This window comes from Vicugna pacos, chromosome 6 (genome assembly GCF_048564905.1).
Source record: "Vicugna pacos chromosome 6, VicPac4, whole genome shotgun sequence".
NCBI lineage: Eukaryota > Metazoa > Chordata > Mammalia > Artiodactyla > Camelidae > Vicugna > Vicugna pacos.
Window position 1 is genome coordinate 86693295 of NC_132992.1, and position 69430 is coordinate 86762724.

At 49.4% G+C, this 69430-nt stretch overlaps 4 protein-coding genes across 5 annotated transcripts; all 4 read left to right on the forward strand.

Moving 5' to 3' along the window:
• The first annotated feature begins 1892 nt into the window (after positions 1 to 1892).
• Positions 1893 to 8307, forward strand: SERPINA4 (serpin family A member 4). The gene is made up of 4 exons (XM_006208235.4): positions 1893 to 2541; positions 5746 to 6019; positions 6889 to 7048; positions 7821 to 8307. Exons 1-4 carry the CDS (start codon positions 1893 to 1895, stop codon positions 8016 to 8018), a joined length of 1281 nt encoding a protein of 426 aa, XP_006208297.2. The 3' UTR covers positions 8019 to 8307.
• A 6156-nt stretch (positions 8308 to 14463) lies between these two features.
• SERPINA5 (serpin family A member 5) lies at positions 14464 to 22277 on the forward strand. The gene is made up of 5 exons (XM_006208236.4): positions 14464 to 14567; positions 18597 to 19232; positions 20662 to 20932; positions 21283 to 21430; positions 21947 to 22277. The coding sequence occupies exons 2-5, from the start codon at positions 18614 to 18616 to the stop codon at positions 22133 to 22135; spliced, it is 1227 nt and encodes a 408-aa protein (XP_006208298.2). The 5' UTR covers positions 14464 to 14567; positions 18597 to 18613; the 3' UTR covers positions 22136 to 22277.
• A 5935-nt stretch (positions 22278 to 28212) lies between these two features.
• LOC107033900 (serpin A3-8-like) lies at positions 28213 to 44187 on the forward strand. 2 transcript variants are annotated; one of them, XM_072963990.1, is made up of 6 exons: positions 28213 to 28416; positions 35681 to 35825; positions 37740 to 38393; positions 39555 to 39828; positions 42521 to 42671; positions 43709 to 44187. In XM_072963990.1, exons 2-6 carry the CDS (start codon positions 35702 to 35704, stop codon positions 43901 to 43903), a joined length of 1398 nt encoding a protein of 465 aa, XP_072820091.1. In that variant the 5' UTR covers positions 28213 to 28416; positions 35681 to 35701; the 3' UTR covers positions 43904 to 44187. The 2 variants fall into 2 exon arrangements, with proteins under 2 accessions (XP_072820091.1, XP_072820090.1); XM_072963989.1 differs by lacking the exon at positions 28213 to 28416 and adding an exon at positions 33775 to 33891 and having other exon boundaries at positions 35654 to 35825.
• A 9094-nt stretch (positions 44188 to 53281) lies between these two features.
• On the forward strand, positions 53282 to 59184 carry LOC116280892 (serpin A3-8-like). Its single transcript, XM_072963991.1, has 4 exons — positions 53282 to 53933; positions 55591 to 55864; positions 57753 to 57903; positions 58990 to 59184. Exons 1-4 carry the CDS (start codon positions 53282 to 53284, stop codon positions 59182 to 59184), a joined length of 1272 nt encoding a protein of 423 aa, XP_072820092.1.
• The last annotated feature ends 10246 nt before the right edge of the window (positions 59185 to 69430 follow it).

Here is a 69430-nt window from a genome sequence, read left to right on the forward strand (position 1 = left end):
TGGGTCTCATCTGGCCCCAGAGAGCTGACTTCAGTTCCACATGCCCACCATTCCCCACGATGTCACCCGGAAGCTGCCTTACCAGGTTCGTGAAGGCACTGGAGTTCAGTGCCCCAGCTCTGGCTTTTGCAGGGGGTGGGGATAGGGGGATGACAAGGTTCAGGGCGGTGGGGGGAGGTGAACAGAAACCCACAGAGGGGGATGGGATGCTCATGTAGCATGAAGGGGAGAGTGGAGACCAGGTCCTCTAAGGGGCTCCCTTGAGCCTCAGGGAAAAGCAAGAATCAGGCGAACCTCAACACATTACACAGTCAGGAAGGAGTGAGCTCCCTTGGGGACCCCCAGGAGGGAAGGGGGCTCTCCTGGGAGGCGGTCAGCCAACTTCCAGCAAGGTTTCTTTCTGTGGTGAGACTCTGTGCTGTACCCGTGGGTCTGTTCATTAATAATTACCTAATCAGAGAGGTGGCAGGGAGTGCATAGAGGTTTCTCCAGTCTTCCTGGGCTCAATAAACCCAAGTCACATTCCTGGGCCACTTCTGGAGCTCAGACAGCTGCCCGGCATCCGCTCCGGGACTGACTGTGCTGTGAGTAACCGTCTGAGGGCCTCCATGGAGACTGTAAAGGGAGGGCGGCTAATCGTCCTGGTTTGCCCAGGACTGGGAATTCTGCAACAGGACTTTCAGTGCTGAAGCTAGGGATGTCCTGGGCAGACTGGGACAATTGATCACCCTAACTAGAGGTGATAAAGGCTAGAAAGAGCCCGACACATGCTTGTACCAACCTCCTCGCTGCAGCGGTGGGGGACATGGTGCTCAGACCCGGGAACAACCTCCCCCAAGACTAAACACAGAGGGCGATCCAGGTCTCCTAGCTCCCAGTGCAGGTGTTTTTGGAGGGTTTCCCGCCAGGAGGGAATTCTGGATAATCTCACTGCAAGGCTGAGAGGAGTCTGTGAGAGTTGGGGGGGAGGGCAGTCGTTACAGGTTGGTAGGAAGCCATGTTGGGGGGAGGGGTGTTCCTTGTCATGGTCCCTTTCCAACGAGCACAGCAAAATTGAGTGGTTGCAACTACTTTGCAAGGATCCCCACAGGCAAAGGCGTTTACTATCTGGTCCTTTACAGGAAAAGTTTTCTGACCCCTGGTCAGAAAGATGTTGGAGACCTGAACCAGGGTCACAGCAGTAGAGGGGCTGAGAGACTGAAGGAAGAACTTGCAGGACATGCGATAGGCTGAATGGGGGTGGGGTGTATGGAAGGCCAGACAGACGTTAGGGATGACAACTGGGTTAGGGGGCTGAGAACCAGGTAATGGTGGGGCCATTTGAGGGGGCAGAGAAGATTTGGTAGAGGAAGTCGAGCATCCTATTGGGGCAGGTTAAGTTCATTAGGATAAGGGACCAATTCTACCCCTGTGACTTTGGACACACCATTTATTGAACATCAGTGATCTCACCTGTACCAGGTGATGGTAAGCATACCAATCCTACTGACCTCTACCTGGATAACAGGGTCAAAACAAATGGCACAAAAGCGATTTTGCAAACTGAAAAGCACACGAGGGATATTTGTGGAGTAGATACTAACATAGACTTTGGCGATTAGCACCTTTGATGCGATGGGTCACTGGGCTAAGGAAATAAACTCATATGGGGCAAGGCATCCCAGGCTGAGTCTGGGAACCTGTGTGCTAGCTTGGATGTTTACTGTTTGGTGACTTGTCAGTTTTGGAGCCTGTTTCCCCATCTCTGTAATGGGAATGGTTTCAGCACTGTGCAGATCTACAGGAGTCGCTTACCACCCCGGGGCTCTGCCCGGCTTCTCAGTAGGGCTGCGTGTTCTGCTGGGGAATTTCCTGGGCACTTCTTTCCTCCTACAGACCTGAGAGCAGGGAAGATGCATCTTGTCCACTGCCTGCTCCTCCTTCTGGCTGGGCTACTGGCCCTTTCTCACGGTCAGCAGCCCCCAGAGCATCGCAGCAAGGGTCACATCAGCCACGCCCATCCGGAGGCTCCCGCAGCAGGGGAGGGCTCCCCCAGCCTCAAGATCACCCCAGGCAATACGGTCTTTGCCCTCCGCCTCTACCACCTGATCGCTTCCCAACCCCCCGCGGGCAACATCTTCCTCTCCCCGCTGAGCATCTCCGCTGCCTACGCCATGCTGTCCCTGGGGGTCCGCTCGCCCAGCCGGACCCAGATCCTCGAGGGTCTGGGCTTCAACCTCACGGAGGTGCCGGAGTCCGACATCCACCGAGGATTCCAGCACCTCCTGCACATGCTCCACCTCCCGGGCGACAGGCTGGAGGTCCGCGTGGGCAGCGCCCTGTTCCTGAGTCCAGAGCTGCAGCTCCTCCCGAGATTCCAAAACGGCTCCTCGACCTTCTATGAGTCCAGATTCTTCCGCACCAACTTCCTCGACTCTGTGGGCACAACTCAGCTCATCAGTAACCATGTCAAGAACGAAACTCGAGGGAAGATTGTGAATTTGGTCAGCGAGCTCCGCCCGGATACGGTGATGGTGCTGGTGAATTACATTTACTTCAAAGGTAAGAGTCAATTTGCTGGTGGACCCTATGTTTCCCCTACCTTATTTATTGAAGGATTACATGTCAAGAAGACCCCCCAAACGGAAAGTGCATAGATTGCGTCTGATGAGCCAAGCAGCCTTCAGAAAACTTAGTATTAGAGCATCAGATATTTAAGTTTGTGTAATATTGAGATTTCCATCCCTTCCTACCTTTGGACATATTTCCTTATTTACTTTTGCTAACAGCAATATATGAAATACATTCTATCCAATGATGACAGTTGAATGGCTGGATTCATATGGAAGCTCCTCCACTTGCCAGCATTGCAAAAGGGGTAGCTTGTTTGCTTGAAGCAAGAGCGTCAAAGTTTTGTTTTTGAGGATCAAATGAGGTCACGTATTTGTACACTCCTTGGAAGAGTGCCCAAAGTGATCCGCAAACTCCAGGTCCCAGCCATACCTGACAGGCCACCTGTCTTTGTAAATAAAGTTTTATTCACACACAGCCACACCCACTCACTTCGGTGCTGTCTCTGGCTGCTCTCACAGGACAGAGATTGGCAGTTGCTACTAAGACAGAATGACCTGCGAAGCCAAAAATACTACTTCCCAGCCCTTTGCAAAAGAAATGTGCCAGCCCTGACTGTTACATATACTCAATGAATAATTAGTGTCATTGTGATTACTCTAATGATAACAATTTTGAAGCCCTTTAAACATATTAAATGTATAAAAGAAAAAATAGGAGTTGCCCATAATCTTACCTTCCTGAGGCAACCAACATTAACATTTTTTTAAGAAAAATAAACCTTTATTTCCTTGTTTCACAAATAAAGCTGTGTTGGTTCAACATTAACATTTTAACCTAATTCTTCCCAATTTTCCATTCACACACACATGTCAATACAGTTGAAATCACAGGTGGGAACAATTTTGTACAGTGTGTGTCACTTAGAGTCCCACCCAGAGAACAGAGTCACCATGAGTGTTAAAGGCAAGGGTGTAGTTACAAGAATTAGCCCTTGCACATTGTGGGAGGGGCTGGCAAATTGAAAATCTGGAGGAAGAGGGAATTGGAGAGACAGAGAAAAAGTCACTGGGGCCAGGGGGCACGTTAGAGCCTGTCAGGAAATCTATAAGCCAGGCACATCCAGCCACCAGAGCGGTTCCATGAGGGGGAGTACCTGGTGGCGGCCTGGGGACACTGGTGGTCAGCAGGGTAGAGCTGGGACAAGGAACGCAGAGGAGAGCATGGGCAGCCTCCCCTGGTCTGTCCGTCATCCCATCTGCCTGTGAAGACTTCAGTGTGCGGTGGCTGCCTCGCACCTACGTCCCAGCCTCACCCTCGTAACCACCTTAAATCCACAATCTGTAAGAAACAGATTCTGGGACGCAGTTCCAGCCTAATAATCAAGCCAGACTGGTTATCTCTGGCATTTTGCGTGTAGAATTTTCACACACCATTGAAAACTTTTAATTTTTTTAAAATTCTGCAATAATTATTAATTCATAGGAAGTTGAAAAGTCGTACAGAGAGATCCCAAGTGCCTTTCACCCGGGTTCCCCTAGATAACATCTTGCATAACTGTGGTGCAAGAGCAAAACCAGGAGGCTGACAGTGGTGACAATCTACAGACTTCATGCGCATGTTACCGGTTCTCCCAGGCACTTTGTGTGTGTGTGTGTGTGTGTGTGTGAGTGTGTTGTTTTATGCTACTGAAAACTTTATCCAGCTCTCATTTTAGTGGCTGCACAATATTCTGTTGACTCCATTCCATTTAAAATGTAATGTAATTTACATGCATTTACACCATCACCCCACCCAACGCTCTGGCCAGAAATAATGAAGGTTTCCATGCTGTCTTCCTGACAGAGACTTAGTTGCAACTGGGTTAGCGAGCCTGGCACCAGAAAGGAGGTTCTCCAGAAATAGAAAGGAAATAGATGTCCTGCCCTCTGACACATCTGTCCACCACTCTGGGGACCTAAATGTAACCCCAAGACCTCAGTTGAGGTGACATGGTGAGAGCAGTGGAATAACTGGGGCTTATCTTCAAAAATGAAGAGTACGCAAACAAGATGTGCGGATCTCTGTGGATAAAATTTTACTGAAAGATATTAAAGTAGGCTTAAATTAAAAAAAAAACAAGTATACTGCATTTATGAATAGGAAGACGGTAAAGGTGTCAGTTCTCCCCCAAATTGATCTGAAGTCCTAAAGCAAAAGGTAAGACTGAAGCTTGTAGATGGTACAGGGAAGGGTCTTCCTGACCTGGAGGAGGGAGAATTTTCCCAAACGAGACACAGAGACCTAACCATAAAGGAGAAGACTGATAGACTTGCCGCATTAAAGTTAGGGATCTCAGTCACCAAAAGCAGCGTTATGAGAGTGGAAAGACATGCCAGAGAGAAACCACAATGCACTACTGCTACACAAACATCAGTTTGGCTGATTTTTTTTAATAGACTTTATTCTTTTAGATCTGTTTCAGATTCACAGCAGAACTGAGCAGAAAATACAGAGTTCACACATAGCCCTCCCCCCCCCACACATGTATACTCCCCTCCCCTCAACATCCCTCATCAGTGTGGCGTGTTTGGTACAATCGATGAAACCACATGGGCATTATTATCAACCAGAGGCCATAGTTTACATTAGGGTTCACTCTTGGTGTTGTACATTTTATGGGTTTTGACAAATGCACAGTGACATGTAGCCACCACTATAGTAACATACAGAATAATTTCATTGCCCTAAAAATCCCTTATGCTCCATCTATTTGTTCTTCCCTCCTTTCCTCTCCCCAAACCCCTGGAAACCATGATCTTTTTATTGTCTCTGTAGCTGTGCCTTTTCTAGAATTTCGTTTGTTTGGAACCCTACAGTTTGTAGCCTTTTCAGACTGGCTTCTTTCATTTAGTAATACATCTTTTAAGTTTCTTCCATGTCTTTCATGGCTTGATAGAGGTTGCCAGAATTTTTTAAGTCCAACAATTTCAGGTGATGGGTGAAGACATGAAACAACCTTGCTGATATCCTCTGATGTGTCTCATTTTAGACGCTATATGAGCCCCAAGGTCCATTCCCCAGGCAGATCAGGTTTTGAACGGATGGGATGGCGAGGTGGGGGTCTGGAATGATGGTTGGGGATGCACGCCCTGCCTGGAGGATGGGCTTGTTGGTCCCTGGATGTCCTGTATCTTCTTTTCTTCTTCCCTCCAGCTCTGTGGGAGAAACCGTTCACCCGCCTGATAGCCACTACCCAAGACTTCTATGTTGATGTGGCCACAACAGTCAAGGTGCCTATGATGCTGCAGGATGCCCGGTACCACTGGTATCTTCACGACAGATACCTGCCCTGCTCGGTGCTGCGGCTGGATTACCAAGGAAAAGCAACTGCCCTTTTCATCCTTCCTAACCGAGGGAAAATGAAGCAGGTGGAAGAAGTTTTGACTCCACAGATGCTAACAAGATGGAGCAACTTACTCCAGAAGAGGTAATCCACCAGTGTACCACGTGGTGCTGACTCTGCAGCCCCACTCTCCAAGCGGACCCTTCCAATGAAAGCCAGGGACTCAAATGGGGACTGAGAATTACGGAAGAATTCTTCTCTTCTCCAAGATGGTCCATGGGTTTCCCTACATAAGGAACACTTACAGTGCGTCCAAAATATGATTTTGCCCCCATCAGGGGAAAGAGAGCCAGACCAGGAGCTGAGTCCTGGTTTAGAGGTAGCCCTCGTACTGCACAGGTCATGGCTGAAGTGACACTGGTTTTCTGCGGGGCCTCCCTGTACAATGAGTGGGTAGCCCTTCGGTCAAGACGACTGGCTGAGTTGGCACAGAAGGGGTTTAAGGAAACCCCAGCCATCCACCCCAGGAAGTAGCGCAGAAGCTTTCACATCACCCTGGGGCCAACCACCTGTAAGAACAGGACCTCGGGCCAAGGCCACATTCAAATGGAAAATTCATACAACGCACGTGGTGGAGGGGAATTCCATCCAAAGAAATTAACTGGTCCCAAGAAAGTGGAAACCACAGGGCCCCGCCAGGGACAAAGGCAAAGCTGCCCCCCGGGGAGACTTGCATCTCCCGGGGGCCCTGGACGTTTGCAGAAAACAGCCTTTGCTGAAGACCAGCTCGCAGGGGAAGGAGGGCCTGCACACCGCAGGCCCTGGGGCAGATCAGCTGCCTTTAAGCCGCTGGGAGCACGTGTTTGTGCACGTGGGACGGGCAAACGGTATTTGTGATGACAGAACTCAGATGGCGTGGGGGCAGCTAGGGAGTGCGGCCAAGGAGAGCACAGACCGGCTGGAATCCTTGGCTTGTTCATGAGTCCAAAATTTTAACCCAGTGTCTCTTTCAGGTATTTTTACAGGAAACTCAAGCTGTATATCCCCAAGTTCTCCATTAGTGGCTCCTATAAACTGGAGCAGATTTTGCCCAAGCTGGGCATCACAGACCTGTTCTCGCAGCCGGCTGACTTGTCCAACATCACCCAACAGCTAAACCTGCAGCTATCCAGTGTAAGTCACCTGAGGTTATTAACCCCTAGAGACCTCGGAGTGGAACCTCCCCCTTCAGAAGCCGCTGGGTGATGGCTGAGCTCTCTGCCGCCATGTGAAGTCTCAGAGCCCGAGTTTTATTCAGTCATCCACAGGCCTGGGCGGCCATGAACCAACCCTCCATGTGCTGGGTGTGGTGCTCGGTGCTGGGGATCCAGCACCCACCCAGTCCCTGCCCGCAGAGAGTTCTCCCTCAAGTCCGGGAGACGGCACCCTCATAGACTGTGGCAGCGGAGAGTGACAAATGCAATGACAGAAACAGAGGAGGGATGCAGATGAGGCTGGGTGGAGGCTGTGTACCACACATTTCTTGAACAAGAGAAAGGGATCTCGGACTTCAGCTACATAAGACAAAGGTGCACAAGAGGGCAGAGCCTGGGGTTTGAGAGTCTGACTTCCAGTTCCACCTCTTAAGACATTCAAGGGTTACATAGTCTCTGAATTTATTTGCCTCATCTGTAAAATGGGCATACTACGTTGACCTCATAGGATGGTTCAGAAGATTAAAAAGAGCACAGGCACCCAGAATGTGCTCCATCAATGATCGTGATGGTTATTGGATAAATAAGAGGCCATCGAGCTCAACAAACATCCCAGGGTAGAAATTCTTACTTCAATATCTCTAACAAGGGTCTTATGTGTGGTATTGCTCCTCAGTGGTCTCCGCCCCTCAGTCCTCTCTCAGCCCGGAGTCCAGCTCTCCCATCGGTAACACTTGTAATTTCCTTCCCAGAGTCTCCACAAGGCCGTCCTGGAGGTGGGTGAGAGCGGCGCCCAGGCCGCAGCAGCCACCAGCCACTCTTTCACCTTTCTGTCCCGGGACCGTCACCAAGCCCTTTGGTTTAACCGGCCCTTCCTCGTGGCGATCTTTTCCACCAACACCCAGAGCATCCTCTTTCTGAGGAAGGTTGTCAACCCCACGAAACCATAGCCCTCCCAGGGCTGGCGTGTCTGTTACAAGCAGGAGGACATGGACTGGAGGGCTGGGTGTGAGCAGCTTGGAGTGCGGGAGACAGAAGACGCGGAAGATCCAGAACAGAAGCTGCTGGTGAGGGTGAAGGATGGGGGTGGTACCAGATGAGTGAGGACTGGACACTGAGCTCCCCAGGGCTGGACCGCCTCAGGCAGGTCATCTAACCTCTTTGAACAGGTGTCCACCTGGAAAGTAGGAGAAACCCTCCCAGTGTATTTGTACAGATTAAACAAAATGATGGCCGTGAGGAGCTTGGCTACAGTGGCTTGGCAGGGTGTGTGCAGGAGGGGAAGAGGTGTGGGCTGCCAGCAGCCCCTGGGCAGGGGATGGTGCCTTGTTTCAGAGCGGGGTCTTGGAAGATCAGCCATCGAGGCAGCCGCCACAGAGAAAGAAAGGGAGGCTCAGTGAGGCTCTGCCCCAGCCCGTGGCCGTGGAGATGTGGCCAGCGTCTCTCCCAGAACGGACCGCCGAGGTCGCAGAGCGCACAGCAGCAGAAGGAGCACAAGATGGGGGCCTGGAGGCCTGTCTTCACACCCCTGCTCCGCCACTCAGATGCTCCGGGCCTCCAGCACATCCCCTCCCTTCTCGGGCCTCAGTTTCCCCAGCTGGGTATTCAAGGCTGGCCCAGGTGGTCTAGCGCAGACCATCTTTGAGGATGTGGGGTGAGGCTTCTGAGGAGGGTCTGTGAGAATAACCCTCTTCCCATCTGACAGTGGGAGGCAGGCCGACAGGACCCAGCCGTGTGGGTCCAAAACCTTGGTAATTTCTGGCAAATACATTTCTCTGTGGGTTTTCTTGATGGCCAGCGTGTCAGGAGGCAGGAGGCCTCACGTCACTAACCCAGAGTTTTCTCCGGTGATGGGGGAGCGTGGGCTGAGAGCCAGCTCTGGTAATGACGATTGCTCAAGAGCCAGAACATTGCAGAGACTATGTGACCTGGTCCCTGTTCCCAGTCATGCCACAGCGGCAGGAATAGTCTCCTTGTGGGAAACCAGGAAACCAATATCCGGAATAAGAGACAGTCCATTATTTTTTATAGTTGAAAAAGCCCTTGTGGAAGGGACTGGGGAGGAGAAGTTTCCAGGGCTCCCACCCTCCCTCTCTGCCTCTGCAGGGGGGCTCTGTGCTGGGAGGGGTGGCCTCGGGTGGGTCCCACTTCAGGAAATTGCTGACGCAGCCCAGCCTGGGACAGATCACACTGGCTCTGGTCTCCAGGGACAAGGGCCTGGAAATGCTTCAGGATCCAGAGTCCCCCAAAGCTCCGAGGAACGCACCCCCTATTTCTCACCCCCTGTCTTTGTTGGTCCATTTCCCCCTGCACCTGCTGGGATGTTAGGTTATGTTTTACAACCCCCAGGCAGGAAAGAAAGTCAGGCCCCCAGCCGACTCACTCCCAAGTCCACGCCTCCAGAGGCAGCGGGTGGATGGATTCAAGCATCCCAGACAAGCCTGGAAGAAGACGCAGGCCTAGGGTTACCATGGCAACAACACTGCTGGGGTGATGTGTGAAAGTGAAGCCCAGGTGTGAAAAAACGGAGAAAAGGTGGGTAGTCACCCTCAGTTCAGCCTGGAGAGTGATGCCTTCATATTCTGATTACCCTCCTCCTGCTCAAAAGCACTCAATGGCTCCCTAGTTCCTACAGGATAAAGTTCAAACTCTTCTACCTACAGTCGAGGCCCTCCCTGATCTAGTCCCTGCCTGCCTCTCCATCCTCATGCTCCCATGCCTCCAATGACCACAGCCAAGGAAAGCCCTTCTGTCTTCTCAGGTTGCCCAGAGCTTCCCACCTTTGGGTCTTTGTCCCTGCAGGTCCCTTCCACCCAGAACGCTCCCTTCCCTGTTTCTGAGACTCTACCAGGATTTCCTACGATTGCCTCTCTCCTCCCTAAGCAGACAGTCATCCTACCATCAGACATGGCTGGCTGACAGTCATCTCCGTCCTCCTCGCCCCAGCCCCTCTTAGCCGGAACATCTGAAAGGCGGGGCCCTGCTCACACTGTGCCTTTGCTCACCCCAGTGCCCGGCCCCGGTGCTGATCGTGTGGTCTGGCATGTGGCTGAGGCCCAACCCATAGTTGGTGAATGAATGAATGAACGAGAGATTGAATGGAAAAGGCTATGCCCTGAGCAAGGTCCCTGAGCTGTTTGTTCTGCATCACCACCCCTGACACATCCCCGGGATTGATTGGGTAAATATTTGGTCCAACTTCTCAGATTTCAAAATGCCCTTTTGGAGTATTTAAAAAAAGGAACTAGTGGGGTCTCTTATCTGTGGGGCCCTTGTCATGCCCCTTGGAGGCACACTGCTTTGGGACCTGCGTTGGGTGTTAGAGGGCCAAGAGTGTTTTCAGTTTCCCTGGTTTTCCTCCAGCAGGAAAGGGGAAGCCTTTGGTGCTTTGGGGTGGGAGGGCAGAGAGGCCAGCGAGTGTCATGAGTGTCCGCGTGGAGCCTGGGGGACCCCAGATGCCAGTGGAGGGATGAGCTGCATGCCCCTCGTAAGTGGGTGTGGACAGAAGCATCCTGGCTTCATTGGGCCGTTCATTTCCTCATGCCACAAGCAGTCACCGAGTGGGGACTGGCCACTAACCAGGAAGTCAGAGGGATTTCCTCAGTGGAGGAGGAGGCACTTGAAATTTGGGGTGAGACGGGGGCTGGGGGGACCATCCCAGCTTCTCCGTTACCTGCGGGAGGGGCCAGCTCTTACCTCTCCGGATCTCAGGTTCCTCACCTGTAAGCGGCACAGAGCCCCGCTGCAGCTGGACCCGTGGAGGGCGGATGGACGAGCAACCCAAGGGAGACACAGGCCTGGGAGCCCCTGGCTCTGAGCGTGTCAACGTGTGAGCGTCTGCAGGGAAGGAGGGAGCCTGTTCCATCCCCGGATGCCTGGGACGGTGAGGAATTCTCCTCCAAGAAGGGGCAGACCCAGGGCGAATGGTTTCCACGCTCTGAGTGCCTGCCACGAGCAAGGCCCAGGGACAAGAGCTGCCTAGGAGTCACCAGGGGGCCGCCGAGCACCCAGGTGCAGAGCTTGGACCTTGGAGCCAGCGTGCCCGCGTCTGCATGTGGACTCTACCAATTCCTGAGTGTATCGGCGTGTTAGTGTGTTGCTAGTGCATTCGTTTTTCCGTAACAAAGGACCACAACCTCAGTGGTGTAACAGCAGACATGTCCTGTTCCATCCTTCCGGAGGCCAGAAGTCCAGGAGCCACGTGTTGGCCGGGTTGCTTCCTTCGGAGGCTGTGAGGGGGACCTGGCCCCGGCCTCCCCCCGAGCCTCCGGGGCTTTGCCGGTCCTCTCGGGCGCTCCTCGGCTTGTAGAGCTCCATTTCCTCTTCGCATGGCCTTCTCCCTGTGCGCGTGTCTGCATCCAGATTTCTCCTTTTCATAAGGACACTCGTCCTATTGGCGTAAGGGCCCACCCTCCTCCAGCAGCCCTCATCTGCACTAATTACATCAGTAATGACCCTTTTGCCAAATACAGTCACATTCTGAGGTACTGGGGGGTTAGGGCCTCGATTGAGGGGGGGCACAGTTCAACCCACAACACGGTATGGGCCTTGGGACACCTCTCTGTACCTTGGTTCCATCATCTGTAAAATGGGGATGACACTGCCTAATACACGAGCCCACTGTGGACACCAGATGGGTTATGGATGTAAAGCACACGTCTTTGGTGCACCACAAATATTCACTATTATTATCATATTTCATCGTCCATCACAGCTCTCCTCCGGAGCAGGGTCACAACTTCGCATTCCTGCCCAAGATGGCACGTCACCTGAACAGGTCAAGTGGTGGGAGCCAGGAGGTGGAACAGTAGGAGTCCCCATTTAACGGCCTTTCTGTCCAACATTGTCACCCATACTCCGTGGGCTGACAGATCCCCCTTTACCCCGGGGTGAATTCGCCTGCTGGGAATGGTGCTCTTTGCTGCTCTTGGTGCCAATGGAAACAGGGTTATCCGGTCCTTTCAATTCCCATGTTCTGGTTGTTGGCCCACTGCACCCTCCTACCCCAGTTGTCATGGACTGAACTGTGTCCTCTAAGACTCTGTATGTTACAGCCCAAAGCCCTCGATGTGACTGTTCTAGAGACAGGGCCTTGAGGGAAGTGATTAAAGTCAAGTGAGGTCATAACGGTGGGGCCCTAATTCCATAGAACTGGTGTCCCTGGAAGAAGAGGAAGAGACCCCCGAACGTGCTGCTGCTCCCTCTCTCTGTTCCCCACATGCACAGAGAAGAGGCCACGTGAGGACTCAGCAGGGAGGCACCACGTTCCAGCCAGGAAGACAGATCTCACCAGAAACCGACGTCAACCTAATCTCGGACTTCCGGCCTCCGGAACTGCGAGAAGCACATTTCGCGGTTTAAGCCCCCCTAGTCGGTGGTATTTTGTCCAGGCACCCCGAGCAGACTAATACACCAGGGTGCCATGCCCTGAGACACCCCCAAAACTTTCAGCCCCAGTTCCTTCTGAGCCCTTCTGAGTGGTGATGGGGAGTCAGGGGTTGTCACATTCACCCAAGTTCTCAAGATATTCCTTAAAACGTAAGCCTGGGACACCGCACCTAGGGTGTCTCCACCAACAGCACCCACGGGCTGGAGGTCCTTGCGTATCTTGCTCAGTCCCGTCTTTCCCAGGTAGTTTCCTGGAAAATACATTTGCGGGAATTACACTAGCTTCCTGTTGCTGCTGTAGCAAATGATGATAAACTTAGAGGCTTAAAACAGCATAAATTTATTTCTCTTACAGTTCAGGAGGTCAGAAGTCCAAACTGGGTCTACTGGGCCAGCAAGATAACGGCCAGGCTTTCTTCTGGACTTCTTGGCCCACGACCTCACATCACATTGTTTTTTTTTTTAACTCCTGCTTCCATGACCATGCTTCTTCTGACTCTGATCTCCTCCCTCACTGTCTCATAAGGAAGGGCCTTTGTGATAACATTTGGGACTCACCTGGGAAATCCAAGATAGTCCCCCCGTTTCAATACCCTTAACTCGATCACATCTGCAAAGTCCCTTTCATCATATGAGGTCACACTCACAGGTTCCAGGTATTAGAACACGGATACCTTTGGAGGGGCTATTACCCATCCTGCTGCAGGTAGGCGAATCTGATTTCCACCCAGTGGCACAGAGTTTGGGAGCCTCCAGTTTGTGAGATAAAGGACACTTGCTCATGTCACATGGCCCAATGGACAGAAAGCAAAACTCAAACAGAAGGGGCCAAGTTCTACCTTGTTAACGCCTCTCCCTGAAAGCTGTGTGCCTTTAGGCTGGTGACCTAACCTCTCTGTGCTTCCATCTTCTCACTGATTCCATTGGGATGCTTATGTCCGCCTTTCAGCACATTGTGTTCAGGGCAGTGAACACAAAGCAAGTACTCGATGCCTGGTAAGGACTGGGCTTGTCTCCAGATTGAGATTAGCCCCTCTGCAGGGTGGTTATAAGGATTAAAAGAAGTAATGGGCTGTAACTGGGCCCAAAACCGTGGAGAGAGAAGGCGGATATCTCAGGGGTCACGGAGGGACCCTGGTTGCTAAGCATCAAGATCACTTCCTCTGGGTAGTGCCCGACCCTCTGTTTTCTCTGCCAACTCCACACCCCACAGTCACCCACGTAACCTTCTGGGTCACGGCCATGCACGGTGCACCCAGTATTAGGACGCCCCAGGCATAGGGAGCTTAGAAACAAAACAAGGGTCAAACTAACACTCCAGCACGTGGAAATGTTCTTGAAAGTGTGGGGCTGAATTTGGGAGCCCCAGTTTCAAAGTAGGAAAGGACATTCCAACCAAGCCCACAGAAATCCCGGGGACCACCCTTTTCTAAGCAGGGAGCTCGGGCCCTGAAGCCGAGACCCGTGTACTCAGCCCCGCTCTGTCCCTAACTGATGCCCGTCTCTGAAAAGTCCCGTCTCAGCCTCAGTTCCATTACTGGTGCAGTGAGCAGGGCTGACATAACGCTCCCTCATCTCGGCCATGGTGAGACCCTCTCAATCCGCCTTATTTCCACCAGGATCTGGCTGTAGAGGTCCATGTGTCTAGTAAGCACATAGCCTGTGAAGAGCTTGGACCCTCACTCCCCCAATCTGCAGCAAATTGGCTGCGGGAAACAAAGGGATCAGCCTGGAGGAAGGGAGGTTTGGGAGCCTGTCCCTGTCCCTGTGTCTGGAACGCCAGCAGCTGGTCAGCTGTCCAGCCTGGTCTCCCTGGGGCATCTGTGCCATTGCTGGCAAATAGTGGCCATGTGGGGCTTTCAGGGCAGCGAAGGGGCGGCCTCGGCCAGAGCTGTGCTGGCTTTGGCTTGAAAGATCTAGAAGCTCTGCCAGGACAGGGCAGGGCCGGCTGGGGCGGAGCCAGGAGAGGGGCGGAGCCAGGAGAGGGGCGGAGCCAGGGCCCCTCTGCTGTGGTCAGTGACAAACGCTGGCCCCAGTCCAGCCAGCCCTCTGCTCTTTACACAGCCTGACTGCCCGACACCTCCGCTGTGTGCGCTCAGCCACGGGACAGAGTAAGTACAGGTGGAGGGCCCGTGGACTCTGGCGTTATGGGATTCGGAGGGCTTAAAAGCTTCGGAGGTGTCCCAGGGTGAACACGAAAATCTCTCCACGTTGATGGGGAGGGAGCCAGGGCCTCTGAGGTAGCAGAGGTGGGTCCCCCTAACCATGTGGTCTTGGGAACCCGCTAAGTCTGTCTGAGTCTCAGATTCCTCCTGGATAAGATACAAATTATCACACCCTGCGCACCCTGTGCCTGTGACGATTAAATAAAGTGGTGGTTCTCACCCAAGCATGATTTTTGCCTCCAGGGCCCATCTGGCAACGTCTGGAGACATTTTTAGTTGTCGTAACTGGAGGAGGGGCTGCTATTGGCTTCCAGGGAGTAGAGACCAGGGGTGCTGTAAACGTCCCACAATGCACGGGATAGCGCCCCACCCCCACTCCCAACCTGACAAAGAATTATCTGGCTCCAAATGCCTACAGCACTGAGAAACCCTGAAATAGGTAATGGGGACGAAATGTCGGGTACCCAGGATGTGTTCGATAAATCAGAGCTTCTATTGTTTTCTGTGCCTGTAATCTTGGACCTTTGGAAATCAGGAAAATGATTAAATATAATGTTTCCCTGAGATAAGGCCATTCTGCCTGGAGGCAGCCACTCAGAGGGGCCGCTAGAGCTTCTGGCCCCATTTGGTCGTTTATCAAATAAACAAAATGTAGACATAAAATGAATGGGATTTCCAGTTTCTTTTAGGATGGGGCCCTTGGCAAGAAATGCAACAATAAAAGGAAAACTGCTCCCCCAGGCCAACATCCTTATTGACAGATCAAGAAACCACAGCTTGAAAGATAAAGGGGGTGGGAGGGAAATTGGGGAGATGATGGATGTATTCAGGGCATAGATGGTGGCAATGGTTTCATGGGTGTGTACTCAGCTCCAAACTCATCGAGTTGTGTACATTAAGTATGTACGGCTTTTGGTATGTCCGTCTGACCTCAATAAAGTGATTTTGAAAAAGAAAGAGAAAGAAAATTGAAGCTGAGCTTCAGCAGGGGCGTTACTCAAGGTCAGCTGCTAAGTTAGCCCCAGAGCCGCCAGGGCTCAGCTCTCCATGCCCAGCCTGGCTTGTTTCCACTCCTCGGCATCCAGCCTGTGGTTTAACATCTCTGAATTACAGAGACAGGGATGGGGTCCATTCATCTGTCTACTTATCCATCCACTCATCTATTCATTGAACAGTGGGGCCTGAGCATCACCCCTTGACTGAGAAGTCTCACAGTGGGACCAGCACATGTGAGGGTCCTCTTTCATGAGCTTATGTTGTAGCGGGGGAGACAGGGACAAGAAGTCAACAGTGCATGCATATGTAATTGCCCTTCTGTAACCGATGGAGCTGTGAGAGAGACACTCAAGGGGCTGTTTTAGAGGATAACGATGGAGAGGGCGGGGCCAAGCGTGGACAGGGTACCACCAAGAAGAGGCGTTTAAGCGGAGGCCTGAGCCCAGGGAGAAGCTGTTCCTGGTGAGAAAAGTGGAGAGAGGGTTCCAGCAGGGAGAACAGAGGGTGAAAGGGCTTCAGGCTGGGATGGGGCTTCTGTGTTAGAAACTGAAAAAGAAGAAACATGCCCAGGGGCAGAGCAGGTCAGGTGAGGCTGGCGAGAGCCAGCTAGAGCCAGACCACATGCAGCCTCGTGGGTTATCGTGCAAATCAGTGTTAGATTTTACCAAGTCAATGAGCAGCGATGACATTTTCAGGCAGAGGTTGCTGGTTCCAGGAAGCTCTGCCCCCTACTCACCCTCCACCTCCCCAGTCTTTAGTCTTTCCCTTTCTGCCCGGCTCCAAGTCTTACCTCTCCTTTTGTAATTAGCAGGTAGTGGACAGACCCTCCTGAGCTGCACACCTCCCACGGTTAAGTCCAAAGTCAACCTGGGTGGGACCTTGTTGCCTAATATTTGGAATATGTGCCAGCAGATTTTGGGTCTGGATGGTGGGGAACCAGTGGGAGGATTGCCCAGGGCCTGCTCACCCCATGCCCACCTGCTGCTGCCGCCAGTCCCTTTGGCCTGGAATGCCAGATGAGCTTGATCGATCTGCTTTCTTCCCCCTGGCATGTGGAGGCATCTCTGCAGACACACTGGCGTCACGGGTCCAGGAGAGGGTCAGCCAGGCCACTGCTGTCGCCCAGTGGGGGCTGGTCTCCTGAGATCCAGGCTCGTTGAGCTGGGAGCAGACTCACCTGGCTCAGAGTTGCCACAAAACAGTGTCAAAGCTGTGTATTTGCACCAGAAGCCCAGGAGTGTGATGGCAAAGCCTGGGCTTAGAAACTAGGAAACCTGAAATGGGCCCCTAGGCCTCCACTTTCTCAGAAGTAACCTCTCTGACCCTCTGTTTCCTCTTCTGTACAATTATAATACCAACTCCATGTGACTGTGGAGGAGTATACATGAGCTAATACAGGTGAATGGGTTGGGGAAGACACAGGGATACTCACAGCCACAGAAGAGGGGGAGCCATGTGTCATATCTCAGAGCCACAAAAGGGAACCAAGAGGCAGCATGTACACCAGAGGACTCTGGGTTTGAATCCTTGTTCCACCACTTACTGGCTGGGACAAACTATTCCATTTTCTAAGCCTTACTTTATTCAGCTGTAAGTGGGGCTATTGATGTTTGTTTTCGGTAAAGGTGAACTTCAATAGTATTTACATAGTGTCTAATAGGCGGTGACCTATGAGACGCTATGTAAGTGACAGAGAGAGAGGAGTGGAGCAAGATTTCTGGGCCCAGGGTAGCCTGAATGAAGCTGAGCCCCTGCTGTCTCGGGAGACTCACGGGGCACTCGGAGAAGTGGCTCCAGCCCATCAGATCAGTGCTGTTTCGGAGGTGGGGGCAGTGATGAGGCTATAGAAAATGAAGCCTGAGAGGGGAAGGGACTGGCCCAAGGTCACCAGGCAGCTGCAGGGACAGGAGGATGCAAGGCCAGAGCTCCCACTCCTTCTTCCCGGCCAGCTGTCCTTGGGCTCCCTCCAAGCAGGAAACTCCTCTTCGATCTGTAGCTGTTTTCTGAAAGCCATTCTTTCAAAGGGGAATGACCAGCTCATTGTTAATCTCTATGTGTATGTGGGTGTTGAGCTGAATTGCTTCTTCATCAGCATCCTGCTATCCTGATGGTTCCAACAATCTGCAGGAGGGACTGTAGTCTAAAAGTCGCAAAGGTCACACTGTTGCAAAAGAGAAAAATGTTGCAGCCTGGCACCTTCAGGGTCCTTAGGATGGACCACCAAGTGAGGGTTCTTGGCTTCGAGCAGGAAAGATTCAAGAGTGAGCCGTAGGAAAGGGAAAGCAAGTTAATTTAGAGAGATGCACATTCATTGGCAGAATGCAGTCAGTCTCAGAAGGGAGAGCAGCCCCAGGCATGGGTCGTAGGTTTTTTATGGGTTATGCCCCTGGGGGAAGGCGAGGGGGACGGGTGGCATCATATGTTCACTAATGAACCACAGGAGCCTGACACCCTGCCTGCCACTGAGTAGATGCTCTGAATGAAAAGGACAAATCCAGCAGTAAAATGGGGACCACAGGAGGTTAACTGATCTGAGCTCATAGAAGGACCATGAGGTCTTACAGATGCTACACTGGGGGACCCAAGTGACGGTTAGAGGGAGCGGGCTGCTGGTTCCCCATAACCTCTGAGATGCTGACCAGGCAGAACATGGGAGAGCCCTCTGCCCCACATCCCATCACCCCGTACACCACTTGTGGATGAAAGGACACTTCTCGCCCTGGTGGCCAGTCCCCACCTGGGTGCCCTGTCCTTCCTCTCCTCACCATTAGATGTCCACATCCCCAGGTCTCTGTCCTCCAGGGCCTCCTAAACCATCATTCCCAGCCTCTCGGGTCCATCACTGCCCCCTGAGTCTGCTTGGTTGCGGTGCCATTTCCCGGGATGTAGGCTTTGCATGTTTCTTCCAAACTTCTCTCTGAGAGGATGTGCTGGCTGCACGCTCTCTCTTTGGGCTCATCCTCCTCATCTCCCTTTCAGAACAAGGGGCAGCCACAATGCGGCTCTGCCTCCTCTTGTGCCTGGTGCTCCTCAGCCCGCCGATGGCCACCCTCCACCGCCACCGCTCTGGGGAGACGAAGAAAAGAGGCCAGGAGCTGCTGCCCGTGGTTGCCACAGTGGCCCCTGGCAGTGGGGACTTTGCCTTCGACCTCTACAGGGCCTTGGCTGCAACTGCCCCCAACCAGAACATCTTCTTCTCCCCTCTGAGCATCTCCATAAGCCTGGCCATGCTCTCCCTGGGGGCTCGGTCCAACACCAAGGCTCAGATCCTGCAGGGCCTGGGCCTCAACCCTCAGGAGAGCTGGGATGAGGAGCTCCACAGTGCCTCCCAGCGGCTGCTACAGGAGCTTGGGCAGCCCAGAGAGGAACTCCAGCTGAGCCTCGGCAACGCCCTGTTTACCAAGCCCACCGTGCCCATCCAGGACGCCTTCCTGAGTGCCATGAGGATGCTGTACCTGGCAGACACTTTCTCCACTAACTTTGAGGACCCCGAAGGGGCCAAGAAGCAGATCAATGATTACGTGGCAAAGCAAACAAAAGGCAAGATTGCAGACTTGATTGAGGTTCTGGATGGCACTGAGGTCATGGTTATGGTGAATTACATTTTCTTTAAAGGTAAGGCCCTTGGGTTTGAACCTGAACTTCCTCTTCTCAGCTGCTCATGTAAAAAAAAAAAATATATATATATATATACATTTATATATATGTGTGTGTGTGTGTGTTTGCGCACACGTGTGTGTGTGTGTGTGTGTGTGTGTGTGTATCTCCAATTCTGGTACACATAGAAGAGTGGGAGTGGATTTAGCCCTTCCTGATACCTGTCGGTAACAGTGAAGCCAACCATCAGCCATGGGTGAGATGGTGCCTTCTTACTTTGTAGGGTGATGTTAATGACCCCGGGTGCTGTTTCCTCCTCTGGGAAAGAGCTGGTTCCTGTTGGAGGTCCTGGGAACACCTAAAAGCCAAAAGCAGGCTCTGAAGTGTGTTTGTCATGGCCACGGTGCCAAAGAAACTGACACCATGGCTGCTCAGGGCAGGACTGTGGGCCTTAGAAAGGCCTTAGAAGGCATTTCCCAGATGCTCCCTTGTCCCCAGATCCTCACCTCCATGCCCTTCTAGGGGCTGTTTCCTCAGCCAAGAAATCCTGTTCTGAAGAGTCTTTTTTCCCCACCTCAAGGGCTGAGCTCCCCGTCATTACCTCCCTGATGTTTCTTGTAAATATCCCTACTCACCTCAGCTTTGTGTGTCTGCTTCTCCTGGATACTGAGCTCCCGAGCCCTGTACAGGGCAGGGTTGAGATGTGGAGGGGAGGGGAAGGGGGGAAGGGAAGGAGGAAAATAGTTAAGTTGTTAACCGAACCCCCCTCTTCTTAGGGTCACAGATGGTGAGTATCAAGTTTGGACTCAAAGATTTCTTGTCCCCTGGTCTAGGGCTAGGCTGCAGAGAACAGCCATGAAGTAAGCTCGTGGGGCACTGGGGCGGGATCCATATTTGATAACCACTAGGAAGATGGAAACAATGTATCACTTGGAAGAAAAAGTCCTACAGGAAACCCCAGAGTGGGAAGTGTTAACTGAAAAATTACCCAGGTATAGGGTAGCGTCGTCAGCCATCCGTATTAGTTACCCTCTTCACTTGGATATTTGACCTTGAGTAAGGACATCAGAGAAGCAAACATTAGGGGTTAAGGGCTTCTGAAGACATGAGTACCAACCTCCTTGTTTTGCAAATGTGGAATGAAAAGCCCCACAAAAAGTTCCAGCCTGTCCCCCAAATGAGGAATTGGCTTGTCTTTATATTCAAGAGGTTCAGCGACCACTTCCGCCAACGAAACTGCTCTAAAGAGGATGCTCTTTGTTTGGTAGGTTTCTTGTCTCCACCTTTTTGATTGGCAGCTGAGAATTTCAAATTCCTTTTCCATTTTAATCTTTCTTTTTTTAACCTGATTTTTAAAAATAGAGGTATAGTTGATTTACAACGTCACATTAATTTCTGGTGTGCAGCACAGTGATTCAGTTATACATGTATCCCTTCTAACCTTTAGCAAAGTGGGAGACAAGCTTCGACCACAAAAGCACCCACGAGCAGGACTTCCATGTGACCTCGGAGACGGCGGTGCGGGTGCCCATGATGAAACATGAGGACGAGTATTACTACTTCCTGGACCGAAACCTCTCCTGCAGGGTGGTGGGGGTCCCCTACCGAGGGAATGCCACTGCCTTCTTCATTCTCCCCCGCGAGGGCGGGATGGGCCAGGTGGAAAGTGGACTGAAGGAGAAAACACTGAGGAAGTGGCTCAAGTTGTCCGTGAAGAGGTATCACTCCCACTTCTCCGGGGCCAGCCCACTGCTGCTCACCCCCAGGGAGACACGGTGCCCCTCGGGCCGCAGAGCAGTGGCGGGGAAACTCACCTAGGCCGGGAGCTGTCTCCTAGCCCAGAGGCGACATGTGAAGTCCCAGCCCCCTGGCCTGGCCCAGCTACAGGGAGACATCAGAGTGGACAGTGACCTCTGGGGACAACCCACGTCCAAGTCCAGAGTTGGGTGGGTCCCCTCGAGGCAATGGCCTGATGGAGCACTAGGAAACCAAGAGGGGTCAGCAGGAATGTAAGTACAGTGAGTCAATGCTCTAGAAGAGTCGAAGAAGAGTCCTCTTCTCTTTCCAGGCAGCTTGAGCTTTACCTACCCAAGTTCTCCATTGAGGGCTCCTATCAGCTGGAGAAAGTCCTCCCCAAGCTGGGGATCAGTGACGTCTTCACCTCCCAAGCTGACCTGACCGGCATCAGCAACCACTCCAGCATCCTGGTGTCTGAGGTGAGCATGTGCTTTTAGAAATTTTTTTTCTTTTCTGTTCTGTTCTGTTCCATTCCGTTCCATTCCTCATCCCATAGTCTTTCTTTCTCTTCTCTCAAGAAGCAAAGGTTTCACTTTGTATCTTATCCTTTGTGCACTGGGAAGTCATATCCAGCACTGTGCCTTGCGGGAAGGTGTCCTGTCTTCAGCAATCAAAACTAAGAATCCAGCGCTAGTTCCTTCACTCACTAGCTGTGTGACCTCTAACAATTGCTTGACCTCTCTGAACCTCCTTTCTCTATAAAATTGAAGAGTCATGCCCTCGCTGTGAGATGCCATGAAAATTCAATGAAAGCCACATATGCACTCACCTTTGAGCCCTGGTGAACAAGGGCTGTTCAGTTGCATCATTTCCCACCTGCCTCATGGCTCAGTAGCACAGATACTTCGATGATGATGCTACTGGCAGGTGGCTGTTGCCCCGATGGCATCTCCCAGCCCCTAGTGGCTTGGTGATGCTCTGTGTCCCCCCTGCAGATGGTGCACAAAGCCGTGGTGGAGGTGGACGAGTCAGGAACCAAAGCGGCTGCAGCCACGGGGACAATCTTCGTGTTCAGGTCGGCTCGGCTGAGCTCTCAGCGGATCGTGTTCAACAGGCCCTTTCTAATGCTCATTGTGGAGAACAGCAAGAACATCCTTTTCTTTGGCAGAGTGAGCCGCCCGTGAGGTGGAGATTTCTCCTGAAAGACACAGGCCTCCACTGTGGAAGACGAGGGTGCACTGTGGCTGGGAGCTGGTGATTCACACAGGTTTAGTTGACTAATGAGACTTTCACAAGTAATAATAATAATAACATTGAAATACTGATGATTACTTCTTTGCACACCATTGCAAGACCTGGGTGCTCCAAAGAACCTTGGAGAACATTCAGTCTTGCCCTCACCCGTCATCAATGGAGATTAGCACCAAGGCTCAGAGAGGTTGGTTGACTTGCCCAAGGCCACACAGCATGTTAGTGGCAGAGAGAAGCCCAGAATTCAGGTCCCTGTTGCCCAGTCCAGTGACACCAAGCTCTGCAGGAGGGTTGTTCCAGTAGATATTGCCACCAGGAAGTGAATTTCCAAGCCTAGTCCCCCACATGTTAGCAATACCAGCTCTCAGTCCATCATGATTTGGAAAGAATGCTGAAATGGGAGTATGGAATGGGGCTTCTGTCCCAGCTGTGTGACTTTGGGTAATACTGTCTCTCTCTGGACTTTGGTTTCCCCAAGTATACAATGAAGGGTCAGGTCAAGGATTGAAGGACCTTTGAAATCATTGAAAAGGCTAAGGTCTTCCCTGCCACTTACAGTTGATTTCAACACATTCAAGTGCCACTCATCTTTTAAGAAGAACCTTGGCCGGCAGGGTGGACGTGGACTGTCAGAGGATTGAACCATCTGTGGATTAATTTACCATCTCATGGGCTTGTCTGGGGGTGGGAGAATGGAGGTCTGTTGCAAACACTAGAGAGCGATTGAAGACCCTGTTGACTAACTGTGAATTTTAGTGTCCACAATAACAATAAAGCCTTTTGCAAACACTAGGTGTCATTGTCGCTATGGAAGTAGCTCTGAAAACGTGACATTAATAGCTTACCATGTTCCAGGCTCAAAGCTAGGTGCTTTACCTGGATGGTTGCATTTACCCCTTACAATATCCTGTGGGAGGTAGGCAGTACTGTTATCCCCATTTTACAGATGGGGAAGTTGAAGCTTGCAGAGAACAGGTGAGAAGCTCCTCAGTGGTAGAGGCAGGATTTGACCCCGGGAGTGTGGCTCCGGGACTTCACTCTCAGCCCTGTTCTCTGCTGCAGAGGAGACATGACCAGGAAATAGAAGCCCAGGTCAGGTGAATCAGGGTACCAGCTCTTCTGACACCCAGGTAGGCTCACTCTCCTCCTTCACGAAACCCAGCACGCTGCTTCGGTATCAAATGAAGGGAATCAGACATTTTCAAGGATGAATGAATGAGTCCTTCACTCAGTCTCAGACTGTCCCCTAATCAGCTGTCCCCAGGCCTGATCCCTGAGTGCCTGTCACCCTACCTTCCTTGCCCCTAGCTTGCTTTCAGTGAGCCTGCACCCAGCGCTCTGATCCCAGAGACTGGACTGTATGGCAAATGGGTGCCCCTGAGAACCACCGAGGTTTGAACCTGAGGACTTGACCATCCTCCACTGAGCACCTACTACAGGCCAGCTGTGGGGACACGTGGCCTCTGTGATCTCATTAATCCCTCAACACGCCCATTTCACAGACAGCAATGTTAAGTGTCTACCTAGAGCCCCCCAGCAGGTGTCAGTGCAGGCTCTGGGACCCAAACGACACGGGTTGGCTGGCGGCAGGGCAGACGGCTGCACCCAGAACCAGACGGCTTGCCTGCGTTTGTGTCTCAGACTCTGGAAGCTGGAGGACGGGGCCTCCTCGTGGGGTCAGACCTGCTCCTGGGCACCTTTGCCTTTCGCCACACCTGGTCTGCCTTAGCAAATATTTCTCTCCGAGTTTACCCAGCCAGTCCAAGGTCAGGGGGAGGCCCCGCTGTGCTGCGTGTGTAAGGCCAAGGTCCTGCGCTGTCTAAAGTTCACCCAGCAGACACTCACAAAACAGCTACCATGTGGGGGGTCGGGACGGGCTCGGGGTGGCTGACTTGGGGGAAGCCTTGGCGCATGTCGTGGAAGGAAGCTCGGAGCTGGGAGTCATCGCAGGTCACGTAAGTCAATTGTCACACGATCTTGGAGGAACAAATTGGCATAGCAGTTCAGAAAGGTAGAATTAACTTCTGATAATTTCTGATGGCTCAGGAGAGGTTTTGCTGAAGAAATCATGCTTAACTGGTCTTTTTTATTTATAATTATTATTTTAATGGAGATACTGGGGATTGAACCCAGGACCTTGTGCATGCTAAGCACTCGGTCTACCACTCCCTATCCCAAGCTGCTCTTGAAGAGTATGTAGGGCTTCACCAGACAGCAGATTTGGGAACAGGGCTGGGACTTTTGGGCAGAGGGGACAGCTGGAGAAGAGCTGCGGCGCACACGGGAAGTCATGGGGCCCTCAGTCTGGACCAGGGCAGGGTGTGTGAAGGAAAACAAAGAAGAAAGGGGACAGTACTTGTAGTCCATTGACAGGGACCCTGCACATGAGACCTGTGTTTTGTCTCTTTCATCTCAATTTCAGGGTGGTTTGGTCATCGACACCGCACCTAATCTACCCCCTAATCTACCTCCTGCCCCTCACTCTCCCATCTGCATATCAGCAGATGACTCACTCTGCCCTCAAGGGGGCGCTCACACCCAACCACACCTGCTTCAACACCCCACCTGCCCCTCCCTGGGATTGACCTCATTCAACAGGTGACATAAGATACCAGGTCTGGAGGGTGCCCACATTGTTGGCCTGGCTGTCCCCCTTGGGGCCCTCTTTCTTAGCCCCTGTATTCATTGGCTAGGGCCACCATAACACAGTACCACAGACTGGGAGGCTTAGCAACAGAAATGTGTTATCTCACAGTCCTGGAGGCTGGAAGTCTGAGATCAAGGTGTCATCAGAGCGGTTTCTTCTGAGGCCTCTCTCTTCGGCTTGCAGACAGCCGTCTTCTCTCTCTGTCCTCGCACGGTCCTCCCTGTGTGTGTCTGTGTCCTAATCATCCTCTCTCACAATCTCCGCCAGTCATATTGGATTGGAGCCCACTCTAATTATTTTTGAAGGTTATTTTCTTATTTTTATTAAAGTATACTATGGTTGATGTACAGTAATATATATGTTACAGGTGTACGATATAGTGATTCACACTTTTTAAAGATTATATTCCATTTATAGTTATTAAATACTGACTATATTCCCATGTTGTACAGATATCCTATAGTTTATTTTATGCATAATAGTTTGTGCTCCCTAATCCCCACTCCTATTTGCCCCTCCCCTCTTCCCTCTCCCCACTGATGACCATTAGTTTGTTCTCTGCATCTGTGGGTCTGTTTCTTTTTTGTTCTATTCACCAGCTTGTTGTATTTTTTAGACTCCACATATATATGATGTCATACAGTATTTTTCTTTCTCTGCCTGACTTATTTCACTAAGCATAATACCCTCCAAATGTATCCACGTTGCTGCAAATGGCAAAATGTCATTCTTTTTATGGCTGAGTAGTATTCCATTGTGTGTATATATACCACATCTTCTTTATCCATTCATCTGTTGATGAACATTTAGGTTGCTTCCATATCTTAGCAACTGTATATAATAATGCTGCTATGAACATTGGGGTGCATGTATCTTTTCAAATTATTATTTTTGTTTTTTTCAGTATAAACCCAGATGTGGGATTGTGGGTCATATGGTAGTCCTATTTTTAGATTTTTAAGGAATCTCTCTATACTGTTTTCTACGCTGGCTGCACCAATTTACATTCCCACCAACAGTGTACAAGGGCTCCCTTTTCTCCACACCCTCAACAACATTTGTTATTTATGGTCCTTTGATGACACCATTCTGAAAAGGCCCACCCTAATTTTAACTTTATCATCTCTTTAAAGACCCGCTCTCTAAATATAGTCACATTCTGAGGCACTGGGGTTTAGGACTTCACCATATGAATTTGAAGGGGTGGAGGACACAATTCAATGCATAGCAGTCACTCCACCTTTGAGTTGCTACAGCAATTGCCAAGTTCATTCCTGTTCTCAGGAGCCCACTTTCATTTCCCACTCTGACCACATGCAGTCGGGGGACCTCCCCTTGTGAACCCCACTGCCTCCAGGAAGCAGAGGAACAAGGCTGGGGCCCAGGACTCCTCCCCCCACCCCTCCCTGCGGAGACTCAGACGGGAAGGGATGCCCTGGGCCTCCCGATGAAGCACTTCGCGCCCCATTGAACAGCCTATGCTTCTTTATTTAGCTCTTTCCTGCAAAGGCTTTTGTGTGTGGGGTGGTGTCTACAGGGAGTCGGGCACGGAGCCAGGACGCGGATGGAATGGGGAGCCCAGCAGACACGGGCCCTGGCGATAACCGAGGACACAAACAAACAAACATAGAATTGCAAACTGTGATGAGGGGAATTCTTTTGTCCACAGATGTTCATTGAATTTCCACTGGCGCTGTTCCGGGTGCTGGAGATAAATGAAGAAAACAACAAAGATCACTGCTCCGGAGGAGCTACATTCTAGTACAGACGGACAACAGCAGGAAAAAACCCACATAGAATAAAACAGAAACATAAAATACACCACATGTCAGTTGAGGACAAGTTGTGGAGAGTGAGCTCGACTTAGGGATGTGCTTCTGTGAACAGGGCACGGGAGGGGAAGAACTGTGGCGCCAGGTGGAGAGACCTGACGCCCACTACCTTGGCCGTGTGGTCAAGGTCAGCTTCACAGTGATGTGTCGTGTTGACACCCGTCTGCTGTGGGGTGATGATAAGGAAGCATCACCTGTGTGGGACCTGCCCCCAAACACGTCACTCTAATCATGAGAAAGCACCATACAGACCCTGACTGAGGGCCATTTGACAAAATACCTGACCTGCAGTGCTCTTCAAAAGTGTCAAGGTCACGAAAAGCACACAAAGCCTACTGCTATGGATTGAAGGTTTGTGTCCCTCAAAATTCGTATGTGGAAATCCTCACCCCAATGTGATGGTATTAGAAGATGGGGCCATTGGGAGGGGACAAGGTCATGAGGATGGAGCCCTCATGAGTGAGCCCCTGTGTAGAAGCCACCCGGTCTGTGGCATTTTGTTAGTGTCCTGAACAGGCTAAGACATCTGAGCGACTGTCACAGGCCAGATAAAACTCAGGGGATGTGGAAACTAAATGTAATGTGGTTTCCTGGATGGGATCCTGGAGGAAAAAATTAGTGGAAAACTGGTGAAATCGAAATAAATCTACCGTACCAGGGTTCACTTCTTAGTTTTGAGACATAGACCATGGTGACATCAGATGTTTATGTCACAGGAGCTCTCTGTACTGTCATTACAACTTTTCTGTATATCTAAAATTGTTTCAAAATAAAAAGTTGGTTTTTTAGTAAAACGCTAAAAAAATAGTAGAGAATATGAGGAGGTGAAGGAGTTACAAAGACAGAAGCAGGAGACCAGTTAAGGAGGAGAACAGGGCACTAAGAGAGACAATCAAGGACCTTCTGCAGCCCGGCATCCAGAGGGGCCCCTGGGGCAGTGGCATTGAAGCCGAGATCTGAGGGACAAGCAGGAGTTAATGGGCAAATGCTACTTGTGCACTTCATGAGTGAAAACCCAGAGGTGGGAGAGTGTGTCCTGTTGACAGAACTGACAGAGGACACATGAGGTTGGAGCCCGTGAGGCTATCTCTTCATCAGCAACTGTGACGATGTGCAGGCTGTGCGAGGTAGGGGCAACACTAAAAACACTAGTAGCACTTGAATGCCACTTGCTACATGTGTGACACTGTTCTAAGCCTTCTGTAGACATTGTCTCAGTTAATAAAGAGGCAGAGAGGCACTGCCGCAAGGAGCTGGGATGGCAAACAGGTGACGTCAGTGACTTTCTCTTGTTTCTTACAGCGCTGCACCCCAGAGTGGACCACCTGTCACCTTTCTCCAAGGAATGAAGTGGGAGTGAGGTGACACCAAGGTGGCAACAGCTACAGACACAAAAGTGTTTTGGCCACTTGGGAGAATCCAGTAAGAGAGATCACTTGCCATTCCTGATGGTGATTTTCCATGAAGACATGCAGAGTTCAGATAAACAAACGCCCCTACACGCACCCACACTGCTACTCACACACGTGTGCACACATGCATGCGCACACACAGCTTTCTGGAGACGGGTGGCTTCTAGCAGGTAATACGGCTGCAGCCTCCGGAGCTCATCACTCACTGTGTATCAGCGGGGTTGGGGGTGGTCCTCAGAGTCTTCCCCTCTCTGATCCCCTGCTTCTCCGTCAGTCTCTCCCGAAGAGGCTGCTGTGAACCCGTTTGTGGATCTGAGCAGCAGGTACATGTGTCTTCAAGGATGTTAAGGGGCGGGGTGGGAGGGCCGATCTGGCAGGTGTGGGATAAAGGTGTGTGAGCTGGGGGCAGGGCTTCTGCTCTCAGGTGTGCTAAGCGTGGGCGAACAAGTGTCCCTCGGGGTTTGGATGCACACGCAGATAGTGCTTATCTGCCGTCACAAGACGGGAGAGCCCAGGGTTATTTGATTCTGCCCAGACTCCCGGGAATCTGTGCCCCCTCCTCCCTGGCAGCTGCTACCCGCCAGCTTCAGGGCCTGCGGACTCTCAGATTCTCTGCCCTGACAGGCCTAGACACCATTCATTTCTAGGCATTTCTCCAGCTAATCCTTGCAGAACGACAGCCAGGTAACACAAACCCGGGCGTGTCCTCAAGACTCCGCCCAGAGGTCCTTCCTCGGTGCAGCCTTCCTGACACCCCCAGACCCATCTCTGGGCTCCCACTGCCCCTACACCCCGCAACCCCTTCATCACTCCCCACACTGTCTGGGTACCATCTCTCTGCTTGTCTGTGTCTCTCGCACACCGTGAAGTCCCCGGGGGTTCGAATCATCTAGCTGGCATGGCCCTGGGTCAGTGAATGAAGAGGCCATTTGAGGGTTAGGCTCCAGAAGATTCCACCTTCTGGTTCCAACCGGTCTGGGGTCTGCATGCTTGTAGGTATCACATGGTATTTTTCTTTCTCTTTCTGGCTTACTTCTGTTAGAATGACGATCTCCAGGTCCAACCATGTTGCTGCAAATGACATTATTTTATTCATTTTTATGGCTTAGTAGTATTCCACTGTGTGTGTATATATATATACACACCACATCTTCTTTATCGAGTCATCTGTTGATGGACATTTGGGTGGTTTCCATATTTTGGCTATTGAAATTGTGCTGCTATGAACATTGGGGTGCATGTGTCTTTCTGAATTATGTGTTTCTCTGGGTATATGCCCAGGAGTGGGATTGCTGGATCATATGGTAAGTCTATTTTTAGTTTTTTAAGGAACCTTCACACTGTCCTCCATAGTGGCAAGCAGCACCTTTGTATAACCCAGTCTCGGAAGTGATGCCCCATCCCTTCTGCCATATCCCCTTTATTAGAAATAAAGTCCATTCCAGCTCAAGGGGAGAGTAATTAAACCCCATCCCTTGAAGTCAGGATTGTCAAAGGATTTGTGTACATACGTCTTAAATGACCAGAGTACTGTAACCTCAGAATCCAGTGGAGTGACTGTTCTCACAGCAGAGTCTTAATTAAAAAGGGATGGACCGAATGAATAAGCAAGTGAGTGGGTGAGGGAGGAGGGCATTCCTGCCCTGCTTTGCAGAGGAAAAGAGGAGAGGCTCGGAGAGGCTGAAGTGTGTATGAGGCTGTCAGGTCAAAGGACATGGGCGGCTGCTCTTACCTTAACAATTCTTGTGACCCAAGAATTCTCAGATGTTCCCTGGAGCGTGGAAGGCAGTACAGAAAGGGAGCCAATGATGGCAGTCTGTAGTAGCTCGTCCCTCCTCAAAGGAAAACAAGATACAACAGGAGGAGAAATGGATGACTAAGGAGCAGGCAAAACAGAGACAGGTATTCCCCCTGCTCCTGCCAAATGCTTCTGCGGTCGCCTCCCCAGATCTGATCCACACAAGGACACAGCCAGGGGCTGGCTGGACTGTGCTGAAGGGAATTTGCAAACTTACCTCAGAGCTGCAGCCAGCATCATCCCCGGGACCACAGAACTAGGTCCGTGCAAACACAGCCAGAGAGCCTGGGTGCCAGGGCAGAGCAGAGCCCAGAAGCCCCCGGCCTGTAAGAGAGAAGGCAGAGCCTGCTCTGGGGTTCGGGCTGTTCTTAATATCATTTCATCCTCCTAAGAATTGTTTAAGGAGCCATAAACGACAAAAGAGGTTCAGAGAGGTGAAGTAACTGGCTTAAAGTCACCCAGCTGGTGGATGGCGGCAAAGCCACGATGCCAAGGGAGCAAGGCTGAGGGAGGCCCCTTCCATGACCCCTGCCTCCTCCACCTCCTGGAAGAAGCTCTCTGGAGGAAACTGGCATTGGTCCCTTCCAGCCTGTGTGCTCCATGGAGGTGGTACACCCTCTTACTTGGATTCCCCGCTGCCTCCAGTCGAGCCCCAGAAATACAATCATCCGTTTGCAGGGCCAGCTCACACGGGAACACAGCCCTTCTCTAAGGCTTCCTTAGCCCACTTGTGCCAAGTCAGCATTCACGAAGCAGAAGTAGCAACACAAAGGCAACGACCTCAGAAAACAGGAGACAGCATCACAGCGGTCAATCTTCCAGAATCCGAATCAATTCAGTTCCCATGGACTCCATATGAGTCTGGGGACAGTAGGAGTGACTGTCCCATGAATGGAGCACCTGCCAGCCTCAAGGCAGGGGCAGAGCACTCGAGACATACCTTTACCTACTTGAGGCGGGTGCTACGGCCACACTCACACAGGCTCCAAAGGCTGGTGCCACTTCAGCCCCTGCCTGTCTCTCCGCCTTTGTGCTTCTGGGTTTCTTGAGCCCTGGAAATAGGCTCCTGGAAACCTTGGCCCTGACTCCACCTTAGGGGTGCACCTTCCAGCTTCCTTTGGGCTGCTCACCTGGGTCCATTTCAAGTCAAAGAGACACGTGCATCCCAGTATTGGGGCCCGAGGCAGGCCACCCCAAAATATACTTCAATGGCATGTTGATTATTTTGGTTTAAAGTTACTTAAGAAATGGCCAATACAGGGGGGATGGATAGATTAGGAGTTTGAGATTAATAGATACACACTACTATATATAAAATAGATAAACAACAAGGACCTACCGTACAGCACAGGGAATGATATTCAATTTCTTGTAATGATCTGTAATGGAAAAGAATCTGAAAAATATATATATGTCTGTATATGTATAATTGAATTGCTTTGCTACACACATGAAACTAACATTGTAAATTGACTACACTTCAGTAAAACTAAGAATAAGGAAAAAAAAAAGAAATGGCCAATGCAAGAGGGACACTTTGGCCTTCCTCTCTGTTTCCCTTAAAGCAGAAACTAAGTCTCCCACGTGGAAGGTGCACCCCCTGCATCTGGCGGAAGAAGGACTCCCTTCTCATCAGAGATGGGGGATGCGGAGCCGGGAAGCCTGGGTTAGCAGACCTCGTCATTTCTTTTTTTTTTTTTTTTAACATTTTTTTATTAAGTTATAGTCGTTTTACAATGTTGTGTCAAATTCCAGTGTAGAGCACAATTTTTCAGTTTTACATGAACATACATGTATTCATTGTCACATTGTTTTTCACTGTGAGCTACCACAAGATCTTATATATGTTTCCCCGTGCTATACAGTATAATCTTGTTTATCTGTTCTACATATGCCTGTCAGTATCTACAAATTTTGAAATCCCAGTCTGTCCCTTCCCACCCCTCTCCCCCTTGGCAACCACAAGTTTATATTCTATGTCTATGAGTCTGTTTCTGTTTTGTATTTATGTTCTTCTTTTTTTTTTTTTAGATTCCACATATGAGTGATCTCATATGGTATTTTTCTTTCTATTTCTGGCTTACTTCACTTAGAATGACATTCCCCAGTGACATCCATGTTGCTGCAAATGGCGTTATGTTGTCATTTTTATGGCTGAATAGTATTCCATTGTATAAATATACCACATCTTCTTTATCCAGTCATCTGTTGATGGACATTTAGTCTGTTTCCATGTCTTGGCTATTTTAAATAGTGCTGCTAACCTTGTTACTTCTTTAATGTACTCCTCCAAGCCCAAAGTCTGTTTAAATTCTTCACTAATTCAACACTTAACACTTATATTTATTTGTCCTATCAACCTCACTAATTTATTGTTTCTTTGTCAAAAAAGTATAAAAGCTGCCTGTTTTGACCATTTCCTTAGCTCCCATTTCTAGGAGACCTCTGCACACGAGAATGAAAATTCCCTCCACAGGAATTATGATAGACTGACATCTGGAGGTGATTGACCTCTCCTATAAGATTCCTCCCAATGAAGATCCATGAATGTCCCCTATATTGAACGTTCTCTAAGATCACTTCTTAGATGGCTCCTTGTTGATCAAGTGTGGCCATAAACTCTCTAATAGCATACCTCTTGCACAGCCAACTCTTTTCCTCCTCCATGGGACATGATTCTCTGGGAATAAGCCTTCCTAGCACTGAAGAAGTCAGTGCTGATGCCAAATAAACAAATGGTTGATCATTAATGCTTTTCCAAAAAAAGATTTCAATCAAAAGGGGTAAATGTGAAAGGAAAATAAAAATGGTGTCAGTATTGCTAGGAGAGCTCTCTTGAATGAAGTCAGGGGCTGCTGAAAAAGTGTGATTATGCACATCTCAGCCCAAATGGAATCTGAATTTTCATCAACTATTTTCTTAAACAAGCATCTAGAACATCTGCCTAATGTTTCAGACTCAAGACACATATTGGACACATACCCTAAAATAACTCATGACTACCTAGCTACTTATTGGAACCTTACCCTAAATAAATCATGACGGCCTATCTTTTAAGGACAACGATTTCTCTTCCTGTGTCAGAGTCAATCATAATTCTTGCCAGATAACTTTAACAGCCTCATGGTTTCTGTCTTTATAAACTCTGGACACATCTTCTTCCTCAGAACATGCTTTTGGTTTTACCAGAATCTGTATTTCCTGAACTGTAATTCCTAAGACCCTAAAAAAGACTCTTTTCTCATTTGCAGGCTTCTGTGTTTTCTTAGTTGACATATATTCTTCTCCCTTTCACTGCTTTAGGCCTGTGAGACAGTGCCCTTCAGTATGTAAAGTATATACGAATCTCCTGGGGAGACTGTCAGGATACAGATGCTGTATCAGTAGTTCTGGGGTGGGCCCCAAGAGTCTACCTCTCTAGCAAGCTCCCTGCTGCTTGTCCTCAGACCACATTTGAGTATAGCAAGGGTGTCAATGGTCTATTCTTTTATGCACAGAGGAATCTCTTAAGACACAAGTGTGCCATTAATTTCATTTTTGTTTCCCTTTGTCGGGTTCAGAAATATGGTTAGGGTCCTCTGGACTTAAAGGAGAGAATACTCAAAAGAGATTCCTGATTCAGGCTCCAATGATCCTATAGCCTCAGTGGCCAACAGAAAGATGATATGGAAGGGACACTTCAAAAAAGAGGTGACACTGGATTCAGGAACAGAACAACAGACATTAGCCTTAATTCTTTTCTGTGTCCTAATTCCCTTATGCTCTCATCAGGCCCTAGAGGACACTGTGACACGACCATCCATGCTTGTGGAATTGAAGAAAAAGCCTGTACCAATTCTGGGGACTAAGTAGATCAATGATGGCTGTAAGAGCTCAGTGACGAGGCTGAGAGATGGGCAGAGGTGCATGTAGCCCTGGAGCATCAGTCAGGAGCTCCAGGTGACAGGTGGCACCCAGGACGTTAGCTCCCCACAAGCACCCTCAGCATTATTTGGAAAAGGTAAGAAATTTTCTGCCTTCACATTGACTAGAGGTTCAGACTGTCAGTTCAGTTTTAAGGAAATTGATGACTCTCCTGGGGCCAGAGAATTTGGGGACACTCAGGTAAAACATCAGGGTAAGAGAAGTAGTGATGCCCGATGTCCATTCTTATTTTCTATCAAGGCAATCAAACCCCAAATGTTTGGCTGGGGCATAGCTACACAATGGAGAATATTGGCTGCCCTGCACAGTGTCCCCTGCAGGTAGGTGTGGTCATATGACCAAGCTCAGGCCGATGGAACACAAGTGAAAATAAAACACCCCAAATCTAGAACATTTCTTTCAAAGAAAGGGTCTTGCCTTTGCCTTTCCCCCTTGCCCTTAGCTAGAAGGTGGACGTGGCAATGAGCCACTGGGACGTGGCAAACAACACGAGGAATGGCAAAGCACCTGGATACAAGAAGCCCAAATCCCTCGCAAAATGGGATCACCGTGTCAATCCACTCCCTCCACCTGGACTTACAAGAGACAGAAATGAACTGCAGTCTGGTTTCAACCAATGTTTCTTTGGGATTCTGTGTAACTTAAAATATGTAATCAATTCTGCAATTATTTGGAGCCTGAAAAGACCTACATCATCATTTCAGGAAGGATGGAACCAAACGCTTGGTCACTTTCGGACTTCACGGTTAACAAATCTTTATTAAGTACTTTTGGGATGCAGCAACAAACAAAAATAAAAACAAAAATCCTCTCCTACTAGAGCTTACATTTAGGATTATTTAATCTTTATAGAGACACTGGTCAGGGAAATGTTGTATTTGCATTTTAGAGCCGAGGAGATTAAGGCTGAGGGATTTTCAGTCAATTTTTCTGGGTCACGTAGCTGGTGAACAGTATTTTCAGGATTCAGATTTACCTCATGCCAAAGCCATCCCCTGCCACTAAACCCTGATTCCAGCTTGTGCTCAGTGGAACCTCTAGGGGCCCCAGGGGTCTGTCAGGGATGTCATGGATGGAGGGTTGTGACTATGAGGGATGAAGAGGCAGTTTTCCCATGAGCTCGAGAAATGCCTGAGATGATAGCAGAGAGAAATCAAAGGAGATCTCAAGGTCAGGGGTGAACCAGGGCTTAGGATGAAGGAACAGTGAAGGAGGTCAGGACGCAGGCCAGGACACAGCAGGTTCCCAAAGATCGACGGTGCCGGGGACCAGAGGCCCCAGACACTTGTACTCTGGGCACTCTGGGGGGCCCTCAGGCTAAACTTTCTCCCTGGGAATGGTGGAGGGGTGTCTTAATATGCAAATCAAGCTATAGCCAAATAACACATATTAAAAACATATCTGAGTTTGTGTTTGGAGATTCCTCTCACATACATGCAGGTGCACACACACATCACAGAAAAATAACTCGTAATGGTAACGGCACAGTGACAACTGGGCTGTCCCAGAGTGACACAATTCTCGGGGATTTTTTTCAAATGTCTTTCTCTACATTTTGGGGGTTTTTACATGGTTCTCAATGAGGATGTCATAAATGGGGGAAAAAGAGTCACAAGAGTCAATAAATGTTTAAAAAGAAGACTAATCAGGGATATTTTTCAATGTCTTGTTTTGTATATTCTGAGCTTTCACAAGTTCCACAGTATTTCTTAAATGGAAGAAAATATGATAAAAAGAAACATTTTTTATTTGTTTATTTTTAGTGTTTTTTCCTTAAGAGGCAAAAAGAGGTTTCTGCAACTAGATTGCTTAAGTAATCAAATAAATTCCGTTACCAGGAATGATCGATCCTTGGTCATTTCCAGTCCAAGGACAGAACCCCGCCCATGTTTCACAAGCAAGGGGAGGAGATCCTCGCAGGCACAAAGGAGCAGCAGCACCGTGAAAACCCAGCATTCCGGGCAGGTGGCGGCCTCGGCTCCACGCACCACATCCAGCTCTCCGAGCCAGGTAACCCGTGACATTCCCACACTGGAAGCAAAGGACTCTTTCCCAGGGTGGCTCTAGGCCCCGGGCTGGGGTCTGGGGAACATGGGGCAGGAGGGAGGCGGGAGGACCTGTGTTCGAAGCTGGGACACTTCTGAGCCCTCTGAAGACCTCTCCCTGGGTCTGTTTTCATTCCTGCAAAGGAAGGGACATTCCACCAGGGCTTGCAGAGTCATTTCCGCCTTTGACTCTTGGGGATTCTGATTCGAGCCAGCTGTGTACCCCCACACAGCTGTGTACCCCCCTTCAGGATCAGGACTCCCCCGAGGGCCATGAGATGCGTCTCCTTACCTGGCCAGGGGAGCTGCTCTCGGAGAGCCGTGAGGATAGAATTAGCGCACTGGGTCCCTCTGGGCAGAGGCCCCGGGGTCTCCGTGGGGGTTTTCTGGGCCTCACTGTCCCTCCAGGACCCCCAGCCAAGCAGACAGGCAGGTGTGTCTGTCTAGCAACTGAAAAGACAGACTGTTCAGAAACAGAGCCAACCCTCCAATGTGCCCAAATAGACAAGTGCTATTTCCCTAGGAATAATATTAGGGGAAAATGTTTAACTCTTTTTGTAAAAATTGGTTGCATCAGCCCTGAGTAAACTAAGAGTTGGGGCAACTGATGTGTCTCTGTCCCAGGCCAAAGGCCTTTCCACCGGCCTCTTGGTGAGATCAGCTCAGTCCCTCCCCTCCATCCCCTCTCCTCCCCTCTACTCTCTCCTCCTCTCCTCTTCCTCTTTTCTCTCTCTCCCCTCCTTCCCCGCCCCAGCACACAAGCAGCCCTTTCTTCTCTGAACTCTGAGATGAATGGGCAGACACTGAAGGTAAACAATCCTGTTTGCTGAAGTCACCAGCTTGGGACACAGTCTTTCTTGGCTTTCAGACAGAAGCTCTGTCCCCAGTCCCCACGGATGACAGCTCTGGTTTGTAGTCTCCAAGAGAGTTTGGCATGTGGAGAGGTGACACCTCTGGAACACCTCTTACGAGCCAGGCACCTCCATCATTTATGTCACCTGAGCCATTCAACTTTTTGGACAAGGATGGGAACTGAGGCTCACAGAGTTTCCATCACTGGCTTGTCACCACACAGCTGTCACAGGTGGCCAGAATGAAAACCTGGTCCACGTCTCTGACACTCAGGCCCACATAACTTTCACCCTACTAGGAGGCCTTTCCAGGCTCCTGGTGGAAACTCCCACCATGTGTCCACCTGTCAGGGGCTGAAAAGAACACTCTGCCCTTCTATGGTCTTTACACCAACCCTCTTCAGGACCTCCTGGGCGCCAGCACTGCTCCCGCTGCTTTTGGTGGCTTCTCTCACTCGACCTTCACTGTGACGAGGTACCCCAACACGAGTGCCAGCCTAAGGTCGCACAATATTTCATCAAGAGACCAGGAGTGGTGCTGTGGCCTCTGCCTCAGTCCAGACTTCCTTGGGGTTCTGCTTGGGGAGCAGACAGGGGACATAGTGGGAAAGGAGCCCCTGCCTCCAAGTCCCCTCGATGGTGTCTGCCCCTAACCAGCAGGGAGGATGTGTTTGCACTGGACGGACACCACCTCACACCTGTCACCAGCTTCCCCACTTCGGGGCCAGGTAAACAAGCTTTCTCACCCTCACTCCTCCACCTGCTGGCTGTGTGACCTTGGAAAAAACCCCTTCCCCTCTCTGTGCTCAGTTTCTCCATTGCGGAAGGTGGCAACAATTGCAGTACTTGCTCAAAGGGTGAGAGAGAACCCAGAGCATCGTCACATAAGTTGGGAGCCCAGGAAAGTACCTACCACTAGGAGGTCACGAAGCTAGCGGAGGCAGAGAGAACACAGAACACCTGGGGAGAGTGGGTGGCAGCTGGGACATTATCTGACCTTCGAAGACTGAGGGTGCTTTGCTTTCCAGGCATGAGGGCAGAGGGGATGTCACCCCTCCTGGCTCTGGGGCTCCTGGTAGCTGGGCTCTGCTCCAGGGTCCACTGCCTCCCAGAGGGTGCACTTGACCTGGAGAAGGTGACCCAGGAGGACCAGCACAGAGAGGCATCTGTGGACAACTTCACATTAGCCTCCAGCAACACCAACTTCGCCTTCAGCCTCTACAAGCAGTTGGCTTTGAAGACCCCCAATGAGAATGTCATCTTCTCCCCACTGAGCGTCTCCATGGCCTTGGCCTTCCTGTCCCTGGGGGCCCGCGGCACCACCCTGACGGAGATCCTCGAAGGCCTCAAGTTCAACCTCACGGAGACCCCTGAGTCAGAAATCCACCAGGGCTTCCAGCACCTCCTGCAGACGCTCGGCCAACCCAGCAACCAGCTGCAGCTGAGCGTGGGCAACGCCATGTTTGTCCAAGAGCAGCTGAAGCTGCTGGACAAGTTCAGGGACGACGCCCAGGCGCTGTACGCGGCCGAGGTCTCCTCCATCAACTTCCGGGACCCCGACACCGCCAAGAGTCTCATCAACGACTATGTGAAGAATAAAACCCAGGGGAAAATTGTGGATTTGTTCAAGAGGCTTGACCCACTCACAGAAGTGGTCCTGGTGAATTACATCTACTTCAAAGGTGGGCGCCCGGCTCGGGGCTTGGGAAGAAGCACGCTTTTAGCTCTGAGGCTTCAGCGCTATGTCTGTCCCGGCTCAGCCAACTGTGTTGTTAGCAAAACCTTGTAGAGGAGGCTGCCCTCTGCTCAGGGGGTGGTGGGCACCAGGTCCTGCCCCGACCGCAGGCTTTGTCTCTCCTGTCACAGTGGTCACTGGAGGACGGAAGCGCAGGGGAGCCCACTAACCCTTTGTGTGAGGCAGAGGGAGCCTTCTTATTGTGACTTAAATTTGGGCAGCTGCCGGAAGGCAGGAGCTTTCTTTTCAGATCCCTGGGGGTGGCCGGGAACCCCAGCTTCCTCCCTGATGAGACGCTTTTGGACATGCTCAGGGAACCCTCAAGTGTGCACACCACGGCTGTGTCTGACCTGGGCAAAGTCCTGGCTGAGTGGATGGTCCCCTGCACTTCCCTCTCCCACCCTGTCCAGTCCTGGGACTTTCTCCTCAAAATCTCCTCCCAAGGGACACCCACCCAGCCTGGCTTTCCCTGTGCAACTGCCTCTAACCACGGGGACGCAGGCAGGGGTGACAAAGCAGGAGCAGGGGTGGATACAGACTCCAAGGAGGACCCAGGGCCCTAATCTCCCAAGACTCTCCCCGCTCTGAGTGCTCCAGTCCTCCTGAAGGGAGACCTCCACCCCTGCCCTCTCTTCTGTTGCCCTCCGCCCTGCCCTCCCAGCCCCCTTTTCGCTTCTTGCTTCAGCCTGGTTCACAAGGCAGTAGGGGAGGTGAGGGGTGTGCATGTCCCTGCAATGCCGCTGACTAACAACTGGTCACTAACGCTGTTGCCTTTAAGGGTCAGGATGTCCCATCTCTCCCCAGACACCAGCCTCACCCCCATCTCTCCCTTGCCCTCTAAAATCCTGTTAGTTTCTCATGCAGCACAATTAGCCAGGTTTCTTCCATGGCCTCCCTCTAATCCAGGCCTGTGGGGCTTACCCCATCCCCGAGGGATCACCCGGCTGCCCAGGTGTACATGCAAACCCAGGCAGGGCCAACCTGGAGGCACGTGGGGGACTGTTGGTGTCGGAGTGTCCTCATCGCTCAGGGTACAGGGCAGAGGGGGAGGGAGAGGCAGGCACCCCTTGCATTCACAGCCATCTCCAATTGCTCCCTCCACCTCTAGCCAAGTGGAAGTTGCCCTTTGACCCCCAAGTTACAAACCAGGCAGAGTTCCACGTGAGCGAGAACAGGTCGGTGGAGGTGCCCATGATGAGGATCCCGAGCCTGGTCACACCTATGTTCCGGGACACGGCGCTGGGCTGCGTGGTGGTGGAGCTCCAGTACACCAGCAACGACAGCGCCCTCTTCATCCTCCCGGACGAGGGCCGACTGGAGGAGGTGGAGGCCAAGCTGCTCCCGGAGACACTGAGGAGGTGGAGAGACTCACTGCAGCCCAGGTGACTCTCCCCAGGTCCCAGAGCTGTGGGCGGGCCCCCTGACTTTATGGTTCTCCCTCCCTCTTCCTGGACTCCTGACCCCAGCATTCAGGGCCTGACTCACATCCAGGGGCTGGACAGAGGTGGGAGCCTGTCCTGGGATGACCTTGCCCTTTGCTGTCTTCATGACTCTTGGCCTGCGGTGCTCCTTCTACCATGATGACGTCGTGGTGATATCTGATGGGATGGGGGTGGTGGCTTCCTCTGATTCTAACAGGAACTAAGCGTAAGAATTCCTAACCCAGTGGTGAGCACTCATGCGTGTCCTGTCCTTGGCTCCACTTTGTCAAGTTGCAGGCTGACAGACACAGTGTGATCAGTTGAGGGCTGAGGTCAGGGAGTCGGACGGGAGCTGAGAATCAGCTTTTCATTGGCTAAAGATTACATTCGCTCATTTACTCATTCAACCATTCAGCACTGGTTTCACAGGCTAATTGAGGACCTACTATGTGCCAGGGACTAATTTAGACCCTGAGGGTAGATCAGCAAATAAAACACTGAATTGCCTGCCCTCGTGGCACTTACTTTGTAATTGGGGTGAAAGACAGAAACAAATACATTATTTGGGTGTTGGGAGGTGAGAAACGGGGAGGTGGGGATGGTAAAGCACAGTAAGATGATTAAGAAAACCGGACACAGAAGTAGTCTGAGATATTAAATAGGGAGGCCGTTAGGTGATTTTTTTGAGGTGAGGGATTGAACCATGTAGATGTGTTGAGGAAAAGCATTCCTGGCGGAGGGAACACCCAGTGCAAAGCCTCTAAGACAGAAGCCAGCCTGGTGTGATGGAGGATTAGTGAGGTCAGAGCAGCTGAAGCAGAGTGAGTGAGATGGAAAGTTGGGAGAGGTCAGGGCCCCCAGCTGGGGGAAGATCAGGTTATGCTGATCCCTCGACTCAGCCCCCTCTAACAAATGGAGACTCACCACAAGGCTCTAAGCCAAAGAGTGAATGATCTGAGTAAGGTTTCAGAAGCATCCCCCAGGTTGCCGAGAGGAGAACAGACAGCAGGGGACAAGCAATGGGGGCAGGGAGGCCACCAGGAGCCCAGGGCAGTCATCCAGGGATGCTGCTGGTGGCTGGACCAAGAGGGAGCCAGGAAGTGTGAGAAGCTGTTGGGCTCCGAACACACAGGCTGGGATGTGGAATTCAGGAGACTAAAAACAGGGGAGCCAACAGAGGGAGAGGGAGTTCTGGGCCCTCTGTCTGCAGGGGGCCTAGGGAGGGTGTATGGGCAGCTGCGCAGGGTGCGGCCCAGATTCCAGCCCCCCTCCCAGGCTCACCCCCCGCCACCGTCACCCCTATGCTTCTCTGGGGCTCACTCCCTACTGAGACGGGAGAGGTGTCCTTGACCCGCTGTTCTAATTGGGCGGTTCAGCAGATCCAAGTGGGTAATAGGTGTGGAGGTCACTTTATTAACCACAAGGAGTGAGAGACCTACCTGAAAAGGAGGTTGAGGCTGTGGCCCCCTCCCCAACCCCTGTCCAGAGGACCAGATGCCACCTGGGCCTTCCTGACCCTCAGCCCCTCCTCACTGCAGATCCCAGGAGACCCCAGGGGGACCACACCCTCTCCCTACTGATAATTCCTTCTCAATCCTTTCCTTCCTCCAACACTAAAGGGCTGCCACAGACCAGGGGCTCAAGGAATAGTTGTAAAGTGGTAGAATATTCATCAAACACCTTTGATTTACAAATAACTGGGGAATGATGCATCTGCATATCCCTGGCCCATCCAGGGGCCTCAGTAAGAATTTGATGAATGAATGGATAATGGATTAAGGAAGGAATGAAGGACTGATTATGAGGAGGAACAGATCCCTTTCTGCTCCCAAGGGGCTCATATTTAATGGGAGCCACAGCCCCCTCATATTTGGCATCTGTAAGATCAGGCACCATGACAAGAGTCTTAAGGGAAAAACAGACAGAGAGGGAGGGAGGTCCGAGACATCACCTCTTTTTTCAAGAACCTGCTGCCAGCTCTGCTCAAAAACAGAAGCAAAGGCAGCTCTGCCTTCAAGCTGCTCACTGAGGAGGCAAGATGGAGACCTTTGAGAGATTGCTCAGGTCGCCAGGGCCCATGAGCACAGCCCCCAGCCCTCCATGTCCCGCCCCAAGCCCCTGCCCAGCCCCTCACCTCCCTACTCCGCACGCTCAGGCTGCCCTCTGGGCTGTGGAACATCTCCTCTTTCTTCCCACTTCCCTGCAAGTCCATCTGCCTGTCTCCTGCCCTCCTCTTCACCCAGCCAGCTCCTTCCCCTCCTCCAGGACTTAGACTAGATACCACCTCCTGCAGGAAGCCATCCTGGTGCTCACGGAGCCAGCCCCCCACCCCCAGCACAGTCTCCCAGCAGCTGTGGAATCCGTGTTGGAGTGAGGGTGTTTCCCCTGCCCTGCAGGCTCGAGGGGAGAAGCAGGGCCGGGCGCGGGCACAGCCACAGGCCCAGCCCTGACACACAGTCTGGCATGTAGACTCCTGCAGACGTGAGTGGATCATTAACAATTAAGAGGTGTCAGGAAACTGAGGAAAGGAGTCCTTATTTCCAATGACAAGCGAGTGGACAGAGAGGAAACCAAGGAAGACCATACTGTCAGGTGGGAGAAAAGCGGGCACCAAGTGAAACAGGTGCCAAAGTTTATTTTTCTTATTTCCTAGACTTATAGATGAACTCGGCCTGCCAAAGTTTTCCATCTCCAGCGACTATGATCTGAAACACATCCTTCCCCAGCTAGGCATTAGCCAAGTCTTCAGTAACAAGGCTGACCTGTCAGGAGTCAATGATTCTAATGACCTGAAGGTTACCCAGGTGGGTATTTAAATTTTGGATAAGTCATATTCCTTACAGGAATGTGAGTAATGAAGGCCAGACGTTTGAGAAATCTTGAATTTGCAGAATAATTGCATTTCTTGTAACTCAATCACCCTCCCTGGACTCCCCAAGCCCAGGAGAGATGGGTTACCATGATGCTGGGGGGCAAGTCACCACCATCCTTGGAATATATGTGACACAGAAGCCCTTCATCGGGGAGGACCTGGGGTGGGATCAGCTGTGGACCCCCACCCCAACTCCATCTGTCACTGCTGTGTACAGAGGTAAATGATAACTCCCGCACCTCTCCGACTTTTCACCTTTAAAAGGAGGGTGATAGATCTTTGCTCGTGGGCACTGCCAAGCAGAGCAGGTAAGAGGTAATAGGTATTGAGAGTGGCTATCAGGCAATGGTGATGAAAATACACCAAGAGTTGGAGAGAAGAACCCCAGTGACTCTTGTGCTGTGATCCTAGAGGCAGAGTAGTCAGAATGAATGGGGGATACTTGGCAGCCCCCCAAGTCACCACTGTACCCCACCCTCCAAAGGATGTGGTGAAGGATGCATGTGTGCCAAGGGGGCCGAGTGGTCCAGGGATGGGAAGCCACATCCTGTGCAGTGGTGGAGGTCCCCAGGGACATGTCAGCTGGGGCAGGAGAGGTGCAGAAACAGTGTGCACCCATCTGCTGATTCGACCTGGAGGGTGCTGACCCTAGGGGCTGTTTTTGGGGGAGCACAGTCTCTGGACTCAGACAGAGAAGGATCCGGATCAGGGAGCCCCTGCTCTTGGCCTTTCTGACCATGGGGACATCACTCACAGCATTTGGCCTCAGTTTGCACATCTGTGCATCAGGACCAGGTGAACCAGCGGGCAAGATTGTTGGGAGGAACAAAACAAATTGAACATGTTGGCAGCACAGTGACAGGCCAGCAGGAGATGCTGGGTGAATGTCGTCCCGTTAGAGACCCCAGGCAGGCTGTTCACCTCCAGCCCACCCCGTTGCCGGTGGGTAATGCTCTGGTGTCCCCACAGGTGGTCCACAAGGCTGTGCTTGATGTGGGCGAGGAGGGCACGGAAGGATTTGCTTCTACAGGAATCAGCGTGGAAACCAGGATCATGAAGACGGTCACTGTGTATTTCAACAGGCCCTTCTTGTTAACCATAGTGCACAGAGACACCCAGAGCGTCATCTTTTTGGGCAAAGTCACCGACCCCAGTCAGGTCTAGAGCTCCTCTCTGAGCTGTGAGCCCCTTCCCTAAGGAGCTAGGTGCCCACATCCTTGGGCACAGCCTGGCCTCTGTGCACTGAGGAGCTGGACTGCCTGCCCTCCCCCCTACCTTGCTCATCCTTCAGAAGGTGACAGTGACTCTGCTGGTGGCTCCCACATGTACAGGGAGTCTGTGCCCTGGTCAGTAGTAGCTCTGAGACCCCCCTCTGACAGCAATAAACCACTTTGTGTGGACTGGACTCTGCTGTGTCTCTCCGCCCTGATCTGCCCGAGTCCACAACCCTGCAGCTGCCTGGGCCCCAAGGCCAAGCCCCTGACCTCCCACACAGGCTCAGCCCCCCAGACCCTGGGCCCCTGTGCCTTCAGCTTCACCGGCCGGCCCAGGAGCAGTCTTTGTGCCTGTGACCAAGCTCACTGGACCTCAGCCCAGGACTGGGAGGGGCACCTGCTGCCTGATGCCTACTTCTGGGGGTCTCTGGTCCCAGGTCCAGTTTCACTTCTCCCTCCCCCAGGGCCCAGGCTGTGCCCACATGCTGACCCCCCTTGCAGGGGCTCCAGATTCTGACTGATACTGAGTCCAAACTCGTCCTGCTAGCCCCGTGACAGGCCAATAAACTGGAAGACAAGGTGTTGGGGCAAGGAATAGCGGACTTTATTTGGAAAGCCGGCAGATCAAGAAGATGGGAGACCAATGTCCTGGAGAACCATCTTCTCCAAGTCAGAATTCAGGCTCCTTCTATACTAAAAGGGAAGGGTGCACGCTTGGTGTGGGAATTCTTGTTCTTGGAATCCTTTGTTCTTGTGGAATCAGCTGTCCATGTGGGTCAGATCATCCTGTCCCTGTAAACCTTCAACAAAACAAATGTTATTTTCTATTTTGCAACTTGTTATCTTTATGTGAATGGAAAAGTGTTAACATCCTTGAAGGTCAGACCCTAGAGAGCAGGCTCTCCTGTATTATTTCAGGCTCCAGGCAAGGTTCTTTTACAAAAGGTGCAGAACCAGGAAGAGTAAGCCTAGGAAACAGAGCGCGGCGTTAAAGCCAAAAGAGCAGATCTAATATGAGTCAGATTTGCTCTTTTCTATTACACTCCGAGGCTGCCCTTGGCCCCGCCCCCACCCTCAGCGCCGCCTCCAGGGAGGCAGACAGCCGGCCCCTCAGTTCAGGTTGTGTGCACTCCATGCACAGAGGAGAGAGAGCTGCAGGCGGGGCTGGTGTCCTGGGCTGAGTCTCACGTATTTGCAGCCTGATTCTCCTGCATCTCGGGTTCCCCCTTTGCCCTCCGACCACTCAAGGTTGTCACGAAGCTGAAACTTAGTGATGCTTATGCACATTCTTTACAACCAGTGAGGTGCTGAGCTGACTGCAGCGATCGATGCTCCAACCCCTCCTGGTTTCAGTCTCTCACCTGGGACCACCTGCTGCCTGCGGACCCTGTGCCGGTCACAAGAGTGCAGCCCAGGTCATCTGTCTTGCCTCCAGGGAACTTGGGTTATGACTCTTTCAAATGTCGTGATGGCTCACTCATTTTGGCTGGAGTGGATTTTAAATAGTAATGACTAATCAATAGAGCATTCCACTTTAATGCAACAGAAACGCAAACTTTACTATGTACTCAGCAGAAAAAAAGGGTTTGCAAAATTTTTGCAACACAAATGCTGTGTTCACCTGTGCTGGCTTGGTGGCAGAGCTGGCACAGAGATGGCCTGCAGATTGAGTGTGGAGACAAGGTGTACACAGGTTAATGGGTGTGAATCAGACTTCATTGACTCCCAGCTCCGTTCATTGTCACTTAATTTTTAACTCTGCTCATCCACTGCCTGGGCATAAACACACACACCGTCACTTTTCCTTGACTTCTCAGGATCTTCAATTCTTTCTCTTGATGTTCACCAAAGGGAGGGTACAGCAAAGGGGGCCGTGATGAGATGCATGGTGCTCATCAGTTCACTCATTCATTCATTCATTCACTATGGAGTGCTCACTTCACGCCCAGGATGCATTAAGTACTGGGGAATAAAGCACAAACCTGCCCTCAAGTATTTTTTCTTTCACATTTTTATTATGGAAGAATTCAAACATATGCAAAACTAGAGAGGATGGAAATAATGAACCCCCCCCCCAACACACACACATCAACAGCTTCAGATACTATCAACATGGGGCCAACATCATTCTTCCTGACCTCTCAAACCCTTTCTCCCTTTGGGTTTTTTTGAAGCACGTCCTACACAGCCTTTTATTTTAACTATAGAATTTTAAAAAAATTCATACCCACAGTAGCATATCAAGCCTTTAAAAAAAACATAGTTCCTTAATATCATCAAGTATTAAGTACATGCTTCTCTAGCTGGTTTCTAAACTTTTTCTAGAGTTGAATTTTTTTGAATTAGTGTCCAAACAATGTATACACATGGCATTTAGTTACTATATGTCTTAGTCTCTGTCTCTGTCTCTGTCTCTCTCTCTCTCTCTAGTGAGGTGAAATTTACATAGCATAAAATTAACCATTTTAATGTGTAAAACTCAGTGGCAATAAGCACATTGACAATGCTGTGCAACCATCACTTCTTTTTAGTTTCTAACTATTTTAATCACCGCTAAAGGAGTCTCCATACCCATTAAGCTGTCACTCCCCTTTACCTCTTTTCCCCAGCACCTGGTAACTACTAATATACTTTCTGTCTCTGGATTTGTCATCTGGACATTTTAGATAAATAGAATCATGCAATATGTGATGTTTGGTGACCAGTTTATTTCACTTATCAGGATGTTTTCAAGGTTCATCTATGTTGTATATATGTCAATACTTCTTTCCTTTTTTATGGCTGAGTAGTATTCCATTGAGTATGCCATATTATCTTTAACCATCCATCAGCCAATGGATATTTTGCTGTTTCAGTTTTGGGGTTTTATTGGCATCATGAATAATGCTACTATAAACATTCATGTTCAGGTCTTTTTGTGGACATATGTTTTCATTTTCCTTGTGTGTATACTTAGGTCTGGAATGGCTGGGTCATATGGTAACTCTATGTTTACCTCTTTGAGGAACTGCCAAAACACTTTCCACAGCAGCTGCACCATTTTTCATTTTCACCAACGATATAGGAGGATTTCAGTTTCTCTATACACTTGACAACACTTAATTTATTTTCTATTATTGTCATTATGATTGTTATTAATATTATTATTACTATGTTAGTAGATACAAGGTGGCATCTCCTTGTAGTTTAGATTTGCATTTCCCTGAGGCGAATGATGGCAAGCAACTGCTCAGTGCTTATTGTACATTCTGTCTCTTCTTTGAAAAATGTCTATTCAAGCCCTTTGTCCACTTTTTCATTGGATTGTTTGTCTTTTTATTGTTTAGTTGCATGTATTCTTTAAATGGTCTAGATACAATTTCTTCAACAGATATATGAACTGAAAATATTTTCTCTCATTCTGTAGGTCATCTTTTCACTCTCTTGATACTTTCTTTTGATGCACAAAAAGTTCTCATTTTGATGAAGTCCAATTGATCTTTTTTTGTTGTTGCTCATGCTTTTGGTATCAGATCTAAGAATCCATTGGCAAATTGGAAGATCATGAAAATTTACTTCTATGATTTCTTCTAAGAGTTTTATAGATTTAGCCCTTCACTTAGGTCTTTGATCCATTTTGAGTTAATTTTTATATATGGTGTGAGGTAGAGGTCCACCCTAACCCACTCTCTTATCAAAGACTTTATCACAATATATTTTAATTAAACATTTACTTCCCTGTGTCCATTACTACAATGAGAGCTCTTTGAGAGCTGGAACTCTGAGACATTTTTACACCATTGTATTCTCAGTAAGACTACAGGGATTAGTAAATATTAGGTACTCAATAAATATTCAGTCAGTAAATGAATGAATGAATGAATAAATTGGTATAATTCGTGTCACAGAATATGATTATTGCTATGGTTGGGGTAGATTTTGTAACTTTTTTTTTGTTTTCTATTTGATCCATCTGTATTTCATATTTTTTCTCTTGCCATATTTTTGAGTTATTTGAGGAAATTTTATGTTTCTGTTTTCCACAACGGTTGGTTTATAAGCTATACTTCTTTGTCTTATATTTTTTCCAGTGGATTGAGAATTTATAATAAATCTTTACCATATCAGTGTATAGCTTCTGATAATACTGTATCACTTCAAATAATGTATAAGAGCCTGAACTCAATATTCTTGCTTTTTTTCCTTTTGTCCTATGTGCTACTGTTGTCCTTTCTATAAATTACATATGTTAGAAACTCTACAATACATTGCAACTGTTTTTTTGCTATAAACAGTCATTTATCCATCAAAGAATTTCACAATGAGGACAAAATCTATTTTTTTTTCTATTTTGGGGAACTCTTTATTCCTGGGTTTAGGTACTAATTTCTACCTGTATTTTCTTTCTGTCCCAAGAAATTGTTTTAACACTTTTTTTTTTGTAATGCAGGTCTGCTGGTAATGAATTATTGAATCTTTTGTTTGTTTATAAAATCTATGTTTTTCTTTCAATTCTGAAAAATATTTTTGCTGGGCATAGAAAGTATTGTCATAAAATGACAATCATCTCTTATTATTTCTCACAATTCTGGTGTCAAATCTCGGCTCGATAAGGCTGTTTTCACTCTGGGTGTCTCCTGTGGATACTCTGACCATAGCTGGGACTGAAATCATCAAAGTCTCCCTCATGCACATGTTGGGTGGTTCCTCACGCGTATATTGGGTGGTCGATGCTGGGTGTCAGCAAGTGACCCCAGCTGGAGCTGTGGTCAGGAACACCTACATCAGAATGTGTTTTCCACGTGGCTGGGCCTTCCTCTCAGTATTGTGCTGGACTCTGAAGTCACATAGCATGACTTGCACTCTGCCATATTGATTGAGGTGGTTATAACAACCAGCCATGATTATGCACACTCCAGTTCAAAGGGAATCTGAACTTTGACCACGTATTGTCTAAATGCAGTCATCCAGAGTATTGGCCAAAGTTCCAGAAACTCAAGGTACTTATAGGGCCTTACCCTAAAATAACCCATGACTGCCTATCTACATACTGAGACTTTATCCTAAATAATTTGTGATAGCCTGCTTGTCCTATACGGGTAAATATTTCCTTTTTTTTTTGTCACAGAGTCAATCCTAATTCTTGCAAGACAATTTTAACAGTCACCTGGCTTTTGCCTTTTAAGCCCCTGATTCTTTCTCCTCTCTGAACTCTCTTTTGCTTTTTTTGTCTCTGTACCTCCTGAATTTCAATTCCAAGTGTTCTCAGTGGTAAAGAATTTTAATTAATATATGTAATTAAAATAAGGAAAATATCTTCATATTCAAGGACATTTTTTGACAGGTATAAGAAATGGAAATGCCACAGGGAAATATACACAAAATGTTACGATAAATCACAGAGAAAAAAATGTGACAATGAGTGTGTATATGTCCATGAATGACTGAAAAATTGTGCTGAACACTGGAATTTGACACAACATTGTAAAATGATTATAAATCAATAAAAAATGTTAAAAAAAAGAAATGGAAATGCATCATATTAAGAAAAAAAAATTGTTTTGTCCTAAGGCTGGTTATTTCTAAATGGGAAAGAACAAATACAATGGAAGTAGAAAGTTGCGAAATTTTTCTGAATAAAGGAATCTTTAGAAAGGAAATTTATGTGTGCTCAGGGCTAGCTGAAATTGGAATAAGTTTAACTACAAAATAAGTTTTATTATAAAGTAAACTGGTATGCTATTGGAATTTGGTTTACTCTCTGTTAAATGATCAAATTTTTTTTCTATTGATCTGTTCTTGATCCTAAGAAAATATGAAAGGTTTTTCTTTATCTTTAAGTAATGTGCCAGGAAGAAAAACTAAGCTCTTACATCTTGTCAAAATGATCGCTTATGTACTATATTGTCTTCATTAGGTCTTTAATCACTTAAGTAAACCTAGTCTTCTAGACATTAAAAGAGTGAAGGCTTTTAAAAATTATATAACCTTCTATACTTGCTTATGAAGTCTTCGTTATTTCGGTTAAATGAATAGCTCAATATTGCTTCACAATGACCTAAAATCCTATTTGGTTGAGTAAAACAATTTGCTATTTTTGACAAACTTCCAAAATCAACTTCTAAATGCACTCTTTTTGACTCGGAACTTACTTTGAGGTATGAAATATTTCAGAAGGCCCTTGAAATGTCTCAGTGGTTTCTTCTATATCTGTAATTAAAGGAAGATGTTAAATTAAAGGAAGATGTAATTAGAGGAAGATTTAATATGTTAAATTACATGGGAAGCATTGTCAAATAAGTAATACTAAATCTTTTTCTTCCTGTTGTGTCTGTTTAAATATGTGTTGAAAGTGTTTCAGAAACTATGTGAATTCCTGGAAATCAGATGTGTCCTGGTACAATGTTATTAGTCACTATTTTAGTTATTTATCTTAAAATGTTATGTTTCACAGGAATAACAAAATGTCCTTGTCAATTGCATTATAATGAACACTCAGATTTTCAATAATGGGCACTTTTGAGTCTTTAGCATTTACAGAGAGTTGTGCTACTCTGATGTTTTTGCAAATATGTTTTAGCTTCAGAGAGATTCATGGAAAGGATTCTGACACTTCCCTTAGAACAGGGGTTTCTGACAAACTTTCAGATAATACCAGTGAACTGGGTAAGAAATTACAGAACTCTAATGAAGAAACTGATGCCTTCACAAAACTTCTAAATAAAAAAAAAATAAGATCAGGAATTAGATAGATAGGATTGAATGAACTGATGAAGATGATTCTAATTTGCATGACTTTTGGGTTTGAACATTGCCAATTCTTTTACGTTTTGCTCTTCCAGATTTAAGGAAACCTCTTTTCTCAAGGTATCTCTGACTTGCAGAAATTTGATAGAGTACACATTTTGAAACAAGATGAAACATTTAACTTTTCCTTCTTACATTAACCCCTGCCCCAATCCATAACTCTTGTGAGAGTTCTTATTTTCATGGCAATATAGTTATTGGCATAATTTCAAAAAGAAAGGCCTGGGATTAGCCCAAGGAGAATGTAAGGAGACCTCAAGGTCAGTCAGGGAGAAGGGCCAGCCATCTTTTAGGGCGAGGCACTGGGGAAGGGCAGGAGGAGGAACACCAGTACCCAAGGCCCCCAGAGACAGATGTTCTGGAGACCAGAGGCCCAGAAACTTGTGATTTTGTAATAAGACAAGAACAAATCTGACTCCATATTAGATCTGTTCCTTTGGTTTTAACCCTGTGCTTTATTTCTTAGGTTTACGCTTGCTGGTTCTGCACCTTTTGTGAAAGAATGTTGCCTAGAGCCTGAAATATACAGGACAGCCTATTCTCAAGTCTCTAACCTTTAAGGATATTAACTTTTTCCCATTCATATAAAGATAACAAGTTGCAGAATAGAACATAACTTTTGTTTTGTTGGAGGTTTGCAGGGACACCATGATCTGACCCACGTGGACGGCTGCAAGAACCAAGGATTCCAAGAACTAAGACTCCCTACACCAAGAAGTTTGCAAAAACAAACAAACAAACAAACAAAAAAAGAAGTTTGCAACAACACAAGCATTAAAGGAGACTGAATTCTGACTTGGGGAACATGGTTCTCCAGGACGTGGGTCTGCCATCTTCTTGGTCTGCTGGTTTTTCCAAATAAAGTCGCTGTTCCTTGCCTCAGTACCTTGTCTCCCAATATATTGGCCTGTCATCTGGCGAGCAGAATGGTAACAATTTCAACATTCTTGGGGACACTTAGAATCACAGCCTCTGTCTTGGAATGGGACAGGGGTCCCTCAACATGCAAACCAAGCTATAGATAAATAAAGTGTATTGCATATTTGAAACATACCTGAGTTTGTGTCTAGGGATTCATATCACATACATACAGGTGTGCACACACATCAAAAAAAGTGACGTTAAAAAAAAAAAACCCAAAAAAACACCACACAATGTCAGCTGGGCTGTCCCAGAGCGACACAATCCTGGGGAATATTTTCAAATGCCCTTCTCTTCATGCTGCATTTTCACATAATCCTCAATGAGGATGTCATCAACAAGGGGAAAAAAAACTAAGAAGAGTCAATATTTTTAAAAAAATAAGAACAAGAGTCAGGGATATTTTTTAATGTCTCTTTTATATATTCCAAGCTTTCACATGTTCCTCAATGAATTTTTCATAATCAAAAGAGAACTCTAGCAGGGGAAAGGTTTTTTTGTTTGTTTGTTTATATATACGTAGACTTTTTTTTTAAGATAAGTTTTTCCCGTAACCGAATTATTTCGGCAGATCTAATCAAACTATAACCAGAAATGGTCTTTTGGTCATTTCCAGTCTGAGGTCAGAACACTATGTTGTCCCCACCAATATTTCACAAGCAAGGGGAGGAGATCCTCGCAGGCACAAAGGAGCAGCAGCACCGTGAAAACCCAGCATTCCGGGCAGGTGGCGGCCTCGGCTCCACGCATCGCATCCAGCTCTCCGAGCCAGGTAATCCGTGACGTTCCCACACTGGAGGCAAAGGACTCTCTTTCCCAGGGTGGCTCTAGGCCCCGGGCTGGGGTCTGGGGAACATGGGGCAGAAGGGAGGCGGGAGGACCTATGTTCAAAGCTGGGACACTTCTGAGCCCTCTGAAGACCGTCCTCTCTCTGGGTCTCAGTTTTCATTCCTGCAAAGGAAGGGACACTTTACCAGGGCTTGCAGAGTCATTTCCGCCTTTGACTCTTGGGGATTCTGATTCGAGCCAGCTGTGTACCCCCACACAGCTGTGTACCCCTCTTCAGGATCAGGACTCCCCCGAGGGCCATGAGATGCGTCTCCTTACCTGGCCAGGGGAGCTGCTCTCGGAGAGCCGTGAGGATAGAATTAGCGCACTGGGTCCCTCTGGGCAGAGGCCCCGGGGTCTCCGTGGGGGTTTTCTGGGCCTCACTGTCCCTCCAGGACCCCCAGCCAAGCAGACAGGCAGGTGCATGTGTCCAACAACTGAAGACAGTTCACAAACAGAACCGACCTTCCAAATGCCCAAATAGACAAAAACTGTCCCTCTAGAAATAATTTTTGAAGGAAAATGTTTAACTCTTTTTGAAAGAAATGGTTGCATAAGCCTGGAGTAAACAGTTTCTCTGCTGGGGAAGGTGGCCACAATTACAGTATTTGCTCAAAGGGTGAGAGGGAGCCCAGAGCATCAGCACGTATGTTGGAGACCAGGAGAGTGCCTGCCCCCAGGAGGTCACAAGGCTAGCAGAGGAGGAGAGCAGAAAGCAGCCCACACAGGGGCAGTGGGAGCGGTGGGAGTAAAACCTGGCCTTGGAGACTTAAAGGAGCTTTGCTTTCCAGGCATGAGGGCAGAGGGGATGTCACCCCTCCTGGCTCTGGGGCTCCTGGTAGCTGGGCTCTGCTCCAGGGTCCACTGCCTCCCAGAGGGTGCACTTGACCTGGAGAAGGTGACCCAGGAGGACCAGCACAGAGAGGCATCTGTGGACAACTTCACATTAGCCTCCAGCAACACCAACTTCGCCTTCAGCCTCTACAAGCAGTTGGCTTTGAAGACCCCCAATGAGAATGTCATCTTCTCCCCACTGAGCGTCTCCATGGCCTTGGCCTTCCTGTCCCTGGGGGCCCGCGGCACCACCCTGACGGAGATCCTCGAAGGCCTCAAGTTCAACCTCACGGAGACCCCCGAGTCAGAAATCCACCAGGGCTTCCAGCACCTCCTGCGGACGCTCGGCCAACCCAGCAACCAGCTGCAGCTGAGCGTGGGCAACGCCATGTTCGTCCAAGAGCAGCTGAAGCTGCTGGACAAGTTCAGGGACGACGCCCAGGCGCTGTACGCGGCCGAGGTCTCCTCCATCAACTTCCGGGACCCCGACACCGCCAAGAGTCTCATCAACGACTATGTGAAGAATAAAACCCAGGGGAAAATTGTGGATTTGTTCAAGAGGCTTGACCCACTCACAGAAGTGGTCCTGGTGAATTACATCTACTTCAAAGGTGGGCGCCCGGCTCGGGGTTTGGGAAGAAGCACGCTTTTAGCTCTGAGGCTTCAGCGCTATGTCTGTCCCGGCTCAGCCAACTGTGTTGTTAGCAAAACCTTGTAGAGGAGGCTGCCCTCTGCTCAGGGGGTGGTGGGCACCAGGTCCTGCCCCGATCGCAGGCTTTGTCTCTCCTGTCTCAGTGGTCACTGGAGGATGGAAGCGCAGGGGAGCCCACTAACCCTTTGTGTGAGGCAGAGGGAGCCTTCTTATTGTGACTTAAATTTGGGCAGCTGCCGGAAGGCAGGAGCTTTCCTTTCAGATCCCTGGGGGTGGCCGGGAACCCCAGCTTCCTTCCTGATGAGACGCTTTTGGACACGCTCAGGGAACCCTCTGTTGCCCACACTGAAAGATGTTTTGACCTGTATTGTTCGGAGATCGTCATCTATGGAGTTCCCAGTGGGGTTAGTGGCATCTTCCCAGTGAGACAGCGTCTGAGGAACCTGGCCAGCTCAAGCTTCTTCAGCTGTGCCGTCTAATCTTGAGGGTGGAAATGGCGCGCCAGCATCTGGGGAAGGACCTCGGCTAGGACAACATCTGGGACAGGACCTTCTCCCAGATTCTAGTCGGTCCAGTGCCCAGTCCCACTGACAGGATCTAAAACATTCAGTTCAGCCTGGTAATTCTTAATGATCAGAGTAAAGGGAGACAGATTTCAAACATGGAGCCAGCAGTGCAAACAGGGACAGAAATAGATAAAGACACGAAGACGTAGCACTGCGGTGGTGCGGACCTAACAGACACTAGCTGCGGGGAGACGGGCCAGCCCTGGGCCCCGGCCTCCTGCCTCCTGGCTCTGTGCTGCATCTGCGATTGAAGGCATGGGATCCCGTTTCTCCAGAAAACAAACCCAGGCCCCACCTGCTGTTTTTTCTCTGCAAGTCTCCTGTGCTTTCTTCTCCACCCACCCTGCAATGTCTTAGGACTTCCTCCTCCAAAATCTCCATCTCAGGAACACCCTAGACAACCTAGCTTTCCGCAAGTCCTGCCTCTAACCACGGGGACGCAGGCAGGGGTGACAAAGCAGGAGCAGGGGTGGATACAGACTCCAAGGAGGACCCAGGGCCCTAATCTCCCAAGACTCTCCCCGCTCTGAGTGCTCCAGTCCTCCTGAGGGGAGACCCCCACCCCTGCCCTCTCCTCTGTTGCCCTCCGCCCTGCCCTCCCGGCCCCCTTTTCGCTTCTTGCTTCAGCCTGGTTCACAAGGCAGTGGGGGAGGTGGGGGGTGTGCACGTCCCTGCAATGCCGCTGACTAACAACTGGTCGCTAACGCTGTTCCCTTTAAGGGTCAGGATGTCCCATCTCTCCCCAGACACCAGCCTCACCCCCATCTCTCCCTTGCCCTCTAAAATCCTGTTAGTTTCTCATGCAGTACAATTAGCCAGGTTTCTTCCATGGCCTCCCTCTAATCCAGGCCTGTGGGGCTCACCCCATCCCCGAGGGATCACCCGGCTGCCCAGGTGTACGTGCAAACCCAGGCAGGGCCAACCTGGAGGCACGTGGGGGACTGTTGGTGTCGGAGTGTCCTCATCGCTCAGGGTACAGGGCAGAGGGGGAGGGAGAGGCAGGCACCCCTTGCATTCACAGCCATCTCCAATTGCTCCCTCCACCTCTAGCCAAGTGGAAGTTGCCCTTTGACCCCCGAGTTACACAGCAGGCAGAGTTCCACGTGAGCGAGAACAGGTCGGTGGAGGTGCCCATGATGAGGATCCCGAGCCTGGTCACACCTATGTTCCGGGACACGGCGCTGGGCTGCGTGGTGGTGGAGCTCCAGTACACCAGCAACGACAGCGCCCTCTTCATCCTCCCGGACGAGGGCCGACTGGAGGAGGTGGAGGCCAAGCTGCTCCCGGAGACACTGAGGAGGTGGAGAGACTCACTGCAGCCCAGGTGACTCTCCCCAGGTCCCAGAGCTGTGGGTGTGCCCCCTGCCTTTTTGGTTCTCCCTCCCTCTTCCTGGACTCCTGACCCCAGCATTCAGGGCCTGACTCACACCCAGGGGCTGGACAGAGGTGGGAGCCTGTCCTGGGATGACCTTGCCTTTTGCTGCCTGTGTGGCTTTTGGTCTGAAGTGTTCCATCTATAAGATGATGACATTGATGGGACAGGGGGTGGAGCCTCCCTCTGACTCCAACGTGTGCTGAGTCACGAGGAATCCTCAGCACAACCCCCTCACACATGCTGTTCTGTCCTTGGCTCCACCTCGTGAAGGTGGAGGAAGGCAGATGGAAGTGGCATCAGCTTTGCACTGTCCACCCATTATATTCACTCGTTTATTCATTCATCCACTCAACACTGGTCGAAGAGGTAAACTGAGCACCGACTGTGCATGGACTGATTTAGACACTGAGGTTAGATCAGAAAACAAAACACAAACCCTGCCCTCGGGCAGCACACTTTGTATTTGAGGGAGACGATAAGAAATAAATTAGATACATTATTGGATGTCTTGAAAGGTGAGAAATGGGGAGGTGGGGATGGTAAAGCACAGTAAAATAATTAAGAAAATTAACCCAGAGGTAGTTTGCGATTTTAAATAGGGTGGCCATTAGGTGATGTTTGAGGTGAGAAATTGAGACATGTTGATATTTTGGGGAAAAGTGTTCCTAGCTGAGGGAACAGCCAGTGCAAAGCCTCTACGACAGAAGCCAGCCTGGTGTGATGGAGGATTAGTGGAGGCCAGAGTGGCTGGAGCAGAGGAAGTGAAAGGGAAAGTTGGGAGAGGTCAGGGCCCCCGCAGAGGGTCAGGTCATGGGGGCCATGCAGGCTCCTTGATTCAGTCCCCCTCTAATGGAAATGGAGACTCACCACAAGGTTCTAAGCCAAAGAGTGAATGATCTGAGTCACATTTCAAAAGGTTCCCCCAGGCTGCTGAGTGGAGAACAGATAGCAAGGGGCAAGCATGGGACTCATATTTAATGGGAGACACAGCCCCCCCATATTTGGCATCTGTAAGATCAGGCACCATGACAAGAGTCTTAAGGGAAAAACAGACAGAGAGGGAGGGAGGTCCGAGACATCACCTCTTTTTTCAAGAACCTGCTGCCAGCTCTGCTCAAAAGCAGATGCAAAGGCAGCTCTGCCTTCAAGCTGCTCACTGAGGAGGCAAGATGGAGACCTTTGAGAGATTGCTCAGGTCGCCAGGGCCCGTGAGCACAGCCCCCAGCCCTCCATGTCCCGCCCCAAGCCCCTGCCCAGCCCCTCACCTCCCTACTCCGCACGCTCAGGCTGCCCTCTGGGCTGTGGAACATCCCCTCTTTCTTCCCACTTCCCTGCAAGTCCGTCTGCCTGCCTCCTGCCCTCCTCTTCACCCAGCCAGCTCCTTCCCCTCCTCCAGGACTTAGACTAGATACCACCTCCTGCAGGAAGCCATCCTGGTGCTCACGGAGCCAGCCCCCCACCCCCAGCACAGTCTCCCAGCAGCTGTGGAATCCGTGTTGGAGTGAGGGTGTTTCCCCTGCCCTGCAGGCTCGAGGGGAGAAGCAGGGCCGGGCGCGGGCACAGCCACAGGCCCAGCCCTGACACACAGTCTGGCATGTAGACTCCTGCAGACGTGAGTGGATCATTAACAATTAAGAGGAGTGAGCACCAGGGGTCAGGAAACTGAGGAAAGGAGCCCTTATTTCCAGGGAGAATCTGATGTTTGGGGAGGAAACCGGGGAAGCCCATGGTTTTAGTGGGGAGAAACACAGGCGTGCAGTCAAGCAGGTGTTCAAGTTTTCTTTTTTTTTTTTTTCTTTCTTTCTTTCTTTTTTTTTTTTTTTTTTCCATTTCTTAGAGAAAGAATTCATCTCCTTCTGCCAAGGTTTTCCGTCTCCGGTGACTATGATCTGAAAGGCATCCTTCCTCAGCTGGGCATTAGGAAAGCCTTCACTGACAAGGCTGACCTGTCAGGAGTCACAAACACCACAGAACTGTGGGTTTCCCAGGTGGGTATTTAAACTTTGGACAACTCATGCTGTGTGTCAAAGTTTGAAAGGGGAAGGCCAGGCAGAGTTTTGGTAATCTTGAATTTGCAGAATAATTGCATTTCTTGTAACTCAATCACCCTCCCTGGACTCCCCAAGCCCAGGAGAGATGGGTTACCATGATGCTGGGGGGCAAGTCACCACCATCCTTGGAATATATGTGACACAGAAGCCCTTCATCGGGGAGGACCTGGGGTGGGATCAGCTGTGGACCCCCACTCCAACTCCATCTGTCACTGCTGCGTACAGAGGTAAATGATAACTCCCGCACCTCTCCAACTTTTCACCTTTAAAAGGAGGGTGATAGATCTTGGCTCGTGGGCACTGCCAAGCAGAGCAGGTAAGAGGTAATAGGTATTGAGAGTGGCTATCAGGCAATGGTGATGAAAATACACCAAGAGTTGGAGAGAAGAACCCCAGTGACTCTTGTGCTGTGATCCTAGAGGCAGAGTAGTCAGAATGAATGGGGGATACTTGGCAGCCCCCCAAGTCACCACTGTACCCCACCCTCCAAAGGATGTGGTGAAGGATGCATGTGTGCCAAGGGGGCCGAGTGGTCCGGGGATGGGAAGCCACATCCTGTGCAGTGGTGGAGGTCCCCAGGGACATGTCAGCTGGGCCAGGAGAGGTGCAGAAACAGTGTGTACCCATCTGCTGATTCGACATAGAGGGGCTGGGAACAGTCGCTTGCAAAAAAAAAAAATGCCTTGCCTCACCCCTCCCACTACACTAGAGGGTGTTTTTGGGGCAGCACAGTCTCTGGATTCAGACAGAGAAGGATCCGGATCAGGGAGCCCCTGCTCTTTGCCTTTGTGACCATGGGGACATCATTCACGGCATTCGACCTCGGTTTGCACATCTGTGCGTCAGGACCAGGTGAACCAGCAGGCACGTTCATTGGGAGAAACAAATTGAACAGATTGACGGCACAGTGACAGGCCAGTGGCAGAAAGTGGATGATGGTCATTCCCCTTAGAGGCACTCAGACGGGGTGCTCACCTCCAGCCCACCCCGTCTCCAGTGGGTAATGCTCTGGTGTCCCCACAGGTGGTCCACGGCGCTGCTCTTGATGTGGACGAAGAAGGCACTAAAGCAACTGCGACCACGGGAATTAGCATGGAAAGCAAGTCCATGGACATGATCCCTGTGCACTTCAACAGGCCCTTCCTGTTATCCATAGTGCACAGAGACACCGAGAGCGTCATCTTTTTGGGCAAAGTCACAGACCCCAGTCAGGCCTAGAGCTCCTCTCTGAGCTGTGAGCCCCTTCCCTAAGGAGCTAGGTGCCCACATCTTGGGCACAGCCTGGCCTCTGTGCACCGAGGAGCTGGCCTGCCTGCCCTCCCCCCTACCTTGCTCGTCCTTCAGAAGGTGACAGTGACTCTGCTGGTGGCTCCCACATGTACAGGGAGACTGTGCCCTGGTCAGTAGTAGCTCTGAGACCCTCCTCTGACAGCAATAAACCACTTTGTGTGGACTGGACTCTTTGCTGCGTCTCTCTGCCCTGATCTGCCCGAGTCCACATCCCTGCAGCTGCCTGGGCCCCAAGGCCAAGCCCCCGACCTCCCACACAGGCTCAGCCCCCCAGACCCTGGGCCCCTGTGCCTTCAGCTTCACCGGCTGGCCCAGGAGCAGTCTTTGTGCCTGTGACCAAGCTCACTGGACCTCAGCCCAGGACTGGGAGGGGCACCTGCTGCCTGCTGCCTACTTCTGGGGGTCTCTGGTCCCAGGTCCAGTTTCACTCCTCCCTCCCCCAGGGCCCAGGCTGTGGCCACATGCTGACCCTTGCAGGGGCTCTGGATCCTGACCGCCTCTGACACAGCCCCTGGACCCCTTGTTCCTGCAGCTAAGCTGGGCCCTCCCCGTGTGTCCCCTCCCCTTTCTCCCCCAGCACCTCAATCCGGGGAGAGGAGCTACTTCTGAGTTCCCAGCCGAGCTCCTCAAGCCCCTGACCAGTTTCGCGTCTGCCCCTGACAGCCTCTCAGCAACCAGATTAGGGGCTGGGAGTGAAAGAGCAGTAAACACACACCTGTGATAAAAGCATCCCACTGGCCCTTCATCCCCCTGATGTGATTGGGGGCTGCGGGATCTCGAGGGAGAACATCTCCAGGCAGCAATGATGACACCACCCCCACCTGAAGGGGTGAGCGCTTTCCACCAGGCAGCCTGCTAAGACCTCAAGCTGGAATGACCCATTCAGTCCTTGTGAGGGTCACATGAGATACTTGCCATTACTCGTCCTGTTCTGCAGATGAGGAACCTAAAGAAGAGAAAGGTTCAGTAATTTCTCCCAAGGCCAACAGCTACTAATTATTGCCAGCACATCCCACATCCTTGATCAGAGGAACACTCTGAATCTCAAAGCCATTGTGCCCTTAAAGATTTTCACAGCGATGGCTCTTCTATGATTTAGAATCTGATGGGGAGGATGGATGATGGAGCAAGGCTGGAGGCTGAGAGGAGAGGACCAAACTCAATAAGAAGACAGGGAGGGCTTCCTGTAGGAGGTGACTTCTGTGCTGCCATCAGAGGAAGAGTAGAAGTTGGTGGGGTGAACGGGAAGAGAATGTTCTGGGCAGGAGAAAGAGTGAGGGAGACATTTTTGGGAAACTGAAAGAAGCTGAGCGGATCTGGAGCAGGAAGTGTAGGGGTTGCAGAGGGGATGGGGACCTGATGGTGCCGCTGGACTCCTCGGGGCCTGGCAGCTCAGTACCGATTCTGGAAGGTTCCATAGAGTCCTAGGAAACTTTAAAGAAGTTTAAAGAGAGAGTGGATGTAATGTGACTTGCAGTGTAGATAAATGAACTGTCTGCTGTGTAGAGAAGTGATTTAAGGCCCAGGACAGGGATGCAGCTGAGCATTAAAGGGGCTGTTTCAGGAAATGGAGCCAAAGCAGGTCCAGGCTGGAGAGGGAGAGCAGTGGTGATGGGAAGGCTGTGAGGAGAACCGATGTTTCTGCGGGCGGATGTGGGGAGAAGGCAGAATAACTCGCATTTGTGTTTGGCTCCTGGGTGATGACAAAGCATCCCCTGGGGACGGACCCCCAGCAGGAGGAGCATGCTGGGAGGAAACACCTTCAGGCTGGGATCCCAGGTGAGGATCCCTAGAGGCAGCTAAGGGATTTGCTGAGAGAACTTCAGGAGAGAATCAGAGTCGGAGGCAAGCTTCAGGATAAGCAGGTGAGCACTGAGGGGAGGAGGTCCCCTAAAATGAGTCCATGGAGTGTAAAGAAGAGGACACCCCAAAGGGCAGGGGACCAAGGGGAGGGACCAGAGTTGGCAGAGGGAGGGGCTTGGGAGGAAAGCTGTCACTCCAGGACCAGAGGGGAGTGACCAAGGGGACAGGACAGGAGTAGGGGTGAAGTCTGGATGAACTGGTCCATGCGATGCTGTGATCTAAGCCCCATGGGACAGGGAAGGCAGGGTTAGCAGAGTGAGGGAGGCCCGCCCTGGGCTGGGGAGGAGACAGGGAGAGCGGGAGGGAGTGCAGATGATCTTCTCAGAGTTCAGCCTTTCAGGGCGGTGAGAGCTTTGCTGGAGTAGGCTCATGTGCCTTAAAGATGCTGGAGCCTTGAGCATGTTTGTATGAACTTAGGTCAACTCAGGACACGGGGTGATAGGCAACCAGGGCTGCAGTGTGACACAGCTCTTAAGGGACAGTTAATAGAGGTGACTTGACCCCATCCCTAACCTGAGGCTGCATAGGGAACACCCAGCAGGCTGGCACCCAGCAACCCTGGAGAGAGCAGGGTGTCTGGGATGAGCGAGGATGGGATGTATGTAGACCAGGAGTGGGGTGAGAGTCAAGGTCAAGACTTCCTCTCTGAGGGTAGCTTAGGGTGTATGTTTCTGGGTGGAATTCTCAGTAGGATGAACATGTGTAAGAAGACAGGAAGTCAGCGAAAGGTTTGCTCCTCATTCTTACGGTTCCCCAGGGACAGTAGAAACATTCTGAGTCTTTTTCTTGTGAATTAAACCCTGTCTGCTTCAATCCAGGTCCTAGCTGTTCTTTTCTCCTCTTGAGGGCCACCTGGCATCGCCCTGGAGAAGGCTCGGACCTGCCCCAGCTCGGGGCCTCATCCCTCCTGCCTGAGTCCAGGTGTGCGAGGAGCCTGAAGCTGCAGCCCAGGGCTCGTCCTCCTCTGGGCCTGGATATTGTTGGATGAAGGCTGATCCCCACCTGAAGGGGGCATCTGGGCTCTGGGTCTTTGAGCCTCAGGTTTAGTGTTACTCTTCTCCTTCCTAAGGGGCCCTACCTGATGGTCACCCTCTGTTGGCCTTGATGGGCTTCCTGATCCTGACCACCTCAGGGGGACTCCCTGTTCCCCGTGTGGTTCTTTACCTCCCTCATTAACCAGTAATGAATCCAGGGCTGAAAAGGCACGAGCACAATAAAAGACATGTACTGAGTCTCTCTCATTCAGCCAACAGGCATATAAGCCCTCTGGGAGAAGACCCTGGGCTAGCTCTGGGGAAAAGAAGGTAGATCTAGAATTTGCTTCATGGAGCCCACAGCCTGACGGGGAGGAGACAATCGAATGTGGATGTGGAACCACTCTGCCAGGTGACACACAGCTGTCCAGTAAGATCAGGAACCACACCCAGGATGGGGAAGTGAAGTATGGTCTCCTAGAAGCACTGTCTTCAAACGCTAAATCCTATACAGAGAAGAAGGGATGCCAGGATGAGATGTGCTGACAAGAAACAAGAGTGAGTGTTTTGCATTCCTAGAGCTAGAAGAGTCTACGGCCTGGATCACAGAGCTGGAAGGAAATTTGCATACCTCCTGAACTCAAGGACCAGCACAGACAAGATCATGTCTTGTCAAACATGTCAATGATTTTATTTCTTTTCCAGCTTTATTGAGATATAATTGATGTGCAATATTGTGTAAGTTTAATGTCTATAAAGTAGAGACTTCATCCACTTATACCTTATGAATAGGATCGGTTAATACCTCCATCATTCAAACAACTACCATCTTTTGTGTTTAGTGAGAACATTTAAGATCTCCTCTCTCAGCAGTTTTCAAGTATAGAGTTGAAAACTCTATACAGTAGTCACCATGCTGTTCATTAGATCCCCAAACTTACTTCTCTTCTAACTGAAAGTTTCCACACTTTGACAGATATCACCTTGTTTCCTCCTTCCTCAGATTTGGCAACCACTTTCTACCCTTTGTTTTTGGGACTTTGGCTTTTTTCAATCCCATATATAAGTGATATCATACAATATTTGTCTCTTCCTGTCTGACTTATTTCACTTGGTGTAATGCCCTGAAGTTTCACCCGTGATGGAGCATATGGCCAGATTTCCTTCTTATGACTGAATAATATTCATATATAGCTATATCTAAGTCTATGTTTATATCTATCTATCTACCATTTCCTTTATCCATTCACACTTAGACACACACTTAGGTTCTTACCATATCTTAGCTATTGTGAATAATACAGAAATCAACATGGAAATGCAGATATCTTTTTGAGATAGTGATTTCATTTCCTTTGGATATATATCCAGAAATGAAAATTTTTTGTTTAGGTTTTTAAGGAATCTCCATAATGCTGTCTGTAATGACCCTTCCAGTTTACATTCCCATTTCTTGACATCCTGGCCAGCAGTCGTCACTTCTTGTCTTTTTGGTAAGATCCATTCTAACAGGCATGAGGTGATACCTCATTGTGGTTTGATTTACATTTCCCAGATGGTTACTGATGTTGAACATTTTTTCATCTATCTGTTGGCCTTTTGTATGTCTTCTTTGGAAAATGTCTGTTAGGGTCCTCTTCCCTTTTAAAAATCAGATGATTTATTTTATTGCCATTATGTTGTATGAGTCCCTTATATATTTTGGATATTAACTCCTTAACAGATAGATGGTTTGCAAATATTTTCTGCCATTCTGCAGGTTACCTTTTCATTTTTGTTGATTATTTCATTTGCTGTGCAGAAGCTTTCAAGTTTGATGTAGTCCCACTTATTTATTTTTGCTGTTGTTCCTTATGCTTTTGGTGTCATATCCAAAATATCATTGCCAAGATCAATGTGAGGGGATCCCTTCCCCTGTTTTACTCTAGAAATTTTATGTTGAAGTCTTTAATCAACTTTGAGCTAATTTTTGTGAGTAGTATAAAATAGGGGTCCAATTTTATTCTTCTGCTTGTGATTATCCAGTTTTCCCAACACTATTTAGTGAAAAGATTATCTTTTCCCCATTGAATGTTCTTGGATCCATTGGTCAAATATTAGTTGACTGTATACATCAGAGTTAATTTCTGGAATTTCCTTCTGTTCCATTTGTATGTGTATTTTTATGCCAGTACCATACTCTTTTGACTACTATAGCTTTGTAATATAGTTTGAAATCAGGAAGAGTGATGCCTCCAGCTTTGCTCTTCTTTCTGAGGATTGCTTTGGAAAATTACAAATATGTGGAAATTAACAACACACTTTTATTTTATTAAAGTGTAGTCAGTTTACAATGCTGTTTCAGTTTCTAATGTACAGCATAATAGTTCAGTCACGAATATTGTTTCATATTCTTTTTTTATTATAGGTTACTACAAGATATTGAGCATAGTTCAACAACACACTCTTGAACAACCAATGGATCAAATAAGAAATCCAAAGGGAAATCAAAATGTATCTTCAAACAAACAAAAATGGGAACACAGCATACCAAAATGTATAGGATGCAGCAAAAGCAGTTCTAAAGGGAAGTTTCAAGTGATAAACAGCTACGTTTTTTTTAAAAAAGAAAAGGAATATCACAAATAAACAACCTAACTTTACATCTAAGGAGATAGAAAAAGAAGAAAAAAGTAATCCCAAAGTTAGCAGAAAGAAGGAAATAAAGATCAGAGCAGAAAAAAATGAAACAGAGAACAGAAAGACAACAGAAAAGATCAATGACATTAAGAGCTGTTTCTTCAGAAAGGTGGACAAAAGTGAAAAAGCTTTAGCTAATCTAAGAAAAAAAGAGGGAAAACTCAAACAAATAAAATCAGAAATGGAAAGCAGACATCACAACTGACAGCACAGAAATACAAAAGATCATAAGAGACTACGATAAACAAGTACATGCCAGCAATTTGAATAGCCTAGAAGACATGGATAAATCCCTGGAAACATACAATCTACAGACTGAATCATGAAGAAGTAGAAAATCTGAATAGATCAATAATAAGCGTGCAAATTGAATCAACGATCAAAAATCTCCCAACAAAGAAAAGCCCAGAACCAGATGGTTTCACTAGCGAATTCTACCAAACATTTAAATAAGAATTAACACCAATCCTTCTCAAACTCTTCCAAAAAAACTCACTCTTGCTGCCTCTGGGAATGTGTCTAGCAAGCTGGCCATGGGATGTGAGTGGGACAATGAGGGTACCCGGTAGGCAAGCTGGGGGGATCCACGGGCAAGGCTTTCCCGAGGCTTGTGGGTGAGCATCCTGATGGAGTCTGTGGCACAGTCTGTAGGCTCCACAGTCCTGTGATATGTTCCGAGCCCTGTCCTAACTACTGTTCTCCCAGCTACTCATTGCCCCCAGACGGTGCAGCTCAGGACTCAGTACTCTGGATGATGCAAGAGAGAAATGGACCTCTTTGACAGCCTCCCACAGGGGTGAGGAAGCGAGACAGTCACTCACATGCTCTTACTTTCCCCTGTGGGAGGTATCACGGGCTGAGAAGGGCTTGGGCACTGAGATGTGCTGCCTTGGGAGAGCGGTGACACGTATAAGTCAAACTGTCCCTCTTACTCTTTCGAGAGCATCCAAACTTAGATTTTTTTTCCCACCAAGGTTAACTGGAACTTCTCCACTGGACTCCTGGACTTTCACAAGGCTCTCTTGTCTGAGGGTAATACTTTAAGTCAGTGTTCTCCAGGGGCTCCTAGACCAAGAGGGCTGGAGCCAGTTCATGGGCCACCTCTGGGTCCACAACCTGGACCAAGGTCTGGATGACTATTACCTGACACACAGGTGGGCGAGATTCCTCCAGGTCCCTTGTGTGTGATGCTGGATCCCACAGCCCCCACAAAGGCACTTTTGTCCATGGATGGAAGCCAAATTATTTGGTGATTGTGGGGTGGGTGGGAGGTATGAGCAAGGCATATTTATTTGGCATCTTATTAATGTCACCCACAAAGACTTTAGATTACCACAGAGCTGGGTAATAGTGAAATATTACAAATCGGTAATATGTTGATTAGACTACCCTTTAGAAAAATCACCCTGCCTGAGGAGGGGAAGATGGATGAAGATGGATGTGGGTTGGGTAAGAAGAGAAGCAGAGACCAGGCTTTCCAGCCTGAGCCAAGGATTGGGAAAGTGTGTAGAGAAAAGGAGACTAATGGGAGAGGTGTTCATAGATACAATTGACAGGTCTAGTGGCTGATTGCGGGAAGGAGAGAAGAAAATCAAGGATGACCCCCATGTGGCTGAGCTGAGAGTCGGGGAAACTAGAATTCACACATTGCTCTGTGAGCTAAGGATTACAAAATACAAAACGTTTTTCTGCAGGATGATGATAAGGTTTTATTTGGACATGTGAAGTTCGAGATGCCTGTAGTTTGTGTTAAGAACAAGTCCACTACATCATGGGCTCTGTGGATCTGCAGTTCGGTAGGAAAGTTTGGGCTGGAGAGATGGATTTCATGGTCATGATGCACTGGTGGTTAAGTGAGACCGTGAGATAAGACAGAGATCTTAGAGATCATGTGTGGTTCTGAGCCTTGAGCCTTTGAGAAACCTCCATACTGTCTTCCACAGTGGCTGCACCAGTTTACATTCCCACCAACAACACGCGAGGGTTCCCTTTTCTCCAAATCCTCACTGTCATTTGTTATTTGTATTTTTTCTTTTTTGATGATAGCCGTTCTGACAGGTGTGAGTTTCATTGTGGTTTTGGTTTGCATTTCCCTGATGATTAACAATGTTGAGCAATTTTTATGAACCTTTTAGCCATCTGCATCTTCTCCTGCATCTCCTTTTTGGAAAAATGTCTATTCAGTTCTTCTGCCCATTTTTTGATCGAGTTGTTTGTTTTTTTGATGTTGAGTTGTATAAGCTGTTTGTATATGTTGGATATTAACCCCTAACAGTCATATCATTTGCAAACATTCTTGAAAATGAAAGCCCTGAGCATGTTCATGTAGTAAAAGTCAGAAAGACTTTTAAAAGAAAAGAGAGAGATATTGAAGATAGAAGAAGTTGATCAGAGATGGCGAAATGTTACTTCCAGTTAGGGAAGTAATGACTTGATATTTGATGATATTAAGAAATTTTTTTAACTTGTGATAAGGTATTCTGGGTATGAATTTTTAAAAATTCTTATAGTTAAAATAAAAGGCTATGTAAGATATGCTTCAAAACAATTGAAAGAAGGAGGGCTCGGGAGGTCAGGAAAAATGATGTTGGCCCCATGTTGATAGTATCTGAAGCTGTTGATGTGTGAGTGGGGTTCATTATACCACCCTCTCGATTTTTGTATATGTTTGAATTCTTTCATAATAAAAATTTGAAAATGAAAAAAACACTTGAAGGCAGGATTGTGCTTTATTATCCAGTACTTAATGCATCCTGGGCGTGAAATGAGCACTGCATAGTGAATGAATGAATAAATCAGTGAATAAGCAACCAATGAGCACCATGCATCTCATCACGGCCCCCTCATCATACCCTCCCTTTAGTGAACATCAAGAAAAAGAATTGAAGATCCTGAGAAGTCAAGGAAAAGTGACAGTGTGTGTGTTTATGCCCAGGCAGTGGATGAGCAGAGTTAAAAATTAAGTGACAATGAACGAAGCTGGGAGACAATGAAGTCTGACTCATATCTTTTAACCTATGTACACCTTGTCTCCACACTCAATCTGCAGGCCACCTCTGTGCCAGATCTGCCACCAAGCCAGCACAGGTGAATATGGCATTTGTGTTGCAAAAGTTTTGCAAACTCTCTTTCTGCTGAGTACATAGTAACTATTGTGTTTCTGTTGCATTAAAGTGGAATGCTCTATTGATTAGTCACTACTGTTTAAAAACCACTCCAGCCAAAATGAGTGAGCCATCACGACATTTGAAAGAGTCATAACCCAAGTTCTTTGGAGTCAAGATGGATGACCTGGGCTGCACTCGTGTGACCGGCACAGGGTCCGCAGGCAGCAGGTGGTCCCAGGTGAGAGACTGAAACCAGGAGGGGTTGGAGCATCGATCGCTGCAGTCAGCTCAGCACCTCACTGGTTGTAAAGAATGTGCATAAGCATCACTAAGTTTCAGCTTCGTGACAACCTTGAGTGGTCGGAGGGCAAAGGGGGAACCCGAGATGCAGGAGAATCAGGCTGCAAATACGTGAGACTCAGCCCAGGACACCAGCCCCGCCTGCAGCTCTCTCTCCTCTGCGCATGGAGTGCACACAACCTGAACTGAGGGGCCGGCTGTCTGCCTCCCTGGAGGCGGCGCTGAGGGTGGGGGCGGGGCCAAGGGCAGCCTCGGAACAGTCTGTGCCATCCCAGAAGTGCAGCCTGTCACAGTTCTCCCTGCAGGGACGAGCAGGGTCGCCCAGTGCTTAGAAGCTGGGCTCTCATCCTGCCCGACTGATACTTGTACTTGGTGGCAAATTTGTAACTTCTGTCCCTCGGCCTGCCTCTATAAGCTGGAAGTTCTCTCACTCATGAATGGGGTCATGTTCGTCCCTACCCCACGACCTGGTGAAGGTGAAATGAGTTAACGTATAGGAGGTGCTTAGAAGTCACTGGGCCGCCGGAGTGTCTGCTGTCATCATTCCTGGAGTGCACTGAGTGGTGCTCCCTCCAAAGGTATGTCCACATCCTAACCCCCTGCGAATATCACCTTTTGTGGAAACAGGGTCTTGGCAGCTGTCATCAAGTGAAGGATGTCGAGAGGATCATCGGGATTAAGTCCAATGACAAACGTCTTTGTAAGAGACAAGAGAAGACAGGCTCAGACATAGATTGGAGTGATGCAGCCACGAGGAAGGCCAACGGCCACGGAAGCTGGGAGAGCTAAGAACCTCCCCTGGGAGGAGGGTAGAGCTCAGTGGTAGAGTGCATGCTTAGCATGGACGAGGTCCTGGGTTCAATCCCCAGTACCTTCAATAAATAAATAAATAAATAAAAATAAACATAATTGCCTCCTCTCTCCAGAAGTTAAAAAAATAAATAAAATAAAATATCTATATATATAAAAAAAGAAGAAACCTCCCTTAGAGCTTTCTGAGGGAGTGCAGCCTTGCTGACACCTTGATTTGGGACCTCCAGACTCCAGAACTTTGAGAAAATACACTTCTTCTGTTTTAAGCCACCCAGTTTTCAGTCACTGGTTTCGGCAGCCCCAGGCCACCAACGTAATTCCGACCACGATCAGCACGTGAGTGCCAGTCGAGGGTCTGCGGTGGTATTTTAGTAGATAGATGCTTGTTGAATGAATCCCATGTGGGGCTGCCCCTGGGGCAGGTGTGGCTTCAATCCC

What these genes read in the sequence shown, in the direction of transcription:
- SERPINA4 (XM_006208235.4), top strand. Translation starts at nt 1,893, where the DNA reads ATGCATCTTGTCCACTGCCTGCTCCTCCTTCTGGCTGGGCTACTGGCC. An exon ending in GAATTACATTTACTTCAAAG is followed by an intron (nt 2,542 to 5,745) that starts GTAAGAGTCAAT and finishes TCTTCCCTCCAG; the next exon opens with CTCTGTGGGAGAAACCGTTC. An exon ending in TAAACCTGCAGCTATCCAGT is followed by an intron (nt 7,049 to 7,820) that starts GTAAGTCACCTG and finishes TTTCCTTCCCAG; the next exon opens with AGTCTCCACAAGGCCGTCCT.
- SERPINA5 (XM_006208236.4), top strand. Translation starts at nt 18,614, where the DNA reads ATGCGGCTCTGCCTCCTCTTGTGCCTGGTGCTCCTCAGCCCGCCGATG. An exon ending in GAATTACATTTTCTTTAAAG is followed by an intron (nt 19,233 to 20,661) that starts GTAAGGCCCTTG and finishes TCTAACCTTTAG; the next exon opens with CAAAGTGGGAGACAAGCTTC. An exon ending in CTCAAGTTGTCCGTGAAGAG is followed by an intron (nt 20,933 to 21,282) that starts GTATCACTCCCA and finishes TTCTCTTTCCAG; the next exon opens with GCAGCTTGAGCTTTACCTAC.
- LOC107033900 (XM_072963990.1), top strand. Translation starts at nt 35,702, where the DNA reads ATGTTTCACAAGCAAGGGGAGGAGATCCTCGCAGGCACAAAGGAGCAG. An exon ending in GAATTACATCTACTTCAAAG is followed by an intron (nt 38,394 to 39,554) that starts GTGGGCGCCCGG and finishes CTCCACCTCTAG; the next exon opens with CCAAGTGGAAGTTGCCCTTT. An exon ending in AGAGACTCACTGCAGCCCAG is followed by an intron (nt 39,829 to 42,520) that starts GTGACTCTCCCC and finishes CTTATTTCCTAG; the next exon opens with ACTTATAGATGAACTCGGCC.
- LOC116280892 (XM_072963991.1), top strand. Translation starts at nt 53,282, where the DNA reads ATGAGGGCAGAGGGGATGTCACCCCTCCTGGCTCTGGGGCTCCTGGTA. An exon ending in GAATTACATCTACTTCAAAG is followed by an intron (nt 53,934 to 55,590) that starts GTGGGCGCCCGG and finishes CTCCACCTCTAG; the next exon opens with CCAAGTGGAAGTTGCCCTTT. An exon ending in AGAGACTCACTGCAGCCCAG is followed by an intron (nt 55,865 to 57,752) that starts GTGACTCTCCCC and finishes TCCATTTCTTAG; the next exon opens with AGAAAGAATTCATCTCCTTC.